At 42.8% G+C, this 63,148-nt stretch overlaps 4 protein-coding genes and 1 non-coding gene across 7 annotated transcripts; 3 read left to right on the top strand and 2 right to left on the bottom strand.

Annotated features, from left to right (window-relative positions):
• The first annotated feature begins 3,717 nt into the window (after positions 1 to 3,717).
• Positions 3,718 to 15,744, top strand: C1QTNF3 (C1q and TNF related 3). 2 transcript variants are annotated; one of them, XM_033164027.1, is made up of 6 exons: positions 3,718 to 4,238; positions 8,032 to 8,140; positions 10,424 to 10,578; positions 13,237 to 13,366; positions 13,878 to 13,977; positions 14,725 to 15,744. In XM_033164027.1, the coding sequence occupies exons 1-6, from the start codon at positions 3,924 to 3,926 to the stop codon at positions 14,882 to 14,884; spliced, it is 969 nt and encodes a 322-aa protein (XP_033019918.1). In that variant the 5' UTR covers positions 3,718 to 3,923; the 3' UTR covers positions 14,885 to 15,744. The 2 variants fall into 2 exon arrangements, with proteins under 2 accessions (XP_033019918.1, XP_033019919.1); XM_033164028.1 differs by having other exon boundaries at positions 3,719 to 4,199.
• Positions 15,745 to 17,674: 1,930 nt separating this feature from the next.
• Positions 17,675 to 29,011, top strand: AMACR (alpha-methylacyl-CoA racemase). The gene is made up of 5 exons (XM_033164025.1): positions 17,675 to 17,968; positions 19,766 to 19,909; positions 21,135 to 21,295; positions 23,409 to 23,595; positions 28,153 to 29,011. The coding sequence occupies exons 1-5, from the start codon at positions 17,719 to 17,721 to the stop codon at positions 28,560 to 28,562; spliced, it is 1,152 nt and encodes a 383-aa protein (XP_033019916.1). The 5' UTR covers positions 17,675 to 17,718; the 3' UTR covers positions 28,563 to 29,011.
• A 2,067-nt stretch (positions 29,012 to 31,078) lies between these two features.
• SLC45A2 (solute carrier family 45 member 2) lies at positions 31,079 to 48,861 on the top strand. Of its 2 annotated transcripts, none has more exons than XM_033164556.1 (7): positions 31,079 to 31,703; positions 35,232 to 35,408; positions 38,813 to 39,132; positions 42,502 to 42,645; positions 44,068 to 44,191; positions 45,129 to 45,335; positions 48,603 to 48,861. In XM_033164556.1, the coding sequence occupies exons 1-7, from the start codon at positions 31,256 to 31,258 to the stop codon at positions 48,833 to 48,835; spliced, it is 1,653 nt and encodes a 550-aa protein (XP_033020447.1). In that variant the 5' UTR covers positions 31,079 to 31,255; the 3' UTR covers positions 48,836 to 48,861. The 2 variants fall into 2 exon arrangements, with proteins under 2 accessions (XP_033020447.1, XP_033020446.1); XM_033164555.1 differs by having other exon boundaries at positions 31,080 to 31,703; positions 45,129 to 45,340; positions 48,605 to 48,861.
• Positions 48,862 to 52,136: 3,275 nt separating this feature from the next.
• Positions 52,137 to 52,208, bottom strand: TRNAA-UGC. Its single transcript has one exon. It is a non-coding gene; the product is annotated as a tRNA-Ala (tRNA).
• Positions 52,209 to 56,457: 4,249 nt separating this feature from the next.
• On the bottom strand, positions 56,458 to 58,237 carry RXFP3 (relaxin family peptide receptor 3). Its single transcript, XM_033164667.1, has one exon. It carries the CDS (start codon positions 57,971 to 57,973, stop codon positions 56,609 to 56,611), a length of 1,365 nt encoding a protein of 454 aa, XP_033020558.1. The 5' UTR covers positions 57,974 to 58,237; the 3' UTR covers positions 56,458 to 56,608.
• Positions 58,238 to 63,148: the final 4,911 nt, after the last annotated feature.

The following is a 63,148-nucleotide window of genomic DNA, read 5'->3' as shown; positions in this document are numbered from 1 at the left end:
GGGAGAAAAGCAATGACAAACCTAGACAGCATCTTAAAAAGCAAAGACATCACCTTGCCGACAAAGGTCCGTATAGTTAAAGCTATGGTTTTCCCAGTAGTAATGTACGGAAGTGAGAGCTGGACCATAAAGAAGGCTGATCGCCGAAGAATTGATGCTTTTGAATCATGGTGCTGGAGGAGACTCTTGAGAGTCCCATGGACTGCAAGAAGATCAAACCTATCCATTCTTAAAGAAATCAGCCCTAAGTGCTCACTAGAAGGGAAGATCCTGAAGTTGAGGCTCCAGTACTTTGGCCACCTCATGAGAAGAGAAGCTTCCCTAGAAAAGACCCTGATGTTGGGAAAGATGGAGGGCACAAGGAGAAGGGGACGACAGAGGATGAGATGGTTGGACAGTGTTCTCGAAGCTACCAACATGAGTCTAACCAAACTGCGGTAGGCAGTGGAAGACAGGAGTGCCTGGCGTGCTCTGGTCCATGGGGTCACGAAGAGTCGGAAACAACTAAACGACTAAACAACAAATAATGGCAACTGGACAGAGCTGCCTGGAGCACTGGGGCTGGTGTTAGAAGTGGGTCCCCACCCACTGCCCAATGATGCCAGATGCCAGGAACAATCTTGGAGGATCATGGGGTCAGCTTGAAAGAAAGAAACTCCCCCGGTTCAAAAAATTAGTTCAAAAAACAACACCACCTTGATATTGAATCTGAGACCAAATGACTCAATAAATAGGACAAGGACACATGGGCGTAGCCAGGATTTTTTTGTGTTTTTATTGATTTTTATTGATTGGGGGGCCCCCTTGGTAATGCCCGCTGTGTGTGTGTATGTATGTATGTATGTATGTGTATATATATATATATATATAGGTGTATATAAATAAAACAAAACAAATATATTTAAATGCTACAGCCTCCTCTGTGTCTGAACAGAACACGTATTTTATTTAGTGAACTGCCCTGAAATTTTGTGAGGAAGGGTGGTATATAAATCTAATAAACAAAAATAAATAAAATAAACTCCTAAAACAAACCCTGAATGAGTGCCGGAAACCCCTGGAATTTCGCTACTGCTTGGCAGAGATTGGGGTGGCATGTAACAATAATTAGGGTGCAAAATCATGCTTATTTCAGATTCTGTTCAAGCAAGAAAACCATGAAACCATACCTTCTTTGATTTCGTCTTCCCCTTCCCCGTTTATGTCTGCTATGAATGGGCATTACTCATCTGGAAACGTTTTGTACTTTAATGCCACAGGAAACTCCAGAACAGCATTTGGCAAGCTGTTAAATTGCTATCACCAGCTGAAAACAGCAGTGCTGTCCCTGTGTTTGCTGAATCAAATTGTTAAGTGCCAAGGGGATTCATGTTTTCTCTGACTCATCCACATGTCTATGGACTCCTGGGGTTTAACCATTGGCTACCAAGAACATCCAGTTCCTACTAAGAAATGGGGGGGGGGGAATAATGAGATGGTCATAGCTCCTAAAATCTGAATTTCTTTGTAACTAGTACTTCATACTGCTATTTACAGAGAATTGCAACTTAAGAACTTAACATAGAGCCCTGCTGTATCAAACCAATACATCTCTCTCTTGCCTAACATCCTGTTTCCCACAATGCTCAACCAGATGCCTCCAAGAAGCCCAGAAGAAGGCAATAGCTCTCTCCTACTGTTGCTTCCCCCATGGTAGCCCTATCCTCCATGAATTTGTCTAATTACCTTTTACAGCTATTTAAGTTGGTTGCCTTCACATCTTGTGGTAGTGAATTCTCTACAGTAGTTTTGACTGTGCTGTGTGAAAAAGGACTTCCTTTTGTCTGTCCTGAATCTCCCACAACTCAGCCTCGAATGGATCAGCATGGCTGCAGACATTTTACAAAAACAGCAATTCCCTTTAAACCACTCCCCCCCCCCCGGCCTTTTTCATTGCAAATTATCTCCCCAAAATCAATTTCTCTTGCAACTTCATGCATGATAGGCAAAACAGCCAGCTAGGTAGCTTTCACTTCTTTTAGTTGCCTTTGATTAATTTCATTTTCAGTGAGCTGACCAACATGACTTCAAGATCCCTATTCTTGTCAGTTGCCACCAGTTCAGATTACATCATATAAAGCACTACTTTAAAAAGAAAAATAGCTTATTGAAAATGCATATTGATATTGCGACTATATGCAAATTCATTTAATTAACCAAGCAAGCACAAGACAGGATAGTCACAGAGGAACAGCAGCAGCTTTTCATTCAGAGCATGCAATCAAATGCTTTTACATTAATTTTCTCAGTTATTGTATCAGTGTGTTGTTGTTGTTGTTGTTGTTCATTCATGTCCGACTCTTCGTGACCCCATGGACCAGAGCAGAGTCGGTCCATCAGTGTGTTAGGGGCATGCTAACAACTCCATCCTATGCATGTTTATTCAATGGTAGGTTCTATGCCATATGGCAGGCATGTCCAACAGGCAGATTCTGGCAGATCTCTGGCCCCTCAGTGATCTCCTTCATCCCCCCCAAAAAAAGCGCAATAACTTTGCCTTTCCCAAAAAAGGTCAACAACTATGGCTGCCTAAAAAAAGTGACAATGGGTAGATCACTGCCAGTTTTTTTTATATTGTGAGTAGATCACAATCTATTGGGAGTTGGACATCCCTACCATATGGCGTTACACAAGATATTTCTAAAGAGCAGAGGCACTGTGTGTTCCCTTAAGTATATATGACATTTGACTTTGGACATGATTTTCTTGGTCATCCAGCTCCAGAGAAGATCAAGGCAGATGACATCTCTAATCTATAGGCATGTTGTTCTCCAATGAAAATCCTCTATTTCGTAAAATGACTTGGAAGTTGGAAATATTTTCTGGAGGGTCTCTTGTATTTTTAGTATCCTAGATGTTTATTTGTGGGTAAGTTCAAAGGAACATTAAAATGAGATTGTGAAGTGCTCCAAAAGCATCTCTCTAAATTGAATAAATGGACAAAATGTGGTTCAATGTCAGTACAGATTACAATCACGGGACAATTTTATAGGGACATGATCATTTATAAGCCTGAAACATGCTTATTAAGTTCATGTTTTCTTGGCAGGAAATTTGAATTTGGTTTGGCAACAGCCTGTAGAAAAACTTCAGAAATTAGACGCGGGGGGAGATGTTTAAGCGGGAAGCTCAAGCTTTGCTCTGGGAACTGGGACTCAATATGAGCCTGAATTCAACTGTCTGTTTTCAGTCTCCAGTTTTCCAGTCTCCATCTGCAACTAGCACACAAGCAAACATTTGACTGCTCTAAAGTAAGTGTAGTAAGATTCAACCAGCAAGTCAAAATCATGGGCAAAAATCTCCCCTTGTGCTTTTGTTTCCTAACTGCCAGTACATTAAAAAAAATTTCAGAATGAACAGATAGTGTTTTGTGTATGTGCGTGTGTTTCTGGCAAACAGCCAAAGGACTCTATCCAAAGTCCAGAAGACCTTTTAAAAGTCTGAATTCCCAGCTTTTCCATGTCTAATCAAGGAGCTTAAAACATTTGCCACATGTTCTTCATTTCCATCTCATTTCATCACACTAAAGTGAAAACATGCCAAAAATGGAGAAAAAGGAGCAACATTTGTCAGTGCCCCCAAATAGGAACCACAGCTGCCCATTAAATACAGTGGCCATTTCCAGCATACAAATCAATTTTCCCTGCAGTGGGGGGATGTGGTGAATAATGACTGGGTTGTTTAAGGAAGCATGACCGATTTGGGATGAAGGTTCCTGCCACTCTGACATTTTCATAGTATAATTTATTGCACACAGCATATAAAGCTGTGGTAACCAAGTCTTCTTGCCAGGCTTAATAGTGGGGAATAGCCTGAAAGACCACATCACGGCAACTGCAGATCTTTCCCTTGTTGAAAGGCACTTGAACTCCTGAGACCTTGCTATGTTGAATAGTATGGCATCCAAGGATTTCCTCAATTGGAGTCTCCTGGCTTTGCTTCTGTTGCTTCGCTTTTGCCTGTGCCAAGATGAAGACACGGAGGTGAGCAGAAGATATAATAACCCAGTGGCCAAAGTCTTGCAAAGTCACCACCAGACTGATCAAAAAGGTTCCAGCAGCAGGGAATTGTTCAGACAGCGGAGTCGACTTGTTGAGTGGACGGTTGAGAATGATGATGGTAATAGCCCTTCTCCTGACCAAAATGCCTTGAAACCAGAGGTAGATGATGTAGCACAGACTACCTCAAACAGAGTCCAGGTACTCTGAATTAATATTCTACGGCGTTAAGAAAGTTAATGAATGGGATTTTGTTTGGCTATATGAGACAACCAGCACTACTTTTTAAATAAGTACTTTATTGAAAATGCATATTGAAAGTGTGACCATTTGTGCAAATTTGTTTAAGCAAGCAGGCAAGCTTACGATAGTTACAGAGGAGTTCCAGCAGTTTTTCATTCTTTGTCTTTTGCATGTAATCAAATGCCTTTACATTAATTTTCTCATTCATTGTATCAGGGTATTTTTGAACATGCTAACAGTCCCATCCTATGCATGTTTATTCAGAGGTAGGTCCTACTGAGTTCCTTACTCCCTAGCCTAGTGTGACTGCAGCCTAAGGGTGCAATTCAGCCAAAGTTAAGTGCTTCTAATTCCCACTGAAATGAATAAGGCTTGCATAACTTTGGCTATATCAAACTATAGTTTTATTGGAAATCCAGGGTATAAAAGTTCTTATTCATTCAATATGCAAATTCTGTGCAATGTGCAAACATCTGAATTCTTTATCAACCTAAATGTCAGACTTAAATGAAATATTGTATAATTCTGGGGGGTAAATATATTCTTCAGGAGTTTGCAATGCATTTTATATGTTATATAACTAAGGCTGCAATCCTATACACACTTAATAGAGAGTAAGCTCTATTGAAAATGGAGCTTGATCCTGAGTAGCCCTTTATAGGATTGCTGTGTAAGAGTGGTGAACGAAAACCAAAAGACTGATGGACAGGTGATTTTTAACACAGAGAAAATTGTTCAGTTATTTTGAGATGATTTAACATGTTCTTGACTCCATCCTCAACTCAGTTAGCCTTGCATTAGAGATATATTTTGTATGTTTTGCTATTATTAATTGCTATTATGATTCATCTGACTTTCATTTAAGATGACCAATGCAACTAAAATTGGCTTTAAAATATGATCTCTAGTTCAAGTGAGAAGTAGGTTAGACTGTTTAACACTGTGCACATATAAATATACCTTATGTATATAGATACATACTGATTATTTTCTTTTAAGTGTTATTTATTTAATTACTGAGAAACGTGCCTATTTATCAATTGGGGGGGGGGAACCGTCAAAGTGGTGAACAGTTAAGACATACATATTGTTTTAAAAATTATAACAATGAAGCCTGCGCAGTGACACAATAATCAGAAACATTTATTTCATCCAGCAGCAGAAATTAAAACAGGAATAAGGTTCCTGCAGCCTTCTGGACCATACTGGACCTCAGCTCCTATCACCCCTAACAAATGAACGTAGTCACTGGGGCTGATGGGAGTTGGAGCCCAACAGCATCAACCCCTGTCCCTGGATTAAAGTATACCACCATAGATATCTTAGCAGTTTTATATTTTAAAAGGAAGAATTAACAGCACATATTTAAGGATTAACCTCATGAATTTAGTTGATCTCAGACCTCCGTAAATGCGGAACCACTACCTGTACTCAAAACATTCTACTAACTGTTGAAGTCAGTCCAGCCTCTAATGGAAGTGATATCTGCAACAAAGTCTGAGGCAGGGAGGTCTGAATGCTTTTGCCACGTTTGGAATAGTACTTGCAAGAGCTATAACATCAGTTTGTATGGACTATGAAGTCAACCAAGAGGGTATAAATCTGGATACTTCACAACCAGATTTAACCAAAGCAAAAGAGGTTTGTTTGTTTTTTTAAGTACAAATGACTTTAGCTCCATTGATGTCAATGGTACTGAAAAATGTCTTAAATCCAAATACTTAATTGGATTGTGGACTGAGAGATGTTTTGGGAAAACCTCTATGGGAGAAGAGCGACATGTGATCGAATATTAAGAGGAAGGGAATATTCAGAGGAAGGGTAGGGAAAGGATTAACCACCCCATGCACTTCTCTGCTCTCTGCAAAAAGGACTGTTGGGCTGCACTTGCATGCATTATGTACTATGGCCCTAATATAGATGTTAAGGAAGACATCGCAGCAAATATTCTAATTCTTCCAGACTCTGCCCTTGGCTCCTCAGGATAACTTATAAGGCAAGAAGCTAATGATTGGTTGTTTTCATGCCTCCTGACACTTTTTTGTATCTGTACGGATTAGTGGAACTGCCTGCACAAATATTAATGACCAACTGAAGGATTTTCTGATAGCAAATACAGACAAGTAATTAACAAAGGAAGCTGTTGTTCAACACATGGAGATTAGTTTAAGTAAGTGCAACAAGATTAGAAAACACACATGCCTTGCATCAGTTTTGAATGTGCTTTTCTCAGCAAAAGCAGGGAATCAATCCTTTCCCAACAGCTGTTCCCATGTATTTTGCTAAAAAAAGAAAAGAAAGGGCAATTTAAATGTACTTTCACCCTTCAGTACTGGTTACCATGCATAGCGCTTGACTATCTCTACCCAGGTGCAAACTGTCAATTTAAAATCCAAGCTTAAGTTCAAATTTCATGGCTGCTTCATCTGGTGCAACGGTGTCTGCATCTGCTCTGATTGAACACAGAAAAATTGTTCAAGGAATGCATGCTTGTGAAATTTATATTGGGTTCCGGCAGATCCCAGTTATTACCTATATTTCCTACACACAAATACACACCTCCCTTGAGCATTTTGCGGTGTCTCTATCATAGAATTGTAGAGTTGGAAGGGACCGCGATAGTCATCTAGACCAACCCCCCACAACACAATGCTCTTTTGCACAATGCGGAGCTCACAACCCTAAGATTAAGAGATTAAGGTTAAGAGTCTCATGCTCTACTGACTGTGCTATTACATGCAAGAATGCATTTTTATTTATTACTATAAGACATCACCAGATATCAAACCTTTGTATCTAAAAGGAGGTGGGGTTTAAGTTTTTTAAAAAATGATTCCATCTTCAAAGAGGCCTTCTTTCTGACACACAGGAGGTAATGCTTCTTCCAAGATGATGCCTGTTACAACATATTTATCATGTAAAAACAAAGAAAGCATACTTCTTGCTTTAAAAGGGGGGTTATATACAGATTTATGGAAATTTAATCGATAGATCCATTGATTAATAAACTTCAACTCAAATGATTAATTACAATTTTTTCGACTGGGTTGCAGCACTATAATTTTCTAATCATTTATTTACAGATATGTAAAGTTGACAAGCATTTCAATATTTTTTATAATGCAATTTATAACTGCTGATCTTACTTGTATTTTGAAAAAGAAATAGGCCAACTCATCTTCAATTTCTGACTTTTTATAAGTAACTTTAATGTATTTTTATGTATATTTTATATTTTTATAATTAAGCAGTATACAAATTCTGTTAAATAAAAAATGTGTGTGTGTGTGTGTGCATGCGTACACACATACACAAACACACGATGAGCAGGCGGCAAATAGTCAGCATGGATGCAAGAAGGTCCAGTTTCAAAGCAATATCAATCAGTCCATTAAGCTGCTTCCACTGACTAGAAACTTATTTGTAAATGTTCCCAACCAATTCCATCTCTTTGGGCCAATTCTTGAAGTACTCTCTCTAGCACTTGTGATGCACATACATTTCTGCTGAGATGTGGATTTCCACTGTACAGTATTGACAAAGAACATGACAGGCCAATCATTGATGGCCTGAAAGGAAACAGCTTACAACAGAACATAGAAAGGCAAGTCAATCTATTTGGCACACACAAAATAGCATGGCTGTAGCAATATACATGCGGGAAATTAGTACCTTGTTGTATGTGTGTATCTATGTGCAGCAGTGGATATATTCTATAAAATGTTTTTGTTCCTGAATTTTGTATTGGCAGACTGTACACAGTGGACCTCAAAGCCCACCAGAATGCGGCTGCCGGGGGGATTATGGATTTCGGGGTTATCAAGGCCCACCAGGGCCCCCTGGGCCTGCTGGAATGCCAGGTAAAGGAAATTAGAGTTTAAGTTGCAGAAACATTAGTGCTTCAGGTTGTTGGAGGGCTGCTATGATAACAGCAGGCATACTGTGCTACACTATGCTCCTACCAAGCTCCTAGACTTCTATAGAGCTGGAAGGTCCAGTAAAGTGATAGACCTTGCCTTGTTCTTTTCCTTATCCATCTCCTCAGCTCATTCCCACAGTCCCTATGCCAGATGCATGCTTGGGAAAGTGGGTCAGGAGTTTCTGTTTGCATTGTCTTGCTAACAACCATGCAGCTCTGGCCCTAAAAGCTCAGTTTATGCAACAGCGAGTGTTTGCACAACATGCAAGTAGCAACCAGACTGTTCTTCTGTCCCTCTCCCCCACCCACACCACAACCCATTGGCAGCAGCAGTAGGTCTGACATCCTGTCCATATAGTGCAGCAGACTTTCTTTAGCTCTTTGTTGGTACTTTAGCAATAAGAATTTCCAGTAATAAAAGTATGACATAGTTGCATAAAAGTGCTTCTATAAGCAGCTTTGGATGGCAAAAAAAGAAGAAGTACAAATTGCGTGGTTCCTTTGGTATAAACCAACAGTGATGAATAGAGCTTATTATGTGAACCAGCCACCAACTTTTCATTCCATAAAAGTATGGTATATGATTTCAGTCATAAGCACAGAAATGTCCAATGATGACTGAAGTGGCATGGGATTTGGCAACCTAGTAAAGGATGGTGTAATTTTTTAGATTATACAATGCATTAACTTAAAAGCAGTACATACAATCCCTTCAATTTGATATCTCAACATAGAAAATGTGTGCATCTTTGTGTAATTAATCATGAACTTTAAAGAACATGCAACTAAAAAGGATATGGGTTGTATCCAGTGGTGTCCCTTGCATTAGTTGAAGGTTCTTTGATCCCAGAGAGGTCCTCATCAGCGGAAGAAGTGATTTTTCACTTATTCCTTCTCTCCGTGTGCTCCCACCTCCGGCTCCAGATGAACTCTGGAAGAACATCATGGAAGGTGGTGGTGGGACTATAGCAGGAAGGGGAAATTGATGAAAATTGTCTCCCTTCCTGTTAAGCTGATAGAAGCATCTTCCAACAGCACAAGGGATACCATTTGCTACAACCCTTTATTTTCAGTTCCACATAACAAGTTCTAAACATTTCCCATGTTATTTAATTTAAAGACTGTCAATTTGGTTCAAGTTGTCTCAGTAACTGATCATTACTGTAGCCCAGGGGTGAGGAACCTTTGGCTTGTGGTCCAAATTTGGTCTTCCAAGCCTCTTCATTTGTCTCACAAAGTCATTTCCCTCAAAACCACACCCTCCTGCCCCACACCTGATGCTATATTTGATATCAAGTATGGGGTAGGTTGAGGCGCAGCTGATCCCTTCAGAAAGCAGGATTAAACTCCAGGAGCATCACCTGCACATCAGGTGATGTTTGGAGTTAAATCATAGTTGGCTGCTGTTTCCTCCACCCCTGCAGGAGAACTTTGACAGATATGGCCCTCTAGGTCAAAAGGATTCCCCATTCTTCCTCTAACCATTGTTACAGTCCTTTCAGAAGCAATTGGTTGATTAAATTTATCCCAGCAAACGTATCCCACATATGGGACTGATGCTGAAAGTTGGAACTGTTTGAATCTCAGCAGCATATTTTTTAGTCTCTCATGCAGACTTCTGTGGAACCATCAGTTCTCTAGGACAAGTCCAGAAAGGCCCCTGCTCTATGTTATCTCTCACTATACCCAGACTTAGGCCTATTGTGCCAATGGTGGCCAGTAATGTCATCACCCCACGGTATGCTAAGCCTTGAGGCTTAGTAATATATGAGATATAATCATGAAGATATGGGTTGTTTCCAGGGAATTCGCCCATTGCCAAAAAAGGAGAGCTTCCATCATTGCTGTTTTATATTTGGTCAAGAAAAATGTTTACTTCCTTGTAATATTGTAAGTGAAGGGATTGGGAACCTGAGGCCTCAGGTGTTGTTGGAATGGATGGCTTAAGTGGGTGTTGCTCTCATGCTTCATGCTGGTTTCTGTTCCTGCTCTACATTCCCTCCCACTCAGATGCTCTTCCAGCCTTGCAGCTTCTTCTCAGTGCCCAACCTGCTTTTCTACTTCTTAGAAATCAGAAGTAGAAAATTGAACACATGAACAAGTGACTTGATGTTAAATCATTTGTTCTAGACAAAAGAGTAGAAAACGAAATTGGGAGGGGTGGCCCTTTTAACCAAGAAACCTTAAGCCACGCGCACACACAATTCCCTTGATTTGTTTTAAGGAAACCATGGAAACAATGGAAATAATGGTGCACCTGGCACTGAAGGAGCAAAAGGTGACAAAGGAGACAAGGGAGACATTGGACTGAGAGGAGAGCGGGGCCACCACGGACCGAAGGGAGAAAAGGGTTACCCTGGCATCCCTCCAGAACTTCAGGTAAACACCCTTACATAGCTGTCAAGTTTCGGATTTGAAAATAAGGGATCAGCAGTCTCACCTATCCCAGGGACAGTCACATGTCAGTGGTGGGCGGAGCCAGAAGCAAAAGTGGGCGGAGCAGCAATGTAAACTCCAAGCGGGCTCGGGCTCGGAGCGGAGCAAATAGGAGGGCAGCCAGCAAAGAGGAGGGCAGCCATGTGCTCCGCGCAATGGAGCCCCATTGTCTTCTTGTCTGATCCCATCGAAACAGGACAGGAAGCAGCAGCTGCTCAAAGGCAGCCAGGCTCCGCCCACCAGCTAACCCTTTTGGCCGGCTGAGGGGCTCGGCGGCAACAGATAGGGGCTGATGCAGGGGGAGGAATACACCCCCCTGTAAGCACAGGAAACGGCTCCCACTTGCTTTGAGGGCTGAGGCTTTTCTCTCAAAGTAGGTGAGGTCTTCCCACCCAGTCCCTGGCCAGCAGGGGAGGAGCTGCTTCCATTAAAAACGGGAAATTTAAGGGAAATAAAAAATAAGGGAGAGCAGCGGGAAACTGCTTAAAATAAGGGAGAATCCCGGGGAAAACGGGATACTTGACAGCACTGCCCTTAGAAAAATCAATAGGATTGCTTCCAGAGTGGTCATTCTCTGAACAGAGTGGCTTTTCGTATGAGAAGTTTCCAATATTCACTTACGGTATTTACATAAAAATGATTTATATACCATTTCCTGTTAAAACATAATCCAATCAGTTCACAGCAAGAAAACACAGCTCTAATACAGTAACTCACACAACTTAGGAAACACGGTACTACTACTAAACAAACAAACAAAATACTATAGATACAAGATAGTATGTGCCAGATCTACAACTAACGGTTAGGGAATACCTGGGTGAACAAATACATTTTTAAACATTTGCCCAAACTCCAATATGGTTGGAGCATGCCCACTTTTTGAGAGGAGGCTAGTCCACAGGGTTAGGTCCACCACCTAAACAATACATGTGAAAGGACATGAACTGGATCCATACCATTCTGTCCATCCTTAATGGAGTCAAGCGGCAATCTTTTTCTGGAGAGTGTAGAAAGTCTCCCCAAATGGTATCCTTTCACCAATACTGATAGTCCACATTTCACTGATTATATATTTGCTTAATGAGCTGAGAGATGAACCTTGTAGCATCTTTTACTCCTCCTTTGCGAGAGAGATGATGACAGCAAACTTAGAAATTTCCAGTTAACTATAATTTCCTAAGTTGTCAGAACCAACAAACTCTTGATAACGCTTTGGAACAAGGCAGGAAGTCATGGTTTGAAGTTGGTTTAATATTCTGGTTTGTTTTGAGGCTCTTAACCAGTTTCTTGATTCTGACAACACAGGAAACTAAGCAGCTAGGGAATCCTGGTATGTTTGCTGGCTTGCATGAACAGACTGTTTGAATGGCCATAAGGCTTGTTCATTTCTTGTCTTATTAAGCCAAGATATAATAGCCTGAATGCAACCATAGTAGAAACAAAAAAGGAATTCAGTTTTTAGGAATTGAGACTGGACGGTAGAACTAGAGAAATACACATGCTGAAAATGGGAACTATTGCTCTTTGAGAAGTCCTTTTTTACTTTCTATACTGCAAAAAGATTTTGCAGAATTTACTGAACCTTCCTCTGTTATTCCAATAGCCAACGTAAATAAAGCAGATAAATTAAATAACATCAGTTGTATTTTGCTCAACTAATTTGTAAAAGTTAAAATTTTAGACATTTTAGCACATTTTTTCTAGTTCCTCCAGTTAATGTGAAGATTTTATTTTAATGGCTTATACCAAAATGCTATAATGTAGACAAAAGCCACATTTTGTGAGGATAAGATGCAGTCCCACTGAATTTAGTAATACTTTACTGTGAGGTAGCTCACTGTTGTCAAGGGCTGTATGTGTTCTGCACTAAAAACATTTTTAAAAAGTCTGCACACCCCCCCCCAAAAAAACTGAATGCTGCAACTTTTTTAAAAACCTGCTTATTAGGTAGACTTGCAAAATTTATTATGTGCTGAAGCCCTAATTCCAGGGCAGGCCAGTATTCTACAATGTTGACTTAGAAGTCCTACATATGCTCAAGTAAGGTTGTCTAGAACTGTAGCCTTCTTCAGGCACCTAAGATGCCCCCAGGCATTGCATCTGTAATTCCTAGTCCTTAAAAACGAGAAAGTTAATTTTATGCCCTACAGATGTATTCTGCAATTTTTCAGTTCTTGCACAAAACTGAAGACAACTCAGGTCTTCATTTCTTCCTGCTTCCTCAGAACTGTTCAGTGGCTGAGATGGCACTTGATGCAGAAAATCCCCCCCCCACCCCCGGGACCCAGTCACTACAGTGTTTTTTGTGTTAAAGTGAAATTTCAAGCCAAACTGTTTACCCTGCAGTCACGTGTCTACATGACTCATTTTCTGCACATGAATAGTTCTGTTCTTACATAAACCAATGAGACTTTTATCACTACAGTTTGCTGAGAGCTGGCCTAGGTCCTAAATGTACATTTAGGAAATTAAAGCAAACATGTCCCAAACCAAAGTGGGGAAGAAGCCCATAAGGAATGGATTGAGCCAACTATGCCTTCCAATTTGTCTTTGTCCTACTTGGTAACTACTGCTTAAACATAAGCTGTATTTGTATAGGTTGCGTTTATGGCTTCAATGGCAACCCATTTCAGTAACCAGAACAGTGGAATAATCTTCAGTAGTGTTGAAACCAACGTTGGAAATTTTTTTGATGTGATGACTGGTCGATTTGGAGCACCCGTGAATGGTAAGTATAAAGAATAGCAGATTCTATAGAAATGCCAGCCAGACTTCTTAATACTGGCTTGTTTACGGCCAGAATCGTACATACCATTACCTAGAAATTGATCTTACTGAACTAAGAAGGTCTTACTTCTGAGTAATTATGCATACAATTGGAATTGGCAAGGGGTGTGTTATTTTCTGAGGAAAGAAGTAGAGCAAATGCAATTCACATCTCTAACAATATATTATGGATCATTGATTCACCCAATATTCCATTTTTATTTTGATTGAAGTCATTGTGGCTTCACAGAATTCAGACCATTAGGCAAGGATACAGGTTTCAGAGAGAAATTGGTATGCAAGGAATCAAAACCAGTTTCTTAGTAGTTTGTACCAGTGTTTTCTTGGAAGTGGACATATGCACGAACACTTTGTATGTTACATTCTTTTCCGGGGCAGTAACTTGTTTAAGAATTGTCCCATCTGAACTATTTTGTATAAACAATTTAATCAGTTATATGATCGTTTTTCAGGAGTGTATTTCTTCACCTTCAATATGATGAAGCATGAGGATGTGGAGGAAGTATATGTTTATTTAATGCACAATGGCAATACAGTTTTCAGCTTATACAGGTGAGTTGACTGGCATTTCTGCACTTTGTACACTTCCAAATTTTTGTCCTGTAGGATAGCACGTACTTGGCTTGCAAAGTCCCATATTCAGTCAGGTTGCAGGTGATGTACAAGACCTTGGTTAGAGAGCTGAGGCCACTCAGAACAGCCAGCCATGGGCTAAATTGACAAATAATCTAACCTGGTGTATGGCTGCCTATTTCTGAAAATGGCAGGTTTGCCCTTAAATCAAGCATCCCCAAACTTGACCCTCCAGATGTTTTGGGACTACAACTCCCATCATCTCTAGCTAACGGGACCAGTGGTCAGGGATAATGGGAATTGTAGTCCCAAAACATCTGGAGGACCGAGTTTGGGGGTGCTTGCCTTGAATCAACTTGACTATATTCTATTTGAATAAGATTGCAGCTGGAACATTACATTACTAGGCAATTAATGCTCCCAAACACCTAACCTGCTGCTTCAGTGCTTCAAAGCAATACTAGGAGAGGGGGATTACAGATGAGCAGTGGGACTCAGTGGGATACCGGGTCCTGAACACCCCCATTAATTTTTAAAAAAATTCTCCTGCCTTTCATAAGTTCCTAGAGCATGTTACAAATGAAACAAAAGGCTTGATTAAAATAACAGAATCAGTAAAATCAATAAACTAGATGTCCATTTCCACAGTGGGGGATTGGTTCAAAATAATAATGTGCAGAATATTACAGATAGAAAGTTGACCTGTTGTCTTCTCTTTATTCTTAGCTATGAATCAAAAGGTAAAACTGACTCATCAAGCAATAGCGCTGTGCTTAAACTTGCCAAGGGAGATGAAGTTTGGCTGCGGATGGGCAATGGAGCACTCCATGGGGATCATCAACGCTTTTCCACTTTTGCAGGGTTTCTTCTTTTTGAAACCAAATAGACTTAACATTTTAAGATAGATTTTGCTCTTTGCTTTCTCTATCCTTTGCAACAACATGGTAATGTACTTCAGGGCCCTTTTTGAAACCAGTATGCTAGGGTCTAAATCTATGAAGCGGTATGAGAAAGGTTAGGCCTGCTTCCTTATGGGTTTGTTGCTCTTTTTTGAGCACACTACCTTGCTATGGGCCCTGATGCCATTGAAATCTGAAATCCTATTCCAGATAATTGACTGGTGTGATGATTACAGCCTTTGGCCCCAATCTATGTGGCTTCACACTTGTATGGATTTGTTGCACATACAGGCCTGTGGGTCTACTTTCTTCTTTCAAATTGATTCAGAAGTGTGCTTCTGAGCTGCTTCATCCGTAATAAAAAATAAGAAGCACACCTAGTCTGCGCACAGCACCACATCCAGTATAGAAATACAGATATGGAAGTGCATATACATAGCTGTTCCATAATAAATTTATAACAACATGAATTGTTAAAATTAGTTGCTAACTGGTGCATTCACTTTAGGAAGAATAATAGTTTAGAATGTTTGCCTTTTTGTCCTTATAAATGCTCAAATCTTGATTTGTATGCTTTGGGTTATCTACAACTAAATTAAATTAAATTGAATTGTCTATAAAGTGATTTACTCATCCTGTATGAATGGTTAGGTATGTTGGCTAAATTCAAGTACTTTTACTTAATGGAATTTGTAGAATGGAGAATATACTATTTTTTACTATGTAGGCTTGTTTAGTTTGCACGAATGAAAATCTTCATGTTTTAAAGTATATCAGCAATTTTTTTGCATGCTTTAAAATACAGAATCAATTTGTCATTAGTTCTTATTAAAGTATTTTGACCCTAGCTCTTAGTAGAATGAAACAAGTTTGAATTTTTTTGTCATGAATGTGTTTATTTGTCTATTTTGTAAACTGATCACTTACTAATTAAATACCACTTTGGACAAATCTCTTGCAGCCAAAATTAAAATTATTTTCTCTCCTAAGGTGGGATATAGATTTTAGGAGCTTAAGGCGGCATACTTTGTTCTCCCCCAACTCATATTATCATCAGGGCAGCTTTTTGAGGTAGGTCAGGCTGAGAGATGGTGATTGAACCAAGGTCACCCAGTGGATTTCATGGCTGAGTTGGGACTTGAACCCTGGTCTTTCCAGGTCCAACACTCTAACCAGTATACCACACTGCTTCCTCAGTACACTGAAAATTGAGGCCGAATGAATAACCCATATTGGATTTTTCAGAACTCTTTAGAAGTGGTTGCAAGATTAGAAAGAACCAGGATTGTATTCAGAAAGATATATTCCGGCTGAGCTCTGGGGAAGAACTGAAGCACAAAAAAATACATTGTCAGTGCAACATAACCTTAAAAGAAAAGTTAATACAGTTTGTTCCATGTTACTATTACCTATATTTCTACAAGCAGGATCTTAAGAAGTGTCATGCTGTGTACAATGGCACGATGTGAATATACACTGTATTTCACATGAAATGCTCCCAAGACAAAGCCAATACTTTTGTTTAAACTGCCTTGCAGAATGTATTCCCTGTTATCACAGCTTGTTTTTCAAAATAATTTGAACATTTTGAATGTCAAGGAAGATGGGGAAAAGGAAGGGGGGAAATCTAACACAATTATGCCTGCTTCAAAGAAATTATATGCTAATCTGCCATCTGCAGGAGAGCACCTCCAAATAAATAGCAAACTAATGAAGAACCAGAAATGCAAATGCTCTGGTCTCTTCCTTTGATTATTCATTGTCTAGAAACATAAAAGGCAGCTTTGCCGCTGTAAACATTCTTCAGCAAACATACTGTACTATAAACCTGGGTTTAATGCCAATACTTCAAAATATCATGGAACAATTGATTGAGCCCAATGGGCCATTGGATGAAGAGATCTAGTACGTTATCTGTTAGGCGGAGAGGCTGATCAGCCTCAACAAAGCCCCGTTGCCACTCATGACTCGCAAGGACAGCCGCTTTGGGCTTTGACTCACTAGGGTGCTCCCCATTTACACAGATTTCACAGTAAATGGGGAGTTGCCTGTAATAACATTTCCAAGGAACACCTCTCCATCCTCAGAAGGAAGTCCCACCTTGCTCAGTGAAGCTTACCTTATTCCCTAGTAAGCATTATTTAGGATTGCACCCTCACTGTTTGGCACCATATGCGCTGGGTGGGGGACATGGGACAGGACCTTCTTGGTGGCTGCTCCCAGATTCTGGAGAAACTACCTCCCTAGAGAAGCTAGACTGGCTCCTTCCTTGCTGTCCTTCCAGCTTTTACTGAAAGGGCTGCCACCATGCAGTTTTTTACTGCAATTCTTCGTATGGTCTTAACAGATGTTATGTATATAGCTTCGCTTCTATCCATGCTTAAATCGGTTTTTAGTGATGTTTTCACACCCTATGTTCTTGTTTTTTTCCATGAAAGCCACCTTGACTGAGGAAAAAAGGTGGAGCTATACGTCGCAATAATATGGCCTTGCTTTACTCCATGGGGCTTTCCACAGGGCCCAGCTTGGCAATGCCTTTCAATCACGCTCACTTCTTTAGTGCCATGGACTGGGCCCTACTAAAAGCACGTTTCCCCTGACAGGAAGCCCTACTGGGCTGAACGGGGCTTGCTCCCTGGCAAGGCCGCACAGGATCGTATCCTCTGCTTGCTACAGGCACCGGCCTTATTAACCTTCGGAACCGCCGCCGGGAGCTCAGCCCTCCTGAGGGCGAGGAGGAGGCGCCAAATCCGACTCGACTGGGTCGCTCGCGCGGGGCCTGTGCTGAGGGAGAGCCTGCCTGCCTTCTTTTATCTCGGCCATGGCGCTGCGCGGAGTGAGGGTGCTGGAAATGGCGGGTCTGGCGCCGGCGCCTCTCTGCGGCCTCATCCTGGCCGACTTCGGGGCGGAGGTGGTGCGGGTGGACCGCTCTCCCCGCGCGGCCGTGTCGTCGGACGTGCAAGGCCGCGGCAAGCGCTCCCTGGCGCTCGACCTGAAGCAGCCCCGGGGCGCCGAGACGCTGAGGCGGCTCTGCCAGAAGGCGGATGTGCTCATCGAGCCCTTCAGACCAGGTGCTAAACCGCTTGTGGGTCGCGAAGGGCCCGCGGGGAAATGTTTGGGAGGCGGGGGGGGGGGGTGTTAGAGTTTCCCCTCGCAGTAGGGCGAAGGCTGTGGGGTGGAAGGCAGTTGCCGCTTCGTCGTAGGACGTGAAGTGTTGGTAGCGGGGTGGGGATCAGGGGATCAAGAGTGTGCCCCCCAAAAACGGTGAGGCCCCAGCAGGGTGGGCGCGGCTTGGACTCCATCTCCCAGCCGCCCCAGCTAAGCGTGGCCGACGCTAAAGGATTGTGGGAGTTGTAGTCCAGCGACCTTCTGGCGGGGCCGCAGTTACTCTTCCTTGTCTTACGGGGAAAAGGGGGCAAGCGGAGGTATTTTTGCCCTGACAGCTACTATTCGCAAATACAGTAGTTGTTGCCTTCAGTTTGTGTGGCGACGCTTCTCTGCCTTCCCAAGGAAAAATTCCTTATGTTCCCCCTAAATGCAGATGTTTATCGATATGGCTTGTAGATAAAAAACAACAAGCAGACAGAATAAATAGCTGTATAAAGTGCGAGGTGGACATTTTTGTACCTGCTTGCAGTTCAATACGTGGAAGGTGGTTAAAAAAAAAAAAACCCATGAAAAAAGAATGTGCACTTTAAAAAAAAGTAGCAGCTCAAGTTAATTTTATTAACTGCGCCCACAGTTTGGATTTGAGATTCAGCTGCAGTATGTGTGTGGTTTTGCTCACAGGAGCAATGTAATACTTAGCACAGACAGTTGAACAATCACAAGCAACTACTTTCACAAATGGAAAATGTCATGGTGCATTTTCCTCCCTCCCACCCCCCATTCACAGAGGTGAATCTTCTGTGTTTGTGTTTCATGTGTTAATTACCGGTAAATACTGCATTTTTATCTGCACTGACACTTGGGTTGCTCACAGGAGTAGAGCAGAGCTGGCCCACCCATAAAGCAAGGTGAGGTGACTACCTCAGCTGGCAGGATCCGAAAGGGGCAGCGGATCCCAATGTAGATCTTTATTCCCAACTTGTTCCTGATGTAGATTCACCCCTTCTACCCTGGTGGGGAGGAGGCACCATTCTGTGGTTTGCCTCAAGTGCCAAAATATCTAGGAGTAGACTATTCTCTGAAGCAGGTTTTTAAAAGGCATATACATTCGGCTTTTCATAATCCGAATCTACACTCATTTCACATGCCATTGAGAAAATGTGGAAAGGAAAAACATGCCTTGCACTTCCCCTCTGTCACTAATGTAAAATGCCCAAAGCCAAACAGAGAGTAAATACCTAGGGGTGACTTCTTGTCTCTGTCTTCTTCTGCTTGAAACTTTTGCAGCTTTCCCTGTGGAGTAGTGCAAGTTTTCCTTGCATCAAGAACTTGTCATAGAATCATAGAGTTGGAAGAGACCACAAGGGCCATCCAGTCCAACCCCCTGCCAAGCAGGAAACACCATCAAAGCATTCCTGACAGATGGCTGTATACCCACCAGAGGAGAAGACCTGTGAATGTTCCAGTCTGAACTTCTGAAGAAGCATAGAAAAGGAAACACAAAGCACTTGTGTCCTATCAAAAGTTGTTCTGGGTTCTTTTCCCTAAAATTTGAAAAGAAAAACTAGCCATACAGAATATTCCATTAAAGAGAGAGAAGAAAATGGTACAGGATACTCAAAAATTGTCATGTGACAATTCTGCCTTCATATTCAATATGTGTATAACTTCACACTGTATAATACTATTTATACATTCACATGTGTTGATCTGCTTCTTATTTTTTAAGTAGAGTTGACTTATTTTATCTTCTTGTTCAGGTGTCATGGAAAAACTTGGTCTTGGCCCAGATATCCTCCTCCAGGACAATCCCAAACTCATCTATGCTAGGCTGACGGGATTTGGACAGTTGGGAAAATATGCCAAGTTGGCAGGTCATGATATCAACTACTTGGCTGTGTCAGGTACATTGTGTAACTTAATTTCTTTTTAAAAAACAAAAACAAAAAACACACTCCTATATTAAATAATAATTAACTTGAAAGAGATTTGTGGTTAATGTAGTCAACATTAATTAGGAGGCTGTATGGTACAAATGGGTGGTTGGGTACAAATAAAATTATTATTATGCAGACGTGCTTGGTTGTAATTCATCAATGTTAATTTTTTTGCATTTGGTTAATCATTTATTTTTATTTGGATAGTAAACCAAGGCTAAAGTTCAACATCAGCCTTTAGGGTGTTTTACTTTTGTTTTGCTGGGAAGAGCATACCCATAGACTATGCTGCAGAGTCCAACTATTCTGAGATTCACAGTAATTTCTGTGCATGTTTACTTGTGATACTTTTATAATAGTGTTTTTCAACCTTTTTTGGGCAAGGGCACACTTGTTTTATGAAAAAAATCACGAGGCACACCACCATTAGAAAATGTTAAAAAAATTAACTCTGTGCCTATATTGACTATATATAAAGTAATTCTCTTGAATAGGAATCAAATAAACACACTTTTTCCCACGGCACACCAGGCAACATCTTGCGGCACACTAGTGTGCCGCGGAACAGTGGTTGACAAACACTGATATAAATCACCTAAATTAATAAATGAATGAAATGGTTATCACCTCCTGACCTGAAGATGGTTTGGGCTCCAATCCACACTTAGCTGGGAAATATATCCTATTGAACACAGGGGCACTTATTCCCAAGTAAACTTTCATTGGATTGCACTGCTGAGCAGCAATGAGTAGATTATGTGAAATATAGTAATAATGCTATCATGAAAATAATATTATTTACTGGAAAAAAAATACTTGAAACTTACTGATTAGAAGGCAAACCATAATTATTTATCAATCAGAGAAAATGTTTCTATATTAGGAATTCTTCAGTGAGTCTTTCAATGCAAGGAACTTAGTTATACCGTAATTCCCGCCTCTTTTCAATGAAAGGATTATACAGGTGTTTGTTGCTAAAAACCATATTGAAGACCTAGCAAGCATTTTCCCTAGGTGTCTCTTTGCAAAGCCTCTACCCCAGTACAATGCATTCAACAGCCTAAGAATATAATTGGGATTGTTTGAAAACTGATTACTATACATATCTGTGTTTAGAAGACATTAATATGGCTTTCATAACTGGGGAAATTGATTTCATTATTATTTTGTGTATATCTATTATTGTATATAGGTGTGTTGTCAAAACTTGGCAGAAAAGATGAAAATCCTTATGCTCCTATCAATCTTTTGGCTGATTTTGCTGGTGGCGGTGTTATGTGTGCAATGGGCATCATTATGGCACTCTATGAACGTACAAAATCCGGCAAAGGGCAAGTCATTGATACAAGTATGGTAAGTTAAAGAAAAGAAAACAAGTTAAAGACTGTTGAGGTTGGGCATGTGGAACTGTATGTACTTTAAGACAACACATCAGTCCACAAAACCCCTTTTTGATCCAGTTCTTATTGCTCTGTTGTGTGTATGACTTGCATCACCTTCAAACACAGCCGTCAGATTCTCTGGATGAGATAAGCAAACCCAGATCAGCTGGATATGGGGATTTTCTTTGTTAAACCCAGCTAATTGCTTTGTCATCTCTTCTCTTGATTTATCGTTGCATCAAATTATTTTGTATCAGATTAATTCATATTTATTCAACAGCTGGGTCTCTCTCTGCTCATGCTTTCAACACATTGGTTTGGGTCCTACCCTCCAGACTGCAGAGCTTTCCAAACTGTGTGCCAGGACACGTTAGTGTGTCGGCTGCAGTGTGTAGGTGTGTTGTGCGAACACTCCCCATGCTCCTCCTGAGGCTGGAAAGGGATTAGTTTAACCTCCGATTTGCTAGTAAAACTGAATTACTGTGTCACAAAATGCTGTATGTCTAAAAAGTGTGTTACCAACATGAAAAGTTTGGAAAGCTCTGTTCCAGAGCAATAGAAAACAAGCTTGCTTCATCTTCCATGTGACAGCCCTTTAGATTTTTGAAGTTGCCTATCATATCTCCTCTCAGTCCCCTCTTTAAACATACCCAACTCCCTCAACCATTCCTCATAAGTTGGAACACATTGCGATCCTTTAATAGATGTCCTGTTTGACTGACAACTGAGTCTGAATCTTATTGGCTGTCCAGCCTGAACCCACACTAGGGAAGTTTGGGTAGTGATGATAAAGCTTCTGGTTCCAGATGATGCTGTAAATTGTAGATCATCGAAGGCATTCTAAGAACTGGGAGAATGAAACAGGTGGCACAGAATATGCACAGGCATTCTGCTCTGAAGGAAATAAGACATCACTTCATGTCTGTAACATAAACTTGGGCTGATTTTATTTTCTTTATTGGTAAATATAAAAACTGGACCAAATCAGCTGAAAGTTAAAAACAATAAATATACTGCTAGCATTGCAAAACAATATACTGTAATGTTAAAACAAGCAATAAAAAAAAATCAAAGCTAATCTGGGAAAACCGTCAAATAATGCCTTAGAATCATAGAATCATAGAGTTGGAAGAGACCACAAGGGCCATCCAGTCCAACCCCCTGCCAAGCAAGAAACACCATCAAAGCATTCCTGACAGATGGCTGTCAAGCCTCCGCTTAAAGACCTCCAAAGAAGGAGACTCCACCACACTCCTTGGCAGCAAATTCCACTGTCGGACAGCTCTTACTGTCAGGAAGTTCTTCCTAATGTTTAGGTGGAATCTTCTTTCTTGTAGTTTGAATCCATTGCCCCGTGTCCGCTTCTCTGAATCAGGGCTATGGAAGCTTTTTGGGTTAGTGGACCAAATAATTATCTGGCCCCACCCCATAAACCAAATTTGATAGATGAATGGCACTACCCTCTTATCTAAGTTCCTTGTGCAGTGCTTCCCAAGCACCGGACAGCTGGTTATTCAGCACCTGGGAACTGTAATGCAAGGGGATGTCCCAGTCCCGTGCTCAGCAAAGCTCCAAGAACAAGACTCTGCTTTCAAAAATGTTTATTTTAAAATGTAAAATTGGAAAGTTAATAAAAATGGGGGGGGGGGGGAGACTCTGCTTTCTGCAGTTATAAACTACAGGGTTGGGAAACCTGTGGCTCTGCCGGTGTTGCTGGACTCAAATTCCCACCAGCTGCAGCCAGCATGGCCAACAGTCAGGAATGATGGGAATTGTAGGCCAACCACACTCAGAGGACCACAGGTTCCTCACCCCATCCCTGCATTGAAGCATTTGCCAAGACCAAGGATTTAGTGACATCCAAAGTAGGAAACATATTTTTGGATTATCTAGTGAGACTATAATTAATATTACCAAACAGTGGGCAGCAATGTAAAAACTAATAAAGGGTGGTGTGTTTTTTGTAAGCTTAGGGTGTTATTACCTTAGTCAGAATACCTAGCAGAAAAATATTTTCACTTTTACTTAATTTCCCCCCACAAAATGTTGAAATATTTTTGTTTTTTTAAATTTTTGTCTTTAAGGTAGAAGGCACAGCGTACCTGAGCTCTTTTCTGTGGAAATCACAGACCATTGGCCTTTGGAACAGATCTCGTGGGGAGAACCTCCTGGACAGTGGTGCCCCTTTTTATGAAACCTATAAGACTAAAGATGGGAAATTCATGGCTGTTGGTGCTCTTGAACCACAGTTCTATAAGCAGTTCATCAGTGGTAAGTTAATCTACAAGAGGTGTGTTTTTAAAGGAGGAAGAGAGGAAGTTTTGGGGTGCCATCTGTTTTGAGCAAATATGCAAAAATTAGTAGTAGTATTGTAGCACTTAAAGATGCAAAGTAATTTGAAGATTAATCTCCATTGTCTGTACAACAAATATTCCCATTTTACAGATGGAAGAACCAAGTGTTATAGCCAATGAAGTATCTCTGTAAGCACAAGGATTTCTGTTTGTGTAACATATCTTTGCCTCCATCTCCTCTCTCTGTGTGCCTCCACACCCTCCCCAAATCTGTTCAGGAGAGTTGGAGGGAAATCCAGCACAGATTTTGGGGAGGGTGAGGTGATAGGAGAGGGAGGGCAAGTTCCATTGTGCAGTCAGAAGTCCTTGTGCTAATGGAACAACTTGACTTCTCTTTCAGTGTATCTGAAGAAGTGTGCATGCACACGAACGCTCATACCAAGAACAAACTTAGTTGGTCTCTAAGGTGCTACTGGAAGGATTTTTTGATTTTATATTTTGTTTTAACTTGAGGCTTGAAAGACTGAGATTTTTCCAAGGCCACCTAGTGAATTTATTGCAGCTGTTCAGCTGACCTGGTCTGAACAAAGACATTGGATTCTTATCTCATTATACATGACAAAGCTATCTTTAGCCATCTCACCCATTGCTTTTTCCTGTAAGACCAATTGCAGTCGTTAACAGTCATCAACAGGTTTTCCACACCTATCAGCCAATCACCCATTCCCACCACCCTTCTGAGTAATACCCCTCCCCATTCTCTCACTATATATAAGGGTCTGGTGACTTCTGTTTCAGTGTATCTGAAGAAGTGTGCATGCACACGAAAGCTCATACCAAGAACAAACTTAGTTGGTCTCTAAGGTGCTACTGGAAGGATTTTTTATTATTTTGTTTTGACTATTGCAGCTGTGTTAGTTCAGCTTCAAACCCTAGAATGTTTATTTTTTAATCTTTTGAACTACTTTGGCTAAGTTTCTGCTTTTTCAGGTGAGAGCTTTATCTACCTTTATTTCATCAGTGATTGTTATATATATACATATTTGTTGCATCAGATCAGCAAATCATCATCATCATCATGGGTTTATCCGTATAGCTTCATATTAGTGCTGGCTATGTTTTATTCTAAAGTTCCTTTAGATGTTTTAGATGTTTTAATTCTTTATGGATAAATGTATATTTTCTGACTGACGGTCGAATAAAGAGTGATGATGATGATGATGATGATGATGATAATAATTTATTATTTGTACCCCACCCATCTGGCTGGCCTTCCCCAGCCACCCTGGGCAGCTTCCAACAAATGTTAAAATACATTAAAATGATCAGCAAATGTTCAACCCTCCTGCAAGATTCGCTGACAGAGCAAAGTGGCAAGTCATTTGCTACACTGTGTGCACAGAGTACATGTGCTAATGGGTACCACAACGGGTGGCGCTGTGGGTTAAACCACAGAGCCTAGGGCTTGCCGATCAGAAGGTTGGAGGTTCAAATGCCCACGAAAGGGTGAGCTCTCATTGCTCGGTCCCTGCTCCTGCCAACCTAGCAGTTCGAAAGCAAGTATATAAATAGGTACTGCTCCGGTGGGATGGTAAACGGTGTTTCCGTGTGCTGCTCTGGTTTGCCAGAAGTGGCTTAGTCATGCTGGCCACATGACCCGGAAGCTGTATGCCGGCTCCCTCAGCCAATGAAGCGAGATGAGCGCTGCAACCCCAGAGTCGTCCACAACTGGACCTAACGGTCAGGGGTCTCTTTACCTTTACCTTACAACCCTTACAGTGAAGTTCTCAATTGGTTTCTATCTTCATAAAGGCCTAAGCTTTTTTGTGAGTTACAAGGATTGGGAGCTGAGCAGAGAATATGGACTGGGAGAAGCCCAATACGCCGAACTGAAATGAGTTCATCTGCATGCACACTCCTCTGCTTCTGAATCAGGAGAGTGTTCCAGGAAGCAAATGAAGCGGGCAAGGGGAAGGAAACAATACCAGATTTCTACTGGAGTAGGCATAGTGACTCAGTTTGAGGATTTCTATTGCAGATATTAATATCCAGTGCACCATACCATACAGATTTAAAATGCTCTTAAAAGGAAACAGTGTAGATCTAATGCAAGTTCCATCTGTCACAAATTGGCATTGATTGTTACTAAAATACACATTTAGATCTGCGGCTAGCATTACTCCAGGATGTTTGCTTTCATAATGAAAACTGATAGTTTACATCAGTATTCCAGCATCTGGTGCCCCATTTCCTCTCTTTCCAAAGTCTAATGCTAAATTGGAATGTGTGATCACCCCATCTCATTTGTCTTGTCCCTTTGACACTCAACTTTCATTCATCATTCCTTTTATCATGGAACTGTTTTGTATTTTTAGTCTTGAATGAGGCTGCTGTTCCTTTTAGTAACTGGGTATATTACTCAGTATAGTAGGCATAGGACAAACTTTTCTAATAACTGTTTCAATCTGAAGCCAAAAGACTTGGCATAACACAATATTTTCCTTTGTAATATTTTTGGATTGCACAGAAGTGTTGAAATCTTAAAAAAGAAGAAGTTGCTGTTGTCTACAAGCTGAAGGCAAGGGTGGGAAGAGACATGATTACTAATATTTGATTTACTTACTGTACTTAAAATGTTATGTCTCACCTTTCCATTGAAGAAAGATTTCCAGTGTGGTATCAAATCAGTATAAAAGCATAATAACATAACAATGCAATCATGGCACCAGCAACAATAAAACAATAGCTGCTGAAGTCATAGTCTATAGCTGCATAATTGAATAATCATATTTATATAGCATCATGTGGGGCATGTTGTCTTATTCAAAGCTAATAAAATGAATTTAGAACATTAAAGCTCTCAATTTTAATATCCACATGTAAAAAACTAGTGCCTTGGGTATCAGTTATTTGCTGGGCTATAATATATATCCATGGATATCATTTCCTGTTAACGGCTTGTTTTCTGTTCAGTAAAGCAGTAAAATTGATTGGTATGAAATGTACTCTGAATTGATTGATATGGAAATGTACTCTGAAGTTTTATTATAGAGTAGGTTCCTTTTTCTTCCAGAGACCTCACACTTGCTGTAGGAGGCCAGCTGTGCAAAACCTATAGCATACCCTTCTATTAAACATGTGGATTGTTGCAACACCAAGCCTAAAAAATGAGAACAAATAGGGCATGCTTGAAATTTGCACAGAGGCAAAAGCCAAATTTTGAAGCCCAATAAGTGCCTGGTTTCTCTAACCCTCTTCTCTTGCTGCTATAGTTCTCTCTCTGTCATATATATCTTTTAGCTGTTGATGTTGTGTTCTCATCTCTGTAAGGGAAAATTCAGAATAGGATCCTAATTAATTATTTCCTTGGGGATGCTGAAAAAAATACTGCTGCTTATTCAATACAGCTACTGTAATAAGTTTCCTGTACTCTTCCAACTAGTTATGCTTGAGATAACAACTCCTAGGTGAAATCTACATACATTTTTAAAATGCTGTGAAAATGCTTTTTTAAAAAAAACATTTTGAAAAATACATTGAATTTTGCATAGCTCGCCGTCGCCATCTGGTGTCACATTTGTATATTGCACTTTACAGCACATTTTAAATGTTTTATTTGCAGCCATATAGCTGAATCCCTAAATTGATTTGTTAACACATTCCAAGGGTTGAATTGGAGTTGGAAGGTTAAAAGAAAGTCAACAAACAATGCCAAGTTAGGGTCTCTTGCTTTGCCTTTTATCCTTGGATATAGTAGTATGTGTAGAATAGAGTACCGTAAGTTGCTTTCTGCTGAGTTAAATCAGTGGCCCATCTAGCTTAGCCTATTCTGTCTTGCCTGTTCTTTCTGGTAGCAGCTCTCTACGGTCTCTAGGACAGGTCTTCCCAATCTTTTCCTACCTGATCCTTTTTACTGGAATTGCTGAGTAATGAACCTAGGACCTTCTGTGTGCAGAGCAGCAGCTACATCTCTAAATAAGTGACCACACAGACAGTATCAGAATTCTTGTGGCATAAGCATTCATTGGCCAGAGTCAGATTTATCTACTGTATTATCTTGAAGCTAATAACATTGAATTTGGCCTGCAAGCATTCATGCCACAATTAATGCATTCATTTTTAAGATGCAACAAGGCTCTGTTTCTGCTGCTAGGTTACACTTTTGAAATAGCAGAACTCATTTCTGGTGGATAGTATCTGCAGTTTCCCAGAGGAACACAGTGATATGTGGATGAACCAAGATGTTCAGCTAGACTGTGTGGCTGAGAAACAACCTAGTGTTCCTTCTCTGGTTCGAGACACACTGTCAAGATAATGGTTGCTTAAGTAAGTTTGCACATTGGCACATCACTGGGGATATGCGTGTATCTGTAAACATGAGGTGTGTAGCTATAACCTGTTTTAGACGTATCCTGTAGCCATCTCTTTAACCTTTGGCCTTTATACTGTTCCTGGTTGTTAGTACTGTAATAAATGCAACTTTTGGCAAATTTCTGGGAATTAAATTGGCCCATTTTTATTTTTATCTCTTCAGGTCTGGGGCTAGATGATTATAATCTTCCTGGTCAGATGAGTTTCTCTGACTGGCCTGCAATGAAGAACATGTTTGCAGATTTATTTTCAAAAAAGACCCAAGCAGAATGGTGTGAAATCTTTGATGATGTGGATGCTTGTGTGACACCAGTCTTGGCTTTTGATACTGCTGCTTCACATCCGCACAACAAAGAACGTGGTTCTTTTCTTAAAAATGACCAGGAGGAGATAAGCCCTCGACCGGCTCCACTTCTTTCTAGGACCCCAGCTACTCCTTCTTCCAAAAGGGATCCGTTTATAGGAGAGCACACTGAAGATATCCTCCTGGACTATGGCTTTTCCAAGGAAGAAATTTCACAGCTCCATTCTCTTAAAGTAATTGAATTCAATAAGCCAAAATCCAACTTATAGTAACTTCACAAATCCAAGAGTCCTACTCCTACATACTAGTAGGCTATATTTTTATCCCAATTTGTGCAGTATTCTTAGCAGGGAGGTGTGTTGGAAATTATCCTTTTCATTTTCTTTTCAAGAGGATGCTTTGAACGATAGTGAAATTCCCAGTATCATGCAGCTAGCTAGGCTTTGAAGAAGCTCATTTCCTCCCTGCCCCTTGAGAGCCATACATTTAAGCTGTGAAAAATGAAGCACTAGCCAGACAAGTTGTACACTGACCATGTGGATCATCATACAGTGCTGGCACTGAGAATCACACTATTGCAAATAAAGGATCTGCTTATCCCAGTGTCCTGCAAAGTGGGGGGTGGGGAATGTTGGTCTGTTTATTGATCGCATAAAGAAATTGTTAATGCCAAGTTGAGGCAGATTTTCCAGCTGTGTAAAGAATAAATAGACTTCTTTAAAAAAAAACCAACAGAACTGTGCTTCCTTAAAAATTACACCCTGAAAGTATTTTCAGAAATGCCTTAAAGGTTTTTACTCACAATGCAAGGATTAAAAATCTCCATATATTCTTCAGTAAGGTACACCAGAAAGCAGGTACTGTTTTTTTTCAAAACAATGTTCCTGTGGAGTAGAGAAAAAGAGGGCATCATTGTCTCCATACAAAAGAGCCTTGGGTGTTCAAGGGATGTGAGCATTCATCATTTTTTTCCTCCTCAAGATTTTATGCTTATACAGAATAACAAATGGAGCACACGAAAATATAGCTTCCTTTATGTTAGCATTTGCTATAAGGATATGATTGAATTGCAATGTGGTTAAGTAATTTTATTCTCATTTTAATTAATGATGCAAGGGAAGGATTGGAGTAATGCTAATCTGGTTTTACCTCTTCGATTTTGCGTTTGCAATTTGCTGAGTCATTTTGTTGTGGCTGAATGCCAAAACAAGCATATTAAAATTAATTGAATGTTCTGAAAGTTAGTTAACATCAGGATGTTGCAATCCTTTAGTCTCTTTTTAATATACTGTAATTATCTAAAGACGAGTGTTTTTCATAACATGTGCAAATGCCTTTTCTTACAAATAAAAATTTAAAATTAATCTTCAGCAAGGAAACTGGATTTTATTATTATTTCAGAATATGAAATGCTTGCATTTAAATCTTGACCATTATTTCAGAAGAATTCCAAGGGTGATATCCCAGGTAAGTCATACTTGGAGTTACTTAAGTCATTTGGTTTCAGTTAGTCTACCCTGACTAATATTAGATATCTCCCATAGAAAATGAGGGGGTGGGGAGTGCCTTGAAAAACTCTTTGATACTGGTTGCTGATACTGTGGTGGGTGCTGGTTCATTGTGGCAGAGGTTTATGATGCCTTTTAATGACTGTTTATATAAAAAAAATTATGGGCTTAGATGGAACGCAGCAAGCAAAGGTAGGTGACCCGAAACCTTAACACCCACTTGCAAACTGCTTTTCACACCGCCTTTCTGGCAATTACCAAAAAGTCACATCCTCTCCTGTCACCTTCAATGACTATAACATTACTCAGTAGTGTAGCACATTGGAAGTCTGTTTCTCTACCCATTTACTGTGGAGTAAGCCTGAGTTCATACTTCTGAGCAGTTGTGCGTAGGACTGCAGTTTTGCCCTGCGGAGTGCCTACCATTACTCTGCAAAGCAAGCCACTATTCTGCTTTATACTTCCAAGTTGCATGGTGGTGGCTTGGTTAAAGCCCACAATAAGTGCTTGGTAGAGATGGGATCTTATCTCAGGTATCCCATTTCCAAGACCCTTGTCTTGATCTTTGGTCTGCCCATCTTACTTAAGTGGTGAGTCAGCCCTCTAGCCAGAGTTCATATTACTTCTGTGCTTTGTTTAGCAGTTGGCTTATTCTTATTCCTTGGTAAATGCTAAAACAGTAGTAATTAATGAAATTTTCAGAGTCTCATCAGCACAAAAGTGGAATCGCAAAGCTGGATAAGATAATTTGGAAAGAAATACAATTCCTTTACATTCATTGGCCGGAATGCTAAGTGTCACAGGGTTAGAATGCTGCCTGTACATTTTACTTTTATTTCCTTGTGCGAAAGACATAGACTTTCACTGCTTTACACGAGATCTGGAGGGGAGGGGGAGAGGGCCTAACCATTCCTTGGGAATGCAGGCCCTAAGAAGCATGAAAGCCAAATTTCAAAGCACACAGGATTAAATACCCCAAGGAAGGATTGCCAGCCTCGTGCCATTTCTTCCTCCAGACTATCTTAAAAGCAGTTCTGCTCTGCAAATAACTTGTTGCCTGAAATGAAACCATGGAAAGGATACTGTTCCCTTGCAACATGCAAAAAAGTGGCTGATGCGCCAGTGTCTTCCGACTATAAACTTTTGCCTTCCGACTAACTTTGGCTTCGGGCATGTGAGCATAGTATACACACATGATCCACATTTCCCCCCCTTCTCTGAGATAATCCTCCCGTCATAGCTGAGAACTCTCCAGCGAGCCAGGCGCTCTAATTGTGCTAATCTTCCGCCGCAGACACACACAAGACGCACACTCCCCCCGCCACTCCCCCCTTGTGCAACTTGTGATTCCAGAGAGCCCTGAAAAGTATGTGCGTGCCCCTCCTCCAGCTCCCTTTCCTACCGGCTGACCCGAGATCCATGCCTGGCAGAACAAGCTCCCAGAAAGCAGCCCGATGACTCTAACCAGGCAGGATTTCGTTGGGCCACTTCCGCGCCCCTGTGAGTTGGGCATCGCCAGCATGGAATGCAGCAACGGCAAAGAGGAAACCATGCTGGAGTCCTTGGCAGCTGGAGAGCCCTTTAGGCCCGTGGAGCCCCCTAAGAAGGCAACGGGGAGGTTGGTGATGCACAGCATGGCTATGTTTGGTCGAGAGTTCTGCTATGCTGTGGAGGCTGCCTTCGTCACACCTGTGCTGCTCAGCGTCGGGCTCCCCAAAAGCCTTTATAGCCTCGTCTGGCTCATAAGCCCCATCCTTGGTTTTGTGCTGCAGCCTGTGGTTGGCTCAGCCAGTGACCACTGCAATTCAGCCTGGGGCAAGCGGAGACCTTACATCCTGGTCCTGGGCATTATGATGCTGGTGGGGATGGCTCTATACCTCAATGGAGAGACAGTTGTCTCAGGTGAGTAACTGAACGCTTTGTTGAGCCATGCAAAATGCACCTTTGTGAATCCGAAGATTGGGGGGGGGGTTGGAAGGGTGGTTTCCTCCCCCCCCCCCGATTGAAAATGCAAGCTTTCTCAACAAGTTTGAAGTTTGCATATTTGGTTATGTGTCTGTGAAGGACTAGCTAGCACTGTAAAAATTAACTAATGTGCTAAATAAATAAAAGACCTCTCACACTACAGGGCTGAACCTTGTGTTTGAAGAAGGCTTGGACGCAAATGCTGTCTGTATTATGCATGCATGTTTGATATGACTGTTGCTGCCACAGTCGCCTCTTTCCAGGCACAGACAGGTTCCAGGAGTAAAGAAAATAATAATAATAATAATTTATTATTTATACTCCGCCCATCTGGCTGGGTTTCCCCAGCCACTCTGGGCAGCTTCCAACAGAACATTAAAATGCAATAATCTGTTAAACATTAAAAGCCTCCCTAAACAGGGCTGCCTTCAGATGTCTTCTAAAGGTCTGATAGTTGTTTTTTTTCTTTGACATCTGGTGGGAGGGCGTTCCACAGGGCGGGTGCCACTACCGAGAAGGCCCTCTGCCTGGTTCCCTGTAACATGGCTTCTCGTAGTGAGGGAACTGCCAGAAGGCCCTTGGCACTGGACCTCAGGAAAGAGCTAATTTGATTTTGAGTTTAATCATTTTAATCATTGTTTATTTCATGAAAAAGTTGAACTATGCTGTGATTCCATGATGCAGAGGCTGATGCTGGCAGAAAGTTACAACAACAGCAATAATAATAATGATGATGATGATGATGATGATGATGATGATGATGGACAGTGTCTGTGAAGCACTTAAAACTCCCAATTAATAAAACACAAATGCTCTTATTGATTGTTCAAGTACTTCACACACACCAGCATGGCGTAGTGGTTATAGTGTTGGACTAGGACCTGGGAGACCAGGGTTCAAATCCCAATGCAGCTATGAAGCTCATTGGGTGACCTTAGGCCAGTCAATCTTGGTGTAGCCTACCTCACAGGGTTCTTGTGAAGATAACATTGGAAGGAAGAGAAATGTGTAGGCCACCTTGACCTCCTTGGGGGAAAGGTGGGATAGAAATGCAATAAATAAACAGTCAGTAATCCCTACAACATCTTTTAGGATCCCTAAATATAAGGTGCTTACAGCAGAGGCACTTAACAACAGGTAACTGGTTTTATTGGAATCACAGAGCAGGAAGGTATCTCAAAGGACATCCAGTCCAACCCTTGCCAATACATCCCTGATGTGGCGGCTGGGTGACCACCTCTTTTGAGCCAGTCTGCTCCATTCTCAGGAAGCTCTTCGTAATGTTTAGTCAGAAACCCCTTTCTTGTAATTTGAGTCCATTAACTGTGGTCTTCCCTTCTGAAGGAATATAAAGCAAATTTGCTCCACCATCTGTGTGGCATTCCTACAGATATATAAAGCTTGCTTTCATATTGTCTCTTAGTTACTCTCTTCTCCTTGCCCAGCTCCATCAACCTATCTTCATAGGATTTGTTCTCTAGAACCCTCCCCATCTTTGTCCCCCTCCTCTATGGAGACACTCTAGTTTAAGGTTACCAGACGTCCCAGTTTCCCGGGGACAGTCCCCAGATTTACAAATCAGTCCCCATACAAAATCCATTGAAAAGTGTCCCCGGATTCATTGAAAAAAAAATCTGGTATTCTTGCTCTAGTTACTTGATAGCATTCTCAAACTGCATTGCCCGTGTAAATAAAGCAAGCAGCTGTGAGTGCTTAAGGTAAAGGTAAAGGGACCCCTGACTGTTAAGTCCAGTTGCAGACGACTCTGGGGTTGCAGCGCTCATCTCGCTTTACTGGCCGAGGGAGCCGGCATTTGTCCGCAGACAGCTTCCGGGTCACGTGGCCAGCATGACTAAGCTGCTTCTGGTGAACCAGAGCAGCGCACAGAAATGCTGTTTACCTTCCCGCCAAAGCGGTACCTATTTATCTGCTTGCACTTTTTGGCTTGCTTTTGAACTACTAGGTTGGCAAGAGCTGGGACCGAACAATGGGAGCTCACCCCATTGCAGGGATTCAAACCGCCGACCTTCTGATCGGCAAGCCCTAGGCTCTGTGAGTGCTTATTTTATCACAATTAAGGACCAATTCATGACACATTCTTTAGAGGCTTTCGAAATGAGGAACTACCTGCAATAACCTTGTGAGGTTCAGCAGTCAAGATGAATGGGCTGTTATAATGGGCTTTCAAACTTCTTTGAAAGTGCTCTGGTAGATTAGAAACCCAATAGATTTTTGACACTGTTAACCCTACACCCCCAGCCACTGACTCAGTAGTCATCCTGCAAAAACAACAGGGAATTCAAGAATGGAGGTGTTGCAATACAATTTCCGAAGTGCTTGGGTGTTGCATTTAAATTGCCTTTGTCCCATTGCAATCAATTGAGTTAAATGGATTTTAACCAAGTGCATTAATACCAACTAAAGTGGTTCAAAGCCAGCTATTCCCTTCCAGTGTGTTATAAGAATCTGTTGTGGAAAATAAAATATAATCAGGTGCCTAATGAAGCCTTTGGTGTGTCATGGCTCAACACATAAATCAACTTGGGCTGTGTGATTTCGGCTTCCAGCTTGCTGCCCCGAGATTGCGACTTCTGCATTACCCAATGAAGCAGAAAACTTAATGGCCTCCACTGCTCCAGTCAGCTTCCCTCTGTCCCTTTGTTATTTCCCTTTCTCATCCAGGTGTATCACACAGAAAGTGGAGCGAGGGAGTGGTGGGTGAAAGGACCAGACCAGAGGGGTGGAATACATTTGGGAAAGAAAAGCTGCAACGATTGAGTCCCCAGCTTTGTTGGCAATAAGTGCAGTGATATAGTTGCCCTAACTGGAACCCAGCATCCCCATTCATGCAACCGAATACTGGAGATATTGCAGTGGTTTCAAGGGCAAGCTATGCAGTAGGGCTGGTGCACATCGTTCATGAGCTGGTACATAGAATGACTTGGGATGATTTAGGATGACAAAAAATGGGGGGGGGGGGTTGAGGAGGTTTTTTTGGGGGGGAGTGAAATGTCCTGGGGGGCAGAGGCAGAAACACAGATGCCAAAGAAGCAGCCTACAGTCCCTATTTTCATCTGAGGAATGTTGGAGGGTACGCAACTGGTATGCGTACCTCTGACAGTGTATCTTACCTTCTCCCACTCAGTTGCTCCAGCCATACGTCTCTGTTCCCTTCTGAAAGAGACTGGCACAGCCAGCTGCAAGGAGGTAAGGTACGAGTGGGTGCAGGTCCATTTTGGAATCTGCTGACACATCAAATGCACAAAAATTAAAAAGTGACAATTGCCGCAATCTTAGAACAATCACAGATTGAGAAGCCCCCAGCATTCCTCTTAGAGATTTCCCGTGCAAGCGATGGCTCTTGTGAGCGAAGAAAGCGACAGAAAATTGCAACTGCATTGGCCCTCAGTACTCCACGGTGTCTAGGAAACGGCTGTAAAGTGAACCAATTTCTTCTTTTGGCAGCTTTGGTTGCAGACAGAGGCACCCAGAGGACCTGGGCTATAGTTATCACCATGCTGGGAGTGGTGCTCTTTGATTTTGCTGCTGACTTCATTGATGGTCCCATCAAGGCGTACTTATTTGATGTCTGCTCTCACCAGGACAAGGAGAAAGGGCTTCATTATCATGCCCTGCTGACAGGTAAAACTCATAGCATCTGAACAATTCTCTTTCCCCTCCCTTTAATCATACAGCACAATGAGGGAGAGGGAAAGGTGGCCGCTGCCTGGAGTTCCTTCCGGTCTTCCCATGCTTAAGCTTCTTGATCAAGTTGGTCATCTGATGCAGTGGTTCAGTAACAAGCATTGTTTAACAGGTCATCTTGTGACCACTGTAGCTGCTACAGAGAGGATCTGGAGGAACAGCTTCTTTTAAAAGAAGTTACATCCTACAATTAAAACTAAAGCCAAACGATCAAGAATTTCCTCCTGCTTTCGGCACGTACTGGGTTGTTATACCGTTCTGTTTTTGCATATTTGTATTTTCCACAATGGGAACTGAAACCCAGCAAAGGGCCAGAGAAGATACAACAGCATAAGCTGTCACATTGACTATAGAAAGTAAGTCCCAATGGGCTTAGTAAAACTTACATCTCAGGAAACTAGATGTGGACTCTACTGCATATTTAAATACTGCTTAGAAGAGTGCAGTTGTCCCATCCTCTCCCCACTCACCCCCAGTGTCTGGTGGGAAATAAATTTGCCTGTCATGCCTTTTGATAGTGCTGCTATCACATGCAATGCAGAGTTTATTTTGCATTTAGATGCAAATCCTCAAGACAAACAAAAGAGATGCCAAGACGTTTGGTGATGGCCGTGCACATTGTGCATTTAAAGCACAGAATACCCGCCGAAGAATCCTGGCAACTGTAGCTTACCCCTCACAAAGCTGCAATTTCCAGCACTCTTAACAAGCTACAGTTCCCAGAACTCTATAGAGAAAGTTATGTGCTTAAAGAATGTACGGTGTTGGGTGTTTGGCCTCAAAGAAGAATAAATACGATTATACTAGGGGAACCTGTGGTCCTCCAGATGTTGGACCCATAATAAATATGAATTTTCTCTTTTTAACTGATCAGTATTTATTGATGTTTTGTTGGTGCTTCTAAGGATACTCTTGTTGATTTTATTATTATATGTTGGACACCATCTTGATATTTTTAAAAATAACTGTGGATTTTAAATAGATAAATAATTCTGGGCTTAAAGATTCCTGCATTGCAGGGGCTGGACTAGATCACTATTGTGGTCCCTTCCAACTACAAGTCTGTCTTTCTATATTTCTATCATACTTGACTAGGGATGGGGGTGGATTTGATTTTGCTTGCATATTAATGTGAAAACTACCTAATTTGTACTAATTCTCCAAACAAACACATGGGAATTTGCTTGCCAAGTGTGTATGTTAGTCCAAACTGCATACAGAAATGTGTTTATAGAGAGAACTTTGCACTGAAACGCCGGTGAATTTTCGCGAGGAGTTAACAAATAACAGTTGGCAAATTGCTGCGGGAATGTGGAGATCTGAATTTAAGAGGGAAATACAAGAAACTGAGTGGAAACAAAATAGACAAATTCATCCATCCTAGAACTTGACCGTTGTCCCTAGTGGCTGGAGATGATGGGCGTCTAAACTCAACAACTTCTGGAGGGTCGTGCAGGCTCCCCACCAGAGTGTATGGGCTCCTTCTAATCCACAGAGGGAGAACCTGTGGTCCTTTAGATGTTGGGCTGTAACTCCCATCACCTCCATCATTGTTCTGTTCCCTCTAATATATAGCCTTGCTCTGAGCTAGGAGGTTCTCCCTACAAGGCCCAGTCCTTATTCACTCATTATGGCTGCTGCTCTCCTCACCTGCCACCCCATCTCACTCTTCTGCTTGTTACCACTTGGATTCTCCATGGCCTGGAACTGGCTGCATACTCTTTACTCCTTTCCCTCCAGGGCCAAGAGTATTTTCATGATTTGGGGGTGGGGTGGGGTGGGGAAGGTCATGAAAGAAAATGCGTTATTTCCCCCCCCCCCAGCTTGGAATATTTTCCCAGAAACTTTCTCCCCACCACAAATGAGAGTTTTTATTTCCTCAAATCCAGTGTCTCTTATGAGGTCAGGTGGTTCTCTGACCTCCAGAGTGACACTGGACAGTGGCGAGAGATGGAAGGAAGCTCCATGTGATTCAAATGCCTGCCGACCACACCGCCACTAAACAAAGAGAAGGTTGTGTCGCATTGCAGTCTAAGTGACGTCAGCCCCTGGCAGTTACTTAAATTGTGGGTTATATATGTAGCTTTGGCCTTTAAAGTATTGCATATCCTGCTAACCATAGTATTTGTGAGTGCATTTTAGGAGCACTTGCAAATGCATGGTAAATGTTACGCTGGCAACTTCCCATGAAGCAAGCTCTTACTAGAATCTGTAGCATCATAACGTAGGAAGGGTCCTTTTCCAGTCCTAGGGCCACATTCCTTTCTGAGTGTATATTTTACTTTTGTACAACAGACTACCCTACAGTGGTACCTCGGGTTACAAACACTTCGGGTTACAAAAGTTTCAGGTTACATACTCCGCTAACCTGGAAGTAGTACCTGGGGTTAAAAACTTTACTTCAGGATGAGAACAGAAATCGTACCATGGCAGCGCGGCGGCAGCGGGAGGCCCCATTTGCTGATGTGGTACCTCAGGTTAAGAACAGTTTCAGGTTAAGAACGGACCTCCGGAACGAATTAACTTCTTAACCAGAGGTACCACTGTACGTTCTACACTCACTCACATGCTGTTAGCAATAAATCACACTGTGTCAGTGAAGTTAACTCTTAATTCAAGGAAGCAGGTTGACTCAGGGGGTCTGGCCTAGTGAGCACAGCAACTCATCCCAGTAGACCTTGCTCCTATGAGGCAGTTGTAAGGACTGAAGGTCCCCGCTTCCCCAAAGTTCACCGCCTCCCCCAGGTTCTTCGCAAGCAGAGACTTCTTCGCCTTGTCTGCCTTTGCTCCTCCCTCTCCCTCTCCTCCCTCTCCATACTTCTGTTGTTGCAGCAGGAGGGGGACACGCCCGGCTTCTTCAGCAACCTGCCTCATCTCTGCCTCTTGACCCTCTTCCTCTCCAGCCTCTGCTTCCGTCTCTGCTTCTGGGACTGCTCTCTGCCACAGCTCACTAAACCTTGTTACCTATTCAGCTTCCAAGACCACTTCCTCCCAGTTGGCTCCCTCTTCTTCCTCTTACCACTCATCTTTGTCCCACCCCTATCAACAACCAACAACAAATAGCTCCCCCCTCCCACAAACACTTTTAAAAGGCCATACATTGTTTATTCAGCAAAGGCCTGGTTATAGAAAAATGCTTTTGCCTGGCACCTAAAGATTTATAGTGAAGGTGCCAGGTGAGGCTCCCTGGGGAAAGCATTCCACAGTTGGGAAGCCACTACAGAAAAGGCCCGTTCTCATGTTGCTACTCTCTGGACCTCTCTTGGAAAGGGCACACAAATAACCTGACATGTTGATGTTAAATACGATTCTACTGTCTTTATTTTTTTGTTCTTTTTTAGGTCTAGGAGGGGCCCTTGGCTACCTTACAGGTGCCATCGATTGGGGGCATACTGTCTTGGGAAAATATTTGGGATCAGAATTCCAGGTGATGTTCTTTTATGCTGCCCTTGTGTTCCTGATTTGCCTTACTGTACACTTGTGCAGTATTCCCGAAACTTCTCTCGCTGACAAGGTAGAATCCGAAGCCCTGCTGAAAACAGCTGAGCCCTATCCATATGGTTCCATAGGAAAAGTCAAGAACGGTTATTTTAACAGCGGATATAATGAAATACGGGTTTTATCTCGGCAAGGGAAGCCCACCCTCAAGGAAGACATTCAGGTAATTGTGCCTTTTTAAGACTGCCACCTCTGCCTTTAATTCTAATATATTTGACATGGTAACCCTGGACCCTCACGTGAAGTGGAAAGTGATGTAATCAGTTTGGAGGATCAGGTTATCCCAAATAAAAATGGAGGCCAGAACATGGGGCTGGGTCCTGACTAAGTAAGTTGTGCCTAGTTCCCATTGAAATCAAAATAACTTCAGTTAAGTCATGACTAACTTGCCCTATCTGCTTCAATGGGACCTACTGTAAGTTTAACTAACTTAGTCTGGTTCCAACTCATTATATTTATGAATGGCCCATTTCCTATACTTTGGGCACGATCTAAAAAAGTTAGTTACGACAGAGGTACTTACTTGCCTGGGAATAAGCCATATTGAACTCAGCTGGACTTATGAGTACGCAAGCACAGGAGTGCATTGTAGGCTCTGTTAAAGGCGGTGAAATTGAATGGGTGGTCCAGACAAACATCACATCACTTTTAGTGGAACTTAACTGCAACACACTTTCACTGGACTGTTCCCCTTGAATATAATCATTAAATTACCCCAGATTACACCAAGGTACTAAGTATCTTGTACGGTGGTTCCTCCCTTCTGACTTGGTGCAGAAATAAGAAATATTGGGCGGGATTCACCTGATCAACCCTTTGGGTGGAAGGACTTTCACTTGTGCAATTGGGCTTCCACTCCCCCTGCACCTCCCAAAATTGGCTTGAAGGTCAGGAGGACTCCCAGAACAGCATGCAAGGAGAAGCTGGAATGGTTGCACTGATGGAACGATTGCAAGAGTGCAATGCTGAATTCCAGACATCAATCTCTGTCTGACTGTTATCTGACAGGCTCTTCATGAAATAAGACCTATTGTGTCACAGTAAATAATATTCTGTGGCCCCCTGTGAATGAAACCCCGTCTGTGGGCTCCTCTTCTAATAGCTTTACATTTAGCTTTACGTTTTTAAAGATAAGTCATTGGCTGCAATCCCAGAGAGCAATATGTGTGCCCAGCTATCTGAGTTCACTGATCTTGATTAACTCTGCTCGGATTCCACGTCTTGCATTTAGCCAAGAAGGATCTTGTATCTTGGCAAAGCATCGCTATGTTCAGTTATCCCCCAGCCAGTTGTCTCTCAAGTTAATGCGTTTAGTGAAAAGGAGTCAGCTGGTCAATACATGCTGCATTCATTACAGATGTCAACAGCTTTTGCATGGTCCTTGGTCTAACAGCGCAGGATTCTGAATTGCATTAAGCATCTGGTGCATTCTACTGAAACACTTTAAAAAACCAGCTCTTTGAAAAAGGACCTGGAAATGGCAGAAAAGAAGTATGTCTGCACCCTGATCCTATGCATGCTTATCTAGAGGCAAGTCCCACTTTGTTCAGTGAGGTTTACTCCCAGATAAATGTGCACAGGATTGCAGCCAGAGTCTGGGGAAAAATGAAACATTAACATGTACTCTGTTTCCTAAAGATATACGAAGAGTCTGATAAGCAAATAATTTTGCATCTAGATCTGAAAATGGCCATGAGTCACCAATGTAAAAACTGACATAACTTTGGCCAGAATCTTCTGAAGTGTTTGTTTTCAAGTGAAGTTGATCTGCATGAATATTTGGTAGCAAGTTGATATATTTTGAAGCCAGTGGGGCTTACATTCTGCTCCTTTGATCACAGCTGTGTTGTGCCAACCTTGTGCCAACAAGGAAGGTGTTTTCTTAGGATTGTGCCAATCTTGTTCCAGGATCTGTAGAAGTGTTTTACATCACTGGCAATGTATACCATGGCGAGCCACTGCTAATCAGAATTCAAAGTACTAGGCCAGATGGATCAATGGTCTGACACTGTTGCTCTGGTGTCTGCTAATCCTTTTCACATCCAAAAAAAAAAAAAAAAATGCATTCAAGGAAATGATGTGAAATGGATTTTTTTTTTTTTGCATTTGTTTATTTCAAGCTTGTTTACCCTGCTATTTAGATGAAAATGCTTCCAGAGTGATTCAGGGCTGCTCCAGGCAATCTATTTATCCAGCCTTCATCTTGATTTGTATGCACAAAGTTTATGCATTGGTTAGACCATGCCCAGACTTTCTTGAACATTTGTTCTCATTTGTTTACGGGGCAGTTATACGACAATGAGCATTCAACATGATATCCTCGTGGGGTGTTTGCATGTCTTCCTGTTAACGATTTGTTCAGCCCTCGCGTTTTAGTGCATTTCCCTGTCACTTTCCTAACTGCAAAAAGTTGTTAAAAAGAGATTTGCTGGATCAGGACAGGTATGCAATAGCATTGCAAGCAACCAGTGTGAACAAAGTAGCGCAAAATTGAATAAGGAAGACTTGATATCCAAATGCATACCAGCTGCATCTGATAAATCAGATAGAGGTGAGCCTTGAGTTTTTGGTTTAGCTAAAACCCCAACTATCCTTGTTTCTTTAGCTCTTTAGCTGTCAGCCAGAGGCAATTCCTGTGGGGTGAGATGTCTTGTTTTACCTTGCCAACCATTCAAAACAGTCTCCTGGAAGTTGCTTTCATGTGCTGATTTATTTTCATGCAAGGCATCCACTCCCACAAACTTCTGCATCATCCATCTGTATCTGGAGAGACAGTGGTGTTACTTTTTATTAATAATTCATCTAATAAGTTTATATTCCAGTAGCATCTACCTCGAGGGAGAATAAGTAGGGTTCCCAGGTGGTCTCCTACCCAGGCAAGAGACCCGACCTAGACCTCCTTAGCCTCAGCAGCACCATCTGCCCACAGACCATGCCCTGAGAGTAGTCCTTTTTTTAAGAATAAGGCCCATCGGCCCATCTAGTCCAGTATCCTTTTCACAAAGTGGCTTACCAGATGCTTAGGGATAGCCTGTAAACTGGACATGAGCGCAACAGCACTCTGCCCACTGTGATTCCCAGCAGATAGTATTCAGAGACATACTGCTTCTGACACAGGCGGTTAGAACATAGCCTAGATCTTCGTGAATTTGTCTAATCCTCTTTTAAAATCATCCAAGTTGGTGGTCATCACTGTCTCCTGTGGGAGCGATTTCCATAGTTTAACTAAGTGCTGCATGAAGAAGTTCTTTCTTTTAACAAAATAAAAAAATAAATAAAGAATTCCTTCCAGTAGCACCTTAGAAACCAACTAAATTTGTTCTTGGTATGAGCTTTCGTGTGCATGCACACTTCTTCAGATACCTTTTAACATTTAGCTTCATTGGATGTGCACAAGTTCTAGTGTTATGAGAGAGGAAGAGAAGGGGGACAAGAGAGCTGAGAAACTGAAGAGTGGAGAGATGGTGGGGGGTGGATCCTCCAGGCTGTTGGGAGCCTTTTCAATGAAACGTTGGAACATCCTTCCTTTCAGGTCCAGAAGCAGATGACCATTAAGTCCCTCTTAAAAGCACTCCTAAGCATGCCTTCCCACTACCGCTGCTTGTGTGTGAGCCATCTGATGGGATGGACAGCTTTCCTTTCCAACATGCTCTTCTTCACTGATTTCATGGGACAGGTACGGAAAAGTAACCATCTTTCCTCTGGGCAAATTCAAATATTCGGATTTAACTTTCACCTGCTTGCTTATGCAGCATGATGGCGAATTTCAACAGTTGTCAACATCAGGAACAGGCAAATTAGATTTACAAGAACAAAAAACGGATGCCTCCAAGCATTCTTCATAGAACTGGGTCCACTGGGTAGCTGGATTTTTCATCTTTTACTTTTTTTAAAAAAAGGTTTCTGCTGTTTTTAATCTACTGCAGTCTCCAACATATGAAAACGGCAGTCATAAAAACACAAAGGTTTCCATTTGTGTTCTAAATGTTTGATTCCCCTTCACCTCACTCTTGGAATCTATGGAACTGACAAATCATACCATACATTTTAAAGTTAGAAACTAGCAGTTAATTGTTTTGTTTACCACATTAACGTATGCGGCATTTCTAACAGAAATAAACCTGACATTTCAGGCTCTCTGTTTGATGCTATTCAGACTTGTATGTGGGTTTTTCAAGTCTGATCCTTCCCACTTGTTAGTGGAGGTTGTCACTGCACTGGCGCTACTAAGGACAGGATAACCAATGAGACCATTTTGGCTGTGAGTCCTGGAAGACCTGCTCCCTGCCTTGCAGGCCCTTTCCCACCTGGGTTGTTGCTGTTAATTTTCCGTATGTTTAGTTTGGATCTTATGATTTACTGTATGTGGAAATTGTTCAGTTTGGTTGTGTACTTTTTGATGTCTTGTTGATTGTTTATAACTGCTTTTGCTATGTTTGTAGTGGTGTAATTTTGTACATGTTGTAAGCTGCCTTGAGCATGGTTTTAACTTTGGAAAGCCAAACATAGTCTGCCTCACAAGCGAGTATTGGAAACCATGTTCAAGTTGCACATTACAATCCTGGTTTTCAGGCAAGAGAGTAAGCAATGAGTTGTATCATTAGTCCTACTCAAAGTCAACCCATTGAAATGAATGGGCATGCCTAACATAGGTCCATTAATTTCAATAGGTCTGCTGTGAGTACTGGTATATCTTAGTTGGGTACTGCCCTATGACTTAGCAAGAACTGGGACCACGTGTTTCTTTTGTTAGGGGAGAAAGATGGAAAGGGAAATGCATGAGCCCCAGGTTAGTTATTGTGATGCCAAGCCATGGTGTGTGAAAAGACACAGAGTAGCATTGTGCTGCTGGAAAGCCTGTCTGAAACAGAGGCCAGACCACAATACTATCAATTCTTGGCCCTGCGTAATTGGCAGAAAATTGGCTGACAATGCATATCACCATCACCATCATAATTAAAGTCACCAACATCAAATAAACACAGATGCAGCCCTGTGCACATTTGCTTGGAAGCCAGTATTTTGTGTCCTGTTTTATTTAGAGGCATGATTACCAGCACAGCTTGTTCTTATCCTTTTCTATTTTGGCACACTGCAGATTGTATTCAATGGTGATCCTTATGCACCTCATAACTCCACAGCGTACCTAACCTACGAAAGGGGAGTAGAGGTCGGATGCTGGGGGATGTGTATCAACGCCATCTCTTCCTCGCTTTATTCCTGTGAGTACTACCAACAAATGGATCACTTGCGATATGACCAAAATATAAAGTGCATTCATACAGGCGGGGCATTTTGCCTACATTCTCTCTGTGACCATACAACAACTTTGTAAGGTTGGTCGATATTATTTATGCCCACATTACAGAAGCAAAGTTGAGGCTGTGAGAATGGTGAGTTGTGCCAAGGCTTCCTGGTGATGCCATGACAGAGGCAAGGTTCAGAAACAGGGCTTTGTGGTAGAGCACATGCTCTACAACCATTCAGAAGAAGAAGAAGAAGAAGAAGAAGAAGAAGAAGAAGAAGAAGAAGAAGAAGAAGAAGAAGAAGAAGAAGAAGCAACAACATTTCGGCTAATAAAATACTGACAATATTTTTATAACACTATACTGTTTCAAAATTCATAAACAGAAGACATATAATTTGTGCACAAATTAATAAGAATCAAATATATGTTCCTTGAACAGGAATCATAGGAGTGGTAAGTCACTGTCAAAGATCTCTGAAATGGAGGCAGAATGCCTTGGGTGCTCCAAGTAAAGCAGCAGACAGCAAATAACATGTCCCGTGAACAGTAATGGTAGGAGTATAAGGTATAAGGTAGTTTCAAGCTTCTTTCATTGATATGCGTGGTAAGACCCAAAGTGTAGTCTGGAGGTGGGAAATAAAGTTTTTAGCTGCTTGAAACCAAGCAGATTTCATATGCAAGCTCCTTGGAGGAAGCGAGGTACAATTAGTCAGTATGATTCTGTCAACAGCTTCACTTTGAAGGAAGGTAATAGCATTTTCAAAGATATTGCAGACGTTTCGCACTCCAGTTTGATCTACGTGAAACAATACATAAATCTTGCTAAATAAAATAATGTTCAGCAATGTTTCCAATGGTTTCCTTTTAGACAGAAATCTCCTAACCCTTTCCCAATCTTTTTCTTCCAACAGATTTGCAGAAAGCGCTTCTGCCTTACATTGGGTTAAAGGGACTTTACTTCATTGGATACCTGCTTTTTGGGCTAGGCACTGGCTTCATTGGACTCTTTCCCAAGGTGTATTCTACTTTGGCCCTCTGTTCCCTCTTTGGCGTAATGTCCAGCACATTATACACGGTGCCATTCAACCTCATTGCTGATTATCACAAGGAGGAGGAGGAAGAGGTAAGTTAGAAGGGATGGTTGTTGTCAGATCCTTTCCTATAGCATCCTTGTTGCAACGCCTGTGCCTTTCCCTCCCCACTCCTTTTCTGGATGCTACGCAAGAAGTGAGTGCAGAAGCCTACAGCCAGGTTGCCTGTCTTTATTGCTCACACCTTGAAAGTCAGCTGACGGTACCTGAGACCTGCTCTTCTAGACTTTCTGCTTAAAATCTCAGGGGGAAATAAATAGTGCTAAAAACCAGTACAGTAGGCCTTAGAGTAACCACTTCTGTATCACGGGGGTGGGGGGACACAATCAGATTTGCATTAAATCTGCATACACTGATTTAAAGGTAAAGGGACCCCTGACCATTAGGTCCAGTTGTGTCCGACTCTGGGGTTGTGGCGCTCATCTTGCGTTACTGGCCGAGGGAGCAGGCGTACAGCTTCCGGGTCACGTGGCCAGCATGACAAAGCCGCTGCTGGCAAACCAGAGCAGCACACGAAAACGCCGTTTACCTTCCTGCCAGAGTGGTACCTATTTATCTACTTGCACTTTGTCGTGCTTTTAAACTGCTAGGTGGGCAGGAGCAGGGACCGAGCAACGGGAGCTCACCCCCTCGCGGGGATTCGAACCGCCGACCTTCTGATCGGCAAGTCCTAGGCTCTGTGGTTTAACCCACAGCGCCACCCGCGTCCCATACACTGATTTAGACCAGTGTTATCTACTGAATAGCAGCAACTCTCCCAAATCTCAGGCAGAGGTCTTCCCCACGTTTTGTTACCTGGATTCCTTTTAAATGGCAATACCAAGGAGTGAACCTGGGTCCATCTGACAGGAAAGCTCATGCTCTATTTCTGATTAATATTCAGCAGTGGTGCCTACAGTGGGTGCCCTCCAGATATTGGCATTGCTGCTCCTTATCTGTATGGGGGTGGTCTTTCATTTCTTCACCTTTCTTGTAATAAATGAGGCTTTGCGCACAGTATTCTTTGCTCGCAATATTTTGTTGCAACGTCATCCACGGAATGGGATGAAAATAATCCCACCAAGAATTAAATTTTATTGGCTACAATAAGCCTGGATCAGCAGATGTTTTGAAGGCAAGGGAGGGCTGCTCAAGGAGCAGAGTTTCATTATAGAAGTCAAGGCTGAACATATCTCAGCCTCTTGAGTTAGCTTGTTCACTAATTATCAGAAGAAGCTGCGGAGACTGAACTTTTTCAAGGATGTTAGATTTTGTGTGGTTTTTAGAGGACTTGAGAGTTCATCAAGTGGAAAGCACTGCAAAGCCCAATGTTTCATATTTTAGTTGTGGGAAATTGCAGTCAAACTAATGTGGTAGTTAGTGCATGACGGGGTTAAGACCAGAGACGACTGTTCCTAAATTCAGCCACATTATGCTCCCCCTCCACAACCTCCATGAGGGAGAAAGTGAAACTTATTTTATTTCCTTTCCTCACTCTTTCCGTGCCATGTAACAGACCAGGATGCATTACGTTCTGTATATTGCACCTGTGTTCTCTTTGCTACTGCATGGAACAATGCATGAACCAGACTTTTGGACTTTGTAGGTAAATTTTTTAAATCTTACTTAACCATATGTGGTCTGCTCATTGCAAGAAGGGGGGGGCAAGCACTGTAAGCAAACTAAACAGGATATGAAAAGGGTCTTAACAACCTGTATTCCATGTTATAATGCTGCTTAACTCTGAGAGTGTTTTTAACTCTACCAGGGTCTCTCTCCCGCTGGAGAGGGCACCCAGCCAATTCTTTTGTTAATTACCTACACGGGGCTCATAGCTACTTTCCTCCCACATACTAGTGGAATTCATTTTTCATAGAAAAAAGTCTTGGTAACCTTAGCTTGTTGTCACGATACATTTGCAGACATTTGATAACTAACTTCTTTGCTGAACTTTACGCCCTTCTGTTAACATAAGGCCACACAGCGGTCAGAAAACTGGGGAGATCTGGATCCACTGAGCTATGAAATTCACTGGTTGATCCTGGACCAATCGCCATCTCTCAATGTAATCTACTTCACAGAGTTGTTGTGGGATAAAATGGAGAGGGGGGGACTGTATATGCTTAATTTTATTTCCAAAATCCCCCCTCTCTTTTTTTTGGTGTAGCGGTTAGGAGCGGCAGACTCGTAATCTGGGGAACCGGGTTCGTGTCTCCGCTCCTCCACATGCAGCTGCTGGGTGACCTTGGGCTAGTCACACTTCTCTGAAGTCTCTCAGCCCCACTCACCTCACAGAGTGTTTGTTGTGGGGGAGGAAGGGAAAGGAGAATGTTAGCCGCTTTGAGACTCCTTCGGGTAGTAAAAAGCGGGATATCAAATCCAAACTCTTCTTCTTCTCTCTCACACACACATGCTGCTTTATTTCTGTAGAGGAAAGGCAGGATACAATTGTAAAAAATATTTTTTAAAATTTTTTTTATTTGATATGATGGCACTAGAAAGGGACTTCAATTGCATGCTCTGTAACAAAAGAGTTTTTATCTCCAACTTTCTAAGGGCAATTATGGTTCAACAAATAAGGTAGTGTATCATTCATGACAAGCCCAGACCACCACAAACCCATTTTATTTATTTATTTTATGAAAAATGCACTTCACATTGACCTTGCAATGCTTTTAATTTATCATTCAGAAAGCACTCTTGTTCCCTGTTAAGTGTGAATTGAATGACTCTTCAGTCAAGTGCCCTGGATTTCAATGTAAGCTAGTAGGGAAACATCATACTTCAAAGGAGCTTTAGATTTACTCCCCCAAAGCCCAGAGGACACAGCATTTAACAGAACCTTATGAACTATCCATGGAGCACAAGGCAGAGTTTAACAGCCGTGCAGTCTAGCAAGTGGGGGAAAGTTTTAGCAAGGACTTCAAGAGAAATCCCCTTTCAAAACCAATGAAGCCAAATGCCAATTTCTGTAAAGAAGTTGATTCCGGGAAAGGCTAGGTACATTCTACCAGCCTGGGTAGGGTTTCAGAGTATGTGCAGAGTTCCTTGGTCTGTGCGACTGTTCCCTATTCTGTGCGGTTCCAACAGCCCAGAGGCTGTTTCACAAAATTGGGAGGGGGACACACCTCATGTCCCCACCAGAGCTTTAAATCATGCCACTTATCGTAGGCGCAAGAACAAAGCCTTGCCTTGCTTGATCACCAAGACTGTGTAGTATTTGAACAGCAGAGATTCAAGCAGTGAAACGATCAGCGCAGGATTGTATGGTCGGCTGTGCCTTGTTTGATGGAGTTCTTTTATCTGCTTGCTTTCAGGGCCAGACCGGAGGACAAGCTGGAGAACACAAACGAGGAAAAGGTGTGGACTGTGCTGCCCTCACTTGCATGGTCCAGCTGGCGCAGATCATTGTTGGGGTGGGCCTGGGCTTCCTGGTCAGCGCTGCTGGGAGCGTGGTGGTGGTGGTGATCTCTGCCTCTGCAATCGCTTTACTGGGCTGCTGCTTTGTAGCGTTCTTTGTTCGCTACGTGGAAGAGAACAATAAATAGTCGAAGCTTGGGAGAAGCTGCTGTCTTTGAGAAAGGGAGAAGCACGGTTGTTCTCGGCTTGCTGTACCCACACTAGTTATTTCTGTAGCAAGTGTTTGCTTTGTGTGTTTTCTGGAAACGTTTGAGGGCACTAGTTCTCCCACACAGTTTAGGCTGGTCTACACTATGGACTTAAACTGGTTTAAAGGGCATCCCTTCTCAGCGAATCACGTGTGCTGTATTTCTGTGATGAGGACTGCAGACCTGAAACTATTTCCCTCCATGCATAGTCTTCTTCTTTTTAAGCAAACAAGAATCCTAGATGTCAGCTAGTGTGTTTTTCACTTTTCAAAACCAGAGTGCATATCATACATACAACATACAAATCCTTTATTCGACCGATAGTCAGAAAGAAGAAACATTTCTCAATACAAAATTATAAAACTAAAGACATCAGAGGGATACACAATTAAAAATAGGACAGCACTAGTAAACCTCATACAGATAACCCACATCGAGGCATTCGATTTTGCGCTTCCGACACTTGAGCGCCAGGAAGAGGAATTTAGCCACAGATAAGGCTATTTTCCCAGTGGGCTTATTCAGCAGATATGCTACCTACCTTTCTCTTAATCGAGAGCTAAACTGAGATAAATATGGGGCTATGAGATACTGCCTCATAGCCCCATATCCAGGCTCTCTTAGGCAGCATCCAAAAGGGGGCTTAATAATTCAAATGGGTTGTTCAGATTTCACAAACAGGGAGAAATGTGGACTAGCAGAGGGGCGTCCCAACCTGTGGTCCGTGGCATGTCTGTGGATTTGTGGTTGAACATGTGAGTTGGCACATCCATCGTGTTACATATCCATAAGGGGTTTTTAATTGAATTTTACTTGCTTCTTATTTCTTATATTGCATTTTCTTGTAATACATTTTGAGTTCTATGGAATTCAATAAAAGACAATAGATAAGAAATAAAGGAAGCAACAACGATACAATTCAAAATCACACAGCATCTAGCACAGCACATTGCTGTCGCTACAACACACCTACAACAGACAGAAAGATCATTAAATGGTTCGCCAAGACCCTCAGCCATTTTAAAGTGGTTTATTGGGGTGGTGGAACCACTGGGCAGACATTTTGATGCCAACAATGAATGCCATGTGGACACTGGAAAACGGTTGCGCTGATTCCACACTAGGGGTGTGGGTTACTGGTCTAGTGTGGTGACAGCAAAGGGCTAAAACAGTTCTGATGCTAGAGATCCCTGAATGGATCTTCCAATTTATTTATTTTGTATTTTATAAAGCTGGAGCCCTTTTTTTTTCACTTGATCAGCAATGGTGAGGAAGGGTTTTGTCATTCTTTCCATGCCCCACACCCCAGCTATATAGGCACAATGGATGATAACTTATATCAGAAAGAGTTAAACACCCTTTCCCTTAGTACAACTGCTCTGATAAAAAGTAGAACATCCTCAACATATCTGCTTAAAAAAAATTTTTTTTTAACTTTCATCCTGAGCTACCCATATTATTTCTGTCTTGGCCTTAAAAGGTTGGAGTGTAACCCTGGAAGTCTCCAGTTCAAGTCAAGCTTTGAACAGTGAAAGGGAAGTGTGGGAAATCTTGTGAATATTGAGGTTTTCTAGCCATTTTAAAGATTTCAACAGACCAAGTGGAAAATATCAAAAAAAAAATTGTCATGAGGGCTTTCCTTAGGGTGGAGGGAGATGTGGTGGGGCACATTTACATCTGTGGTTTAAAAAAGGCATTACATTTGGACATTTGCTAAATGCATTCAGTCAGATTGGACATTTACTGGTGAATGCAGCACATTTACCAGTACATATAAACAGTCTCTTGGTGATATCTTGGAAGATGCCTATATTGATCAAATTTTTGACACTTACCATAGCACACACAAAGTGACAGGGCTTCCATCAAGATAGCACTCATTGGACTTTTGGCCTGAAAACCGTTTTGGCTGTTAGGACTCACCCTCTCAAGAGAATGCAGAAATAACGGAGAATGTTTCTGACCATGTGCAGAGAGCATTCCTTCATCATTAGGTCACTACAGTTACCTCATACACCCTTAAGATTAGGGCAGGGTTTCCAGACAAACTTTTGGTAGCTCTCTGGATACAAATGAACCACAGACTGGAAGTAATAGTATAAGAACAGATCCAAGGCAGGGAGTCTGAATCCTGACTCCCTAGTGGGAACTGAATTGGCTTCAGTTGCTTTTCTCCACATTCAGAACTACTCCCTAATGTTAGAAACCTCACACTCCTTTCAACAGGTAGGTAGCCGTGTTGGTCTGCCGTAGTCGAAACAAAATATTTTTTTTAAAAAAAATTCCTTCCAGTAGCACCTTAGAGACCAACTAAGTTTGTTACTGGTATGAGCTTTCGTGTGCATGCACACTCCTTTCAACATCTTTGAAAAAAGTTTCTCTTTAGAAATGCTCTTGGCAGTCTAGCCAAAAACACACAGGCTTCCCTTCTGAAAAAACAAATGTAAAAATGCCTACTATTAAACAAAATTAAATATCAGTCCTCCCAACAAAAGCAATCTACTGCGACAGGATTTTTATTTCATTTTATTTTTGTCCATACATACAAAGTTGCTCCTGCCACCCTTCAGCTTTTGAAAAATGATAGGCATTCAGCAACTGCACTCAAGTGACAATTATTTTAAGCCTTCCAGGAACGGTATAATTCAGTTCCCATTTCAGCACCTACTGAAGCGATCTGTGGAAAAGCAGAAATGAAAAAGGGCTGGTGATTATATCTAACAGCAAAGTGTGCTTGGTGCAGTCAACCTATATCTAGGTTCTGGCTGTTCATACTTTAGACCAGGGTTTTCCTAAACTTAAGTATCCAGCTGTTTTTGAACTCCCATCATCCCTAGCTAGCAAGACTAGTGGTCAGGGATGATGGGAACTGTAGTCCAAAAACACTGCTTTAGACCAAGAGTGGCTTTGCCATGGCCCTCCAGATGTCATCTCTGACCACTGGCCATGCTGGCTGGGGTTGATGACATTTGGAGTCTAATCACATCTAGAGGGCCACAGGTTTTCCCCACCCCCAGTTTAGATTATCTGTCACTCAAGCAACAACATCTATATACTATATAACATATATGTTCCAGTAGAGAGAGGTATCTTCCTTTGCTTGCCACCAGCTAAACTACTCTCAAAGGGGTGTGAGCAGGAAGCTGCCTAATCTCATGCCAGACCATCTAGTTCAGAACCGTCTTCACTGGCTGGAAACAGCTCTCCAGGGTCTCAGGCAAGAGTCTCTCTCAGCCCTACCTGGAGATGCCAGGGATTGAACCTGGGACCTTCTGCGTGCAAAGCAGATGCTCTACCACTGAGCTACAGCCTTTCCCCAACCCAGTGGACCTAGGATTGGCAGAACAAGGGACTTCTGGAGGTAGCAAGTCAAGAGAAGGAGCAACTGTGAGGACAGGTGGTGTCAGGATGCCAAGAGGACTTGAAGGAAGTGGGTGGTGGGAAAAAGAGATCAGGGGCAGAAAATAGGAGCTGGGGGAAAGAGGACAGGAAGCAGGAAGGTGGTAGGGTTAGGGAGGGAGATATAGGAGTTTGAATGAGGTGGGAAATGAAGAATGGTAGCATTTTGTTATTACTTTGAACGGGAGTGCCATCAGGGCAAGACTTTGGGGCAGATGTGCAAGGGTCCTTGAGTAGGAGCCCCACCCAAAAAACCAGCACATCTGTCTTACCACATATTGAAGCAAATGAAAACATACATTACCTTCCAGAAAACTACTAAGTCTGGAGCCCGCCCACCCCCCTTCCAAATAAGATAATTTAGCCCAGAATTTAACTTTCACAATAACTGGTTGGTGTCAGCCGAGTCAGTGGGTGAGCAATGGACATGTCCATAGTAATTCAACTCTGTTGCTAGGTGAATATTTCCCCAAATTACATAGCACGTATTTAGTGCTTGAAATTGTTTCAAGCACTTCCTATACATTGTCATCCTGTAAGTTGGGAATATTGGGAGGGGGGGGGGTGGAATCAAATTGCTAAGGCAATTACCGGTATTCCACTGTGTAAGCATTTCTGCTTGGGCAACAGAATCTTCTCCCCTTCTCTTTCCCCTGGCCAACATGCCCCCCCAAAATCTATTCTAGGGGCTGCCTCAGATTTTAGAAGGATGCATGCAGGTGAAGGAGAACTGAGCTGGAATAGTTTACTTGGTAGAGCATGAGACTCTTACTCTCAGGGTTGTGGGTTCGACCCCCACATTGGGCAAATGATTCCTGCATTGCAGGGGGCTGGACTAGATGACTCTTCCAATTCTAAGATTCTATGAGAGAAAGGAAAGTCCCCATTGCACAAGTGGAAATCCTTGCACCAACGGGACTCGTTAGTGGAATACCACCCATTCATATTACATGCTATGTGGGAGAAGGAAGGAAAATGGCTTACTTATGGCCATCTAATGCATCTATGGCAGAGGCTATTTTACCAGACAGTGTGTGGAGAACCATAACTCAGTGGTACAGCACATACTTTGGATGCAAAGGGTCCCCATTTCAACCCCTGGGCATTTCAAGATAGATCTGCAAAAAATATCCCATCTGAAATCCCGAAGAGCTGTTGCCAGCAAGTGGAGGGAATCCTGTGCCAGACAGGATCCTGCATTCCTTTCGAGAGGTTTGCTTTGGTCTGCAGCCCAAAGTAACAATGCTTGCATCATATTTGCCAATGGGGTAGAAGTGTTCTTTGCAGTCATGACACTTGAAGGCAGGTGACTGAAAGAGCCTTAGACTCTTCTCTTTGTGCTAATGTGATGGTAGCATAGATCTAGTATGAATGCAGTGGATAGCAGAGGAGAGAAATTTGCCTGACACACACACACAATACCTCTGTTGCTGGGGAGCAAAAGGAGAACCAACCATTCACTTCTCCCCATTTTCTATTTTTTTCTTGTTTAAGAAAGTAGATGTGCACTCTTGAACCAAAGAGGCATGCCCAGCTTTGCAACTAAAGGTAAAGCAGATTTAATGAAATGTTAGGAGTTTGCAGTAGGAGAAAGCTTGCCAGGTTTGGTTTTTGAAATTCAAATGGACGACACAAGCATCTGAGGAGTGCCCTAATTCTAGAACAGTCAGTTTTGTGCACAAAGGCACACGCATCAACACAAGAAAGATACTTGAAGTTTAAGTGTCTTTCTGCTGAGCAGAGGGATTGATTCTTTCCAGGCAATGCTTGGCTGCAGATAAGGCTTTACGAAGTAATAAGAGTGCTCTGTGTAATATGCATATGGTGGTTTAATAATCTACAGATAACAAGGTTCATACCTTTGATACAGAATTTTTTTAATACAAAACATTTTGCCTTGAAACATCCTTTCCCCCCAGACCCAGAACATCATCCCAGGTATTTAGTTCACATTAATTTCCAGGAATAGCGTACTCCAACATTGCAACAAGCAGTCTTTGGTGCAATCCCAGCCCTTGGTGTGAACACGGTGTTGCTACAGTAGTAGCCATGGAGAATGGAGCATTCCATAGAAATCAAAATTGGAGAGAATCATATCTCTGCATGGATGGGGGTAAATGGTGGCAAAGAATGTAAGAGCTAAGATTTTGAAAACAGGGAGTCAGGAGAAGGAGGAAATCTGTTCAAGTGTGAAGTCCAAGACTTTTAGGTAGTAAATGAGTCTTAGGTAGAAATTTTGCCACCAGGTATACTGGAGAGAGAATCTTTCCAGAAGCTGGTCAAGAAAAGGGCAATCACTTCAATTGTTAAACATTTCCACGAAGGGCAGCTCAACCAACGTGATTAGTCATTACAGCCAAATAGAACTTCCATGTCCAGTGGCAGTGTACCACCAAATACAAAACACTGGGGTCAAACAGCAGGAAAGGGATTTTGCCTCTTATGGGACATGTTCCTTGCCACTGTTGGAACCAGGATGCTGCCCTCAAAGGAGCTTTTTTTCTGTTCTGGAATCCAGGTTTGGCAGGAAAAGCCTGTTGTATGTCAGCTCCTGGATCTTTTACAACCTTCCTCACAAAATGAGTTTGCGCCACCATCTGGTCTCAACCACCCACCTTGGCAGCACAGCTTTAATTTTTCAAAAATTTTTATAGTGCTCTTTTGAAATCCCAGATATCCTCTGCAAGTTCGCAAACTGAATCATCTCAGAAAAAAAGGTTATGTTTGTGCTATATTTCCAAGAGAAGCCATTTCCAGGAGAACAGCCATATTAGTCTGTTGCAGCAAAAAAACAGAACAAAAAAAACACCCGAGAAAAGAAACTTGTGGCACCTTCAACACAACTGCACTGGTTCAGCATATTAGCTTTCATGGACTAAGGTTCATTCATCAGATGCATCCGAAACTACAACCCTGCTTCCTCTTAATCCCTCTCCCTTTGAATTGAAGGTTCACACCAGGATTAGAGCAAGATATGCCACAGACCTGTTATCTCTTTCCCTCTCACCTTCAACTGTCCCCTTAAGAAGAACACAGATCCCAATATGGGCACTCAGAACATGGAACATACTTAGAGAAGTCCCTGAGAAACCTTCCTCTATAGACAAGCCTCTCATCCCCAACAATATGTAATAGCCAGCCAAATCCCCCCTCCCATAAGGTGCAGGAACTCCATCTTCCTGATTCCTGTAAAACCAGAAAGTCCCCAGGAATGGATTTAAATACCTTGCTTCCCCTGGACCAGTCCAGAAACTCACTACCTTAAGACAACTCCTTCTGCTGTCATGGGGAAGCACTACTACAGAGCCGGCTCTTCCATTAGGCAGAGTGAAGCAGCTGTCCCAGGTGTGGATGCTGGAGGACAGAAGAGTGTACCCCTTAAGCTAGCTAGCCTACTGCCCTCTATTGTGGTGAATATCACTATCCTCCCATCATCACCAGCGTTGAAGTAAAATTAAACTGCCAATCTGGCCAAGTTCAGTATATAGAACTAGGGGTTGGGATGAAGGATCTTGTCCTTTGCATCCTGCAGCAAACTGTATTGGGCTGGCCCTGATTTCCTAAATGCCACCACCCCCCACACACCTTTATTTGGGGGAAGGGTGGGAGAGCGTCTGCCTTGCATATAGAAAGTCCCTGGTTCAGTCTCCAGGCAGGGCAGAGAATGTCCTCGGTCTGCAGCCCTGGATAAATGCTGCCCATCAGCAGAGACAATACTGAGACAGATGGACCACTGGTCTGACTCAGCTCCCTATGTTCCCATTCCCTGAATTATGGAACAGCCCTACACACATTTCCTATGGGATGCGAGTGGTGATGTGGTCTAAACCACTAAGCCTCTTGGGGTTGCCGATCGGAAGGTCGGCGGTTCGAATCCGCAAGACGGGGTGAGTTCCCATTGCTCTGTCCTAGCTCCTGCCAACCTAGCGGTTTGAAAGCACGCCAGTGCAAGTAGATAAATAGGTACTGCTGCAGCAGGAAGGTAAATGGTGCTTCCGCGCGCTCTAGTTTCCATCACAGTGTTCCATTGCACCAGAAGTAGTTTAGTCATGGTGGCCACATGACCCGGAAAGCTGTCCGTTCCCTTGGCCTGAAAGTGAGATGAGCGCTGCAACCCCATAGTCGCCTTTGACTGGACTTAACCACCCAGGGATCCTTTACCTTTTTTTACACATTTCCCTCCCCCCTTTGGGAATGGAACAATCCAAGGAGCACATTGCTTGGCTCCCCCACTCCACCAAGATGGGGTGCGCTCCAACACAGACCCTGACTTGTTGACCCTGGAGATCCACGGTCTCACTCAGCCCCTTAAGCTTATAAATGCAGTTCAGCCGACGTGGTGGTGGGCAAGAAGTCAGAGCGGCTACTGTAGACCACCACCCCGGGGGGATATGAGATGATGTCAGGCAAGCTGACTGCTGCAGGAGCAGCTGGAGCAGCAGAAACAGCCCTGGGGTCAATGGGCATCAGGGTGTGCAAGGCTTGCTCCTCATGCTCAGGTTTGGTGGTGGCAGTGAAGGGGCGCATGGCCGTGAGCGAAGGCGAAGTGATCCTCCACAGCAACCTCTTGAGGGCCTTGCGGAACTCCCTGCGCATGAGGCAGTAGAAGATGGGGTTGAGGCAGCTGTTGGAGTAGGCCAGGCAGATGGTGACGGGGAACAGGTAGGTCTGGGAGAAGAAGTAGGCATTGCTGAAGGGCAGCACGTTGAGCTTGATGAAAATGCCCCAGATGGTGAGCGCCTGGTTGGGAAGCCAGCAAAGGAAGAAGGAGAGCACCACAATGGTCACCGATTTCGTCACCTTGGACCGGCGCTTGGTGCTGGGACCGCAGGAGCTGGAGCCCATGTGCCTGTCACTGATGAAGCGCACCAGCAACAAGTAGCAGAGGGTGATGATGCCCAGGGGCAAGAGGAAGCCCAGCAGCACCTTCTGGGCATGGTACAGCCCCAGCCAGAAGGGGGTATTGTTGCCTTGGCTGTCAGGGAACTTGACCAGGCAGAACTCCTCCTCCGTGTAGATGGTGGAGGTGGTGGAGTAGATGCCAGTGGGCAGGGAAGCCAGGATGGCCACCAGCCAGATGAGGAAGCACAGCCACTTGGCCGAAGTGCATCCCCCACAAAGTCCGCCGGGCCTTTTGCTCTTCAGGGCAGAGGCCACTGAGTGGTAGCGGGCCACGCTCATGGCTGTGAGGAAGAAGACGCTGGCATACATGCTCACCGTGGTCACGTAGGAGAGGATCTTGCACATGGCGTTGCCAAAGAGCCAGGTGAAGTCCAAGGCGTTCTCCACCGCCCAGAAGGGCAGGGTCAGCACAAACTGGAAGTCAGTGGCGGCCAGGCAGGTCACAAAGAGGTTGATGGAGGACTTGTTCCAGCCTTGCTTGCTTTTCATCAGGTAGAGCACGAGGAGGTTCCCCACTAGCCCCAGGGCACACACCACGGAGTAGATGATGGAGATGAAGACCCTCAGGACAAGCGAGCCGCTCCCTTGCGGCCCATCGGCTCGCTCCAGGTGGACGAGGCTCCTCCAAAGCTCCTGCAGGGACGCGTTGCTCCGGTTGCTCGACAGCCTCTCCTCGAGGAAGCTGGAGAAGAAGGAGCCCAGCGCGTCTCCGGGCTCCACGTCCTTCATGCTTGCAGCCAGGGAGCAGTAGCTGTAGTCACACGGGGCATCCATCATCCCATGGCAGACGGGAGCTTCGGCCCGTCTCTACCCTACCGACCGAGCTAGAAGGCAACGAGGGCGGCTCCTACAAAAGTCCCGGACGAGGATCCTGCAGAGAACTTTTCACAAGGATGAAGGTGCGCTGCCGGCCGGGTCTCCCTTCTGCTAAACTCACATGGACCACGAGGTGGTAGGAGGGATGCGCGTTGCCAAACGACCAGCACCGATCCAAAGGCGGTTGCAAAAGGAGCTTTTCAGATCCAAAGGCGGCGGGCAGACAGCCCCCCCCCCCAAATGCATTCGCTGGGAAGTGACCCAGCCGCTGCTCTGACTTTGTTGGGTGATCTCCAGAAAGCAACCCCTGTCGGATGCCTCTTGTCGGCTGCACAGAAGGAGCTGGGATAGGAATCGGGTCTCGGAATGGCACGGCGTCTCGCTGGTCTTTGGAAGCGGAGCCTCTCCGGATTCTTCCGATCTGGCCGCAACTGCCGCCAGAGTGCTGCCTTCCGCTCTGGTGCAGTCATTCATATACAGCTCTGCCTTTCTGCCCCCGCTGCTTGCGCTTCAGAGTGCGCGCGCAGCTACGCGCCCGGGGAGCTCTCCAAGGTGCCGAAAAGGTAGCGCCAGTTGCGCCCGTCTCTGTCCCACTTCTTGCCCTGCTGCAGCCAAATTAAGTGGCACTGCTGAAATACCTGACTGACAGAACTTCAACAATGGTTTTATTTTTGACGCCGGTATGCCAACAGCGTGCTTTTCTTCATTCCTTCCTTTCCTTTTCACTGATTTTCTGCATGGGCAACGCACAGATCCTTGCGTTAAAAAACAGGCAGTGTTTGTATTTTAACCTGTAAATTTAATATAGAAACCTCCACGGGTTCTTGTTTTCAACAGAGCGCGTGTTCCTGCTTTGAGAAAATCTTTTCCATACTTGTGGGGTGGGGCCCGTTTCACCATGCTGCAAATAGGAAGGGGGGGGGGGAGAATAGAAACAACTTATTCCGTGTTTGCCTATTGCAAACCTGTCTTCCAAGATCGCTTTTTTATTATGTCTCCTATTTTGCAGCATGATTTACCCCGGATTTAAACATGGAGTGACAGAGGACTCTGCAAAATGAAAAAGAAACAGGGAAAACTGGGGTTCTCATCTAGCCATGTGCAAGACTCCTCCTTTACCACTGCCACTAGGTAATCACAAGCAGCCCTCAGGGCCCTTTGATCAGGCAGCAGGTATGATAGCTTCAACCGTGGTACATTTTACTTAACTTCAGTATTTTAAAAATATGTTTTAAAACTGGTCAGAGCCCTTAAGTGTATTACCTTTTAAAGTTTTAAAATAACAAAAAAATAAAATAATAATCCACCCCACCCAATAGCCCACCCCCTCAAAGACAATAAAAAAGCAATAGGTTGGATCCAGACTAAGGCTGCAATCCTAACCCTATTTACCAGGGAGCAAGCCCATTGAATTCAGTAGGACTTCTCGGTAGACATGGTTAGGATTGCACTGTTAGCTGTGCTTGGAGTAGACCACTGAAACCAGCGTGGCTTAAGTTAATTCCATGGATTTCAAGGAGTCTGCTCTAAGGATGGCTAACTATGGCTCTCAGAATCCACCCTATACAACATATAACCAGCCAAATCCAAAACCAGCCAGAATAGGTGTGCATTGGAACCTTTTCTGAAGGCAGTTCTATATAGAGGATCCCATGCAGGTTTCATGGAGTCCCTTGCCAAAACAGTGGTCCCAGATCTTCCTCAGAGTAGGTCTCATGTCTTCCTCAGAGGCTGTGCTCTCTCCGCTGTCTCCAGGGTTAAAGCAGATTTCTACAGGGGATAGCTCAGTTGGTTAGAGCATGGTGCTGATAATGCCAAGGTTGAAGGTTTGACCCCTGTATGGGACAGGTGCATATTCCTGCACTGCAGGGGGTTGGACTAGATGACCCTTGTGGTCCCTTCCAGCTCTACAATTATATGATTCTATAATTCTCTGTGGTGGCACAGCAGCTCTGGAATGCCCTTCCAAGTGTGCGACCAACATTATTATAGTTTAAGTGAAGCCATGCCTGTTTTATCAGGCTTTCAGGGCTGCTGCACTATGATTAGGGTTTGGATGATCAGATTGTTTTTTTTTTTATCAGTGCTGCTGTTTATTAACCTTTGTCAACTGATATTTCTACTGCACTTGTTTTATCAGGCTTTTAAGCATTATATAACCCTCCATGGGCACTAATCGTGGCGAAGGAGGTAAGGCATGGTTCGAACAATATAAAATTGAATATATAAATATAAAATCGAATATATAAATAAATAAAAGCCAGTAACTGGGACCAGAAGCAGTTGGTGTGGATGATGGAGCAGAGAGGACAATAATCACACCTCCTAATATGCCTAAGGAGCTGGGCAAACACTTTTTGCACTTGCTGCCAAGGGTTATGGCACTGCGTTTTGCTCACTGACTAAACACAAGCTGTCTCCATCCTGCCCCTCTTTCCCGTGAGCAATAAAAACTCAGAAATGTTCTTCTCCTTACTCGTTGATGATGGCAGTGATGATGATCAAGCATCTAACCAACTACATTCAGTCCTGACTAATGACACTATTCAAGCATGGGGAGATTAATAAAATGGTAATAATTATAACTATTATCAGCGGAACAATGTGATAGTGATTGATAGTGCTTTAACGATTATAGACCTCAAGAGCAGCAGGCTGGGCACCCTGGCATGCTTAAGGACTGTTAGGAAGGATCACTGAAGTGAAAAGCATCAATCCAATAGTCTCTTTTCTACAGCAGCCAGATCTTTAAAAGGGAACTCTGGCTGTTGTTTCAACATGACCCACTAGAGGTCGCAGGAGTAAAGGGAAGCAAATCCGCCACATTCTTCCATAGCACCAGCGACTGATAAGAAGGGTACAGTTTTGCCACAGCTGCTGAGTTGGAAAGCCGCGATATACACAATTCATTGCTGGTACACTTGAAAGTACAAGGAAGGTTGCGAACAGCAGTCTTAATCCAACTTTCCCAAAGAGTCTTCCAGCTGGTCATAGATTTCTTTGCACAATTTTTTTTAAAAAAGTCCATTGGCTATATTTATTTATTTAATTTCATTTATTTATTTATTTTATATACAGCCCTTCATCCAAAAATCACAGTGCAGTTTACAATATAAAAACACAAAACTATATGCCATAATAAAAAGCAAAAATACAGACACCCCAGTTTAAATAGTGGGATAGGAGAGCTGGGGGGGAATTCACATCTGGCAACCAATTGAAACCTTTGGTTTCAAATAGTACATGGATACATGAGTCTAAAAAGCCTGGAATACAAATTTTCATGACCCTCTAACAGCTATGTTGGCTCATTTACCAGAAGTAATGTATTTTGTGTTAACTCTAGAATGGTTACTCGATTCTGGCCAAACTAAGCCACCTAGAGCACAATATACACCTGGAAATTCCATTTAAGTCTCGCCACTTTAGCAAAACCAATCAGTTCTCCTTGCAAGGCTGCAGCTGTTTCCAGAGGACAATGGGGGGCTGGTCATTGTAATATTGTCAGCACAAAGGGCCTTCCATTAATATTTGGGTTCAGCCAAAGGTGAATAGCCAAGGATATCAATGGCTATGACCCACAATGGCTATGTTCTACCTCCACTGTCTGAGGCAGTGTTGCTGGGAATTACAGGTGAGCAGGGTGCTATTGCACTCATGTCCAGCTTGCAGGCATCCCACAGGCATCTGCTTGGCCACTGTGAGAGCAGGATGCTAGACTAGATGGACCACTGGCCTGATCCAGCAGGCTGGTCTTAGGTTCAAGCGGTAATATAAAGAGAAAAGGGGATAAGACCTGTTCTGTCCCACGCAAAATTGGGATTTCTTCCAGATTGAGACTGTTAACTCTAATCTTGCTTTTGAAGCCGAATGCTTTACTGAAATAAATAAATTTGGGGCCAAATTTCATTTTCGTCAATACTCTGATTAAGATTGCCCCCACTCTAGGCAATCAAAGGTCTTGAATATATCTAGAACTAATGCTTGCCAGAGGAGAGCCTGATCTTTTGCTAAAATCAATATGCAATCATTTGCATATTGGATTAGCTATATTTCTGCAGCGGACAAAGCCGGCCTGTTCTAGATCAATTGGCTTGCCCAGAAACTTAGGATTCCTATTTGAATGAATGGATTTAATTGCTTGGAAAGTGAATCAGATTTACAGTCCTGTTTCAAACCTCACACTAGCTGTGAACAGATGTGCCCTACCTGGTGTACTTTGTTGGTCTCCCATCTGCTAGTATTATCACACAGCTGAATACTTTCCAAGCTGTGCAGACAGAACACCCTCTTCCTGTATGAGTTGGAGGAGAGAGTTGCAATCTTTACAACTGAAGAAGTATCATTAGCGTAGAGAGTTAATAATGCATCATGGGGGTTGGTGGTAGCAATGTGAATGATTCTTGAGTAATACCTGATGTAATTATCAAGTCTATAGTGCGCTGAATAAGCAAGAGGAGGTGATTACAGCTTAGCATGACAGTCTTAAGGACTCTCCAGCCACTTGCAATAAAGTTAAAGCATTATTACGACTGAGAATTGTGCCTTCATAACAGGGAGCTTGAGTGCTTGTAGCTCCTTGTCCTTAATATACTTCTTGCTATGTATTTTCAAAGGCTTTCTCTGTTAAAATGGAAAAGAAAACCTTTATTAACACATTACACAATGAAGTAGACCAGCCAGAAAAGTTATTACAGGCTAGCAAAAAGAAAATAAAAAATAGCCTTTTACCAAGTTGGTTGGTAAAAGAGGGGTGGATTTTCCCATCCATCTACAAACATGCATTGTTTCCATACTGCCAGTGGATGAAAGGTCTCGCTTTCTTTTGCAGCCTGAAAAGAAATGCAGTGGGCTGGGTTGGTGGATGAGGGATTGATCTTTCATTTTTCCATCATTCACCCATCACTAGCCCGCTTGGTTCCAACACTGGCATTTTTCCCTGCAGCTATGGAAGCCAGGCAGCCTGGTGGAGGAGATGGTGGCAACCAGACTAGTAGTTAAATGCAAGGCTGGGTTTGCAACAGACCAAAGGATTGTAATTTGCTTAGCCTCACTGGAGTGTTTGTTGTGGGTGCTGCTTTGCTGAGCATTCCTCACCTCGAATACTGTGTCCAGTTCTGGGCACCACAGTTCAAG

Source organism: Lacerta agilis, chromosome 11, assembly GCF_009819535.1.
Source record: "Lacerta agilis isolate rLacAgi1 chromosome 11, rLacAgi1.pri, whole genome shotgun sequence".
Classification (NCBI taxonomy): Eukaryota; Metazoa; Chordata; class Lepidosauria; order Squamata; family Lacertidae; genus Lacerta; species Lacerta agilis.
Note: the sequence above shows the minus strand (reverse complement) of the source record. Positions and strands in the feature narration are given on the sequence as shown.

Excerpts from the sequence above, each read along its gene's own strand:
- RXFP3 (XM_033164667.1), bottom strand. The coding sequence starts at position 57,973 with ATGATGGATGCCCCGTGTGACTACAGCTACTGCTCCCTGGCTGCAAGC.
- AMACR (XM_033164025.1), top strand. The coding sequence starts at position 17,719 with ATGGCGCTGCGCGGAGTGAGGGTGCTGGAAATGGCGGGTCTGGCGCCG. Across the intron at positions 21,296-23,408 it reads AAGTCATTGATACAAGTATG|GTAGAAGGCACAGCGTACCT; the intron begins GTAAGTTAAAGA and ends TTTGTCTTTAAG. Across the intron at positions 23,596-28,152 it reads CTATAAGCAGTTCATCAGTG|GTCTGGGGCTAGATGATTAT; the intron begins GTAAGTTAATCT and ends TTATCTCTTCAG.
- C1QTNF3 (XM_033164027.1), top strand. The coding sequence starts at position 3,924 with ATGTTGAATAGTATGGCATCCAAGGATTTCCTCAATTGGAGTCTCCTG. Across the intron at positions 8,141-10,423 it reads TGGGCCTGCTGGAATGCCAG|GAAACCATGGAAACAATGGA; the intron begins GTAAAGGAAATT and ends ATTTGTTTTAAG. Across the intron at positions 13,978-14,724 it reads ACAGTTTTCAGCTTATACAG|CTATGAATCAAAAGGTAAAA; the intron begins GTGAGTTGACTG and ends CTTTATTCTTAG.
- SLC45A2 (XM_033164555.1), top strand. The coding sequence starts at position 31,256 with ATGACTCTAACCAGGCAGGATTTCGTTGGGCCACTTCCGCGCCCCTGT. Across the intron at positions 35,409-38,812 it reads TTATCATGCCCTGCTGACAG|GTCTAGGAGGGGCCCTTGGC; the intron begins GTAAAACTCATA and ends GTTCTTTTTTAG. Across the intron at positions 44,192-45,128 it reads CTCTTCCTCGCTTTATTCCT|ATTTGCAGAAAGCGCTTCTG; the intron begins GTGAGTACTACC and ends TTCTTCCAACAG.